Source organism: Sceloporus occidentalis, unplaced genomic scaffold (assembly GCF_023333645.1).
Source record: "Sceloporus occidentalis isolate IW3139 unplaced genomic scaffold, rSceOcc1.0.p SCAF_1, whole genome shotgun sequence".
NCBI lineage: Eukaryota > Metazoa > Chordata > Lepidosauria > Squamata > Phrynosomatidae > Sceloporus > Sceloporus occidentalis.
Window position 1 is genome coordinate 4,892,352 of NW_028316981.1, and position 70,932 is coordinate 4,963,283.

General features: G+C 44.7%; 3 protein-coding genes and 1 long non-coding RNA gene across 8 annotated transcripts in view; 1 reads left to right on the top strand and 3 right to left on the bottom strand.

Moving 5' to 3' along the window:
• Nucleotides 1-576: 576 nt before the first annotated feature.
• LOC149320448 (uncharacterized) lies at nt 577-13,659 on the bottom strand. Its single transcript, XR_016278840.1, has 4 exons — nt 13,593-13,659; nt 1,647-1,820; nt 1,266-1,388; nt 577-823 (listed from the first exon to the last, which is right to left on the bottom strand). It is a non-coding gene; the product is annotated as an uncharacterized LOC149320448 (long non-coding RNA).
• Nucleotides 13,660-31,866: 18,207 nt separating this feature from the next.
• Nucleotides 31,867-46,925, bottom strand: LOC149320449 (uncharacterized). The gene is made up of 6 exons (XM_089499746.1): nt 46,379-46,925; nt 45,766-46,329; nt 45,206-45,293; nt 44,096-44,201; nt 35,225-35,349; nt 31,867-32,166 (listed from the first exon to the last, which is right to left on the bottom strand). The coding sequence occupies exons 1-5, from the start codon at nt 46,923-46,925 to the stop codon at nt 35,290-35,292; spliced, it is 1,365 nt and encodes a 454-aa protein (XP_089355872.1). The 3' UTR covers nt 31,867-32,166; nt 35,225-35,289.
• A 2,220-nt stretch (nt 46,926-49,145) lies between these two features.
• Nucleotides 49,146-58,371, top strand: LOC149320450 (uncharacterized). 5 transcript variants are annotated; one of them, XM_089500380.1, is made up of 5 exons: nt 49,146-51,639; nt 52,329-52,444; nt 54,459-54,870; nt 57,047-57,598; nt 57,854-58,371. In XM_089500380.1, exons 1-4 carry the CDS (start codon nt 49,212-49,214, stop codon nt 57,568-57,570), a joined length of 3,480 nt encoding a protein of 1,159 aa, XP_089356506.1. In that variant the 5' UTR covers nt 49,146-49,211; the 3' UTR covers nt 57,571-57,598; nt 57,854-58,371. The 5 variants fall into 5 exon arrangements, with proteins under 5 accessions (XP_089356506.1, XP_089356500.1, XP_089356514.1 ...); XM_089500374.1 differs by having other exon boundaries at nt 57,047-58,371; XM_089500388.1 differs by having other exon boundaries at nt 54,462-54,870; nt 57,047-58,371.
• Nucleotides 58,372-65,515: 7,144 nt separating this feature from the next.
• Nucleotides 65,516-70,932, bottom strand: part of LOC149320451 (uncharacterized) — a 5,505-nt gene continuing 88 nt past the window's right edge. Inside the window, exons 1-2 of the mRNA XM_089501006.1 lie at nt 68,657-70,932; nt 65,516-66,140 (exon numbers count right to left, since the gene is read on the bottom strand). The exon at nt 68,657-70,932 is cut by the window's right edge and continues 88 nt beyond it. Of these exons, the coding sequence (XP_089357132.1) occupies nt 65,938-66,140; nt 68,657-70,436 (1,983 nt within the window). The 5' untranslated portion in view covers nt 70,437-70,932 and the 3' untranslated portion in view covers nt 65,516-65,937. The remainder of the gene's footprint in view (nt 66,141-68,656) is intronic.

A 70,932-nucleotide genomic window follows, 5' to 3' on the forward strand; every position in this document is an offset into this window, starting at 1 on the left:
ATTATTTTTAAAAAAACACAAAAATAAGATACACAAAGGTATCACCCAGCAATACAACAAATGATGTTAAAGAATTAATGATGGAATTAGGAAAATATAAATCAATATCAGGTTTGAAAATCAATAAAGAGAAAACATCAATACTGACGGGGGGGAAATGAAATTGAAAAATTAAGATACTGGGGGGAAAATTCTGGATTAAAGACTAACAGAAAAGCTAGATATCCGGGTATCATGATCACAAGTAAAAACTCAGATCTGTATGTAAATAATTACATATTATTTATAAATATGGGGAACTATAAAAGATTTGAAGCAATGGAAAAATTTGAATTTATGTTAGGAAAAATTGTTATAATCAATATGAGTGTTCTTCCCAAGTTACTCTTCTTATTCCAAATAATATCAATTATAAAAAGAAAAACATTGAAATCTTTACAGGATGCAAAAGAGAGAGGAGGGCTAGCCCCCACTTTTCTCCCCAAATGGGAGCTATCCTATTGCTAGCCAATACACTGATCTAGTTGTGTTTTTATTTGGGCTGCTTAAACACAGTAAAGAGACATGACAGCTCACTCATTAATCTAGATATTTAATTAGGAAAACGGTAAAATATAACAAAGCACTGGGAAGATTGTACATATGAAAATAACAGGCATGCAAGATCCATCCAACTACAAAAGTGCCATTAGTAGAACAACTACTGATCATCGACTGTTATTGATTATTGGGACTACTCATAGAAACACTGTCAATTTCGGGGTTTGATCCTGACTGTGTCCAGCAACATCCTGCTGTGCATCATGGGCCACTCAGGAATCCTCTAAAATAAAACAAAACAGGGGGAAAGGGAGCAAGATGTAGTTAATTTTTAAAAACGTCAATTACTAACATGTTATAGTCCATAGAAAGCATGCAAAAAGCATAGTCTGACATATATGTATGTATATATAAGCAAGGAACAATTACATATACTGTATCCGTGTAGATCTGAACCTAGATGCATCACACATCAGGCAAAATCACAATATATCCACTTAACTTAATGCTTGAAATGTATGCAGGTCAATGACAATAAACAAGTCACATGCACTTAGCCTCAGAGGAAGGCAAAGGCAAATCCTCTCTGCATAAATCTTGCCAAGAAAACCCCATGACAGCCTTAAAATCATTGTAAACCAGAAATGTCTCAAAGGCACACCACAACAATAGTATCACTTCCCAGATCTTTATAACATTTTGGGCACCAGTCACCCTTTGCTTACTCTTTGTAGGTTTCTTAACTTTGTGAGCGATATATGCAGCACTCGCAACTACAACAGCACTACACAGAAATGGAACAACCCATGCAGGTGCGGACACGCTTACGCCTGCAACCTTGAGCAGACCTGCAAAGAGAACCAGTGATCAGCATTACAATGAAGGATTGTGTTATACCCTCCAACTGCCCAATTTGGCAGACAGTCTGCCCAATGATATCCTGCCCAATTTGGCAGAGACAGTCATGATAAATTTTCTATCATCCCACTTTCTCAACTGCTTTTAAAATGTTCTACTCCCTTCTTAGCTCAAAATACAGCATAACAGCTAAGCAGCCACCTCAGCACTGTCCATACTTTTTTTTAAAGGCACATTGAGGCACTCACCCGAGAAAGCTGAGATCGAAATTCCCTTAATTGACAGAGGATCCATAGTTGTCCTTAGTGGACAATAGTTGGTGGGGCCACAGATGGGATGTCACTCACGAAAACAGTGTTTCTAACTGAGTTGGTCCCCCTGCAACAGGAACAGTAGACAGGAGTTGCCTCCAGGATCTCTTACTGTGAATGTATAAACAATCAGAAAAGAGAGAAAAGTTGAAAGGCTGCCTCCTCAGCTACCCTCTTATGTTAAAAAAAAAAGAGAGAATAGATTAATACATTTAGGCACTGAAAGAGAAATTATACGTAGAGGCGCTGGATGTATTTTGACAGAAGTTTTCAGGTCGTCTCTGGAAAATTCAAAATGTTTTTTTTTAATTTATGCAAGGCATATCTGGACTGCATCTGTACTGCAGAAATAAAGCTCACCCACACCATACACAGCTTTAAACTTATATGGAAGGTTAAGCCGTGGGAGGTATAATGGCATGTTTGCAGTGCCGGACACAGGAGCACTCCTCCATTAAAACAAATTGAGTTTGAGCGTATGCATTTTTCCCCATACATGTTTTTGGAACAGATCCCCCACGTATGAGGAGGGCCCACTGTAATGCAGTTTGACACCGCTTTAACTGCCATGGCTTAATGTTATGGAATTCCAGGATTCATAGTTCTCTGACAGAGAACTAAATATCTCACAGAATGACAAATCCCTGGATTCCACAGCATTGAGCCATAGTAGTTAAAGCAGTGTCAAACTGCATTATTTCTGCAGTGCAGATGCAGCTCTGGTGTTTCCTATTTTGGTCAGACCAAGTCAAGTTGTTTTGAGGGGCTGCAGAGGTGCAAAGCACCAGAGACAGTGGCACAAAAAATCTTTGTGTACAAACCTATTTTCAGCCCTGCAGCATCTGTGAGACCAGCAGTGTAACCCTATGTATGCTTACTCAAGAAACACAAAAAATATGGGTAGTAACAGAGATACCGTGGGCTGCTAAAAAGCTCATCCTAGAGCAAATAATGACTGAACTCTCCTTAAAGGCAAAGATGATTAAACTGAGACTGCCATTCTCTAGACAAGGGGTAGGCAACCTTTTTGAGCCGGGGGCCAGGTTGCTGTTCCTCAGATAACTGGGGGCCCAAAGTCGGGGGAGTGGAGCTTCCACCCTCTGGGAGTGGTGCCGCATGCCGGGGGCGGTGCCGCACACCGAGGGTGGAGCTTCCACCCTCCAGGGATGGGCCAGTGCTGGAGGCCTCCCCCTCTTTCCCGGCCCCTAATGGGGCCCCAGGCCTCGTTAGAGGCCGGCAAAAGTGCTGGTGGGGGCCGCCAGCATTGGAGGCCTCCCCCTCTTTCCTGGCCCCTGAGGGAGGCCGAGAGGGAAGCCGGCGGCCCCGCACGCTCCTTCTCGGCCTCCACGGAGGCTGCCCTCCCCGGAGGCTGAGAGGGAAGCCGGTGGCCCCGCGCGCTCCTTCTCGGCCTCCGCGGAGGCTGCCCTCTATGGAGGCCGAGAGGGAAGCCAGCGGCCCTGCGTGCTCCTTCTCGGCCTCCGTGGAGGCTGCCCTCTACGGAGGTCAAGAGGGAAGCTGGAGGCCACGGGGAGGCGGGGAAGGAGGCGCAGCTGTGCGCAGGAGGTGCCGCCTCCAACTTCGCCTCCTCTGCCCCAAACCTCGCTGCCCTCCTCTTCTTCTGCCTCCTCCGCGCGGCCATGTGCGGTGGAGGAGGAGGAGGATGGCAGCGAGGCCCCCGCTGGTGCCCAGAGCCTCGCCCAAGCTGCGGCGGGGGCGGCAGTCAGCGGCAGGACCGGGCTGGGGCCGGTCCCAAGGCCTTGCTGGACCGGATCTGGCCTGCGGGCCTTAGGTTGCCGACCCCTGCTCTAGACATATCATTAGAAGATATATGACTCACTAGAAAAGATAGTAATGCCTTGAAAGTAGAAGGCAGTAGAAAAAGAGGACGATTGCATGAGAAGTGCATAAATTCAATCAAGGGAGCCACAGTCCTGAGTATGCAAGGCCTCAGCAGGTATGTTGAAGATATGTGACCTCAGCAGGTATGTTGACGATATGTGACATGGAAGTAGGGTTGCCATAACTAACAACCTCCAAACCATAAGAAGTGTCAAAAAAGTAGGACAAATATAGGAAACCCCCCCCAAATGTAGGACTTTTTTTTAAATGGAGGACATGCAAACAACTAAAAAAAATTAATAAAATTTAAAAATATGTCCTACCTTTCAGGCAAAATTTTGTCCTCCATTCCACATTTGACCTGGTTTGGAGGTTGCGAGCGGCCGCTCCTGGGGCCTGGGTGAGCAGCCACTTCTGTGGCCATTCACGCATGCGCTGCCTCCAGCAGCCCTTACTAGAGGCCACTCCAGCTGGAGGCGGCAGATGTGTGCAACAGCCACAGGAGTGGCTGCACGCAAGAGCCACCTCCACCAGCGCATGCTCGTAGCGGCTGCTTCAGCGGCCCTTTCTAGCGGCCGCTGCTGTGGTCATTTGCGCATGTGCCGCCTCCAGCTAGAGCGGCCGCTTGCAAGGGCTGCTGGAGGCAGCGCATGTGTGCCCCGGCCCAGGAGCAGCTGCGCTCAAGGGCTGGAGGCACGGTCGTGTGCCCCGGCCCCAGGCAAGCAGCCGCTCCTGCAAGTGGCCGCTCCTGGGGCCTGGGTGAGCGGCCGCTCCTCCGACCCTTGCGAGTGGCCACTCCTGGGGCCAGGGCGCGTGGCAGCACCTCCGGCCCTTGCTAGCAGGTGGAAGTGGCCACGCAAGGGCTGCTGGAGGTGGTGCATGTGTGCAAGGGCCGCAGCAGTGGTCCTTACTAGCAGCTGCTGCTGCGGCCATTTGCACATGCACCGCCTCCAGTGGCCGCTCCAGCTGCACATGCGCGCAAGGGCTGCAGGAGCGACTGTGCTCAAGGGCCACTGCCACTGCCTGGAGCAACTGCTCGTAAGAGCAGCCGCAGCAGCAGCAGCCACCTGACCCAGGGCAAACCCGGGTCAAATTAAAAACTGGGGCAGGACCTCCCCGACTGGTTATAAACTGTGAATGTCCCACCCCCAGGCGGGATATGGCAACCCTACATGGAAGTCTCTCATTCATAAGTCTTCACAGCATTTACCAACAACATCAGGAAATTCAGTAAGTGACTGAGGAAAGAAGAAGAAGTCAGCTCCTCCTTTTTCCGTTTGCTCTGGGCTTCTAGCCATTATGCTTGTTAGTACTCTATTGCAGGAGTAGGCAACCTGCGGCCCGCGGGCCGGATGCGGCCCGGCGAGGCTTTGGGACCAGCCCCAGGCCGGTCCTGCCACCGATTGCCGCCAGGGCCTTTGGCCTCTCATGCGCAGGAGCAATTGTCTATAGAAGCCTCAGAAACATGCATTTATATTAACATTTTTTAAAAAATCTGCAAATTTTTTCACGTATCCTCCACTTTTTTTTTAAAAAGTGTCCACCATTTGAAAATGTTGTCCTACATTTGTCCCGGTTTATTTATTTATTTAAATTTTTTAAAAATTGTTTAATTATTTATTTTTTGGCTTCGGCCCCCCAGTTGTCTGAGGGGGCCGAAGCTTGCCTACCCCTGCTCTATTGTGTTATCAGGTGTAGCCTCAGGACCCATTCCTGAGCATCTGGTCTCAAGGAGGGAGGGCTTTTCCTCTGAGGAAGTTAGTCAGAGACTTGGCTGGGGGAAGACCTAGCAGCTATATAGCTATAGCCCTAATTGTCAGGGATGATGGGAGTTGTGGCTCTTCACCTCTGGCCTGGAACTCACCACCTGGTTGTGCACCACGCTGACCAGTTTTGGCCAGTTGTTAAAGCTTTGCAAGAGTTGCAGAGAATAGGCTGAAGACCCTGACAAACTCTCTAAGCCTTCTCACTCTTGCTTCCACAGAAGTCTTCACCCTTCTTCACCAGGGTCCTGCTGGCTCTTGTAGCTTCACCCAAGACACCAGACAACTCAGTAGTCTTATATAAAAGATCTACTTTATTCTACTATATACACAGCTCCAAACTATCCAACAATACTCAACTCCTCACTCTCCAATCCACTACTACTACCCACTGCTACTACCCACTGCTACTACCCACAAAACATACTGGGATTCATAGTCATTATTATAGTCAAACCAAGGTACCACCTACTGTGGTCTGTTTCCACCCAGTAGGCGTGTACATCATTCCCATTGGTTCTCTTGTTTCTATCCAGATTAGATGATTTCATCATCTCATCCTTGACCACTTTACAATTGTCAGGTGTGTCCAATTATTCACTATGCATTTCTTGTCCTTGGCACTCAGGACTTGTTAATTGTATTACCATTCACACCTGTGTGGTTCTCCATTGGCTTCTGCTGAGTCACTCTGACTCTCACATACATGTTTTATTTCAATCACTGTATGTCCCATGTTGCTTTTTCCTTAACACTAATCTCTAGAGTTTGTAGTACAGACCACACCAACAGAGGTGTTTTATGGTGGAGCTTTATAGGGGAAGCCTAGTCCTGTTGCAGTGTGTGCTTAAGACTACTGAATACAGACAGTGAGGGAGCTGCTGCAGTCAACTGCTACAGCTGTGGTATGTTTGTGTTCTTGCAGATGAATGTGGATAGCTTCATCTGCACCAAGTGCAAGTTGGCATCCCTCTTGGAAGATAGGGTCCAACAGCTAGAGGCCTGTGTATCTATAAGCAAGAGTTTTTCCTGATGAGAGCAGAGTGGAATGTCCTGGATGAGGAACACACAGAGGAAGTTTCTGAGGAGGAGGTCAGTTCTCATACATTGCAGGTAGACAGCTGCAGGAATGTGTCAAACAGAAGTAGGAAAACCATGGATCGTTCTGTGAGCTTGCAACTACAGATCATAGAATCATAGAGTTGGAAAAGACCACAAGGGCCATCCAGTCCAACGCTTGCCATGCATACAGAAACTCTCAGTCAAAGCATACAATTTGAAGCTCTCTCCCTTATTAGGTATGATTAGGAAGAGCAGCATGGACAGTCCTCAGGAAAAGTGCAGGAGAGCTTGTTAGAATCAGTACAGAGCATAGCTGCTACTAAGCCTCAGAGGAGGCATGTGGTGGTAGGGGGACCCCTTGCTGAGGAGTAGAAGCAGTGGTGTGTGGGCCTGACAAGATGTCTCGGGAAGTGTGTGGTCTCCCTGGATGAAAAATCCAAGACATAACAACAACATTCCATGTGACTATTTGGATGTTTTCCCTACTAACAGGTTGATCTAGATTTGACAAAGAGGTTGGGTAGGATGGTACAATCAGTCAATTACTATCTATATCTGCATCAATGGCCTGGTACATATGGGCCATTTGTGACACCCTTGTCACATCCTAGGGTTGCCTGGGGGCCGAGCGCCCGCACACCCCACAAGCCTAGCACATGAAGAGGGCGTGACAATAGCGGCGCCCTGTATACATGGGCATTGCCATTGTTACGTAAGCGCCACACAGCGTCCACAGGGGGCTGCATTACACCACCGCTGCAACTTTAGCTTTTTGCGGCTTCTTTTTCTGCTGACAGGAAACTGTGCAGTTTGTTGGCTGCGGCTTCCCACCGGTGGAAAAACAGGCACCAGGAGGCTGCCCTTTTTGGGTACCACACCAATATTATCGATACAGCCCAAATAAACACAATTATTGTTTGGTTGATCTCTTTTTGGCGACAGAGGGGGAGGTCTTTGTTGTTGATGGTGTTGCATTTCTCTTTCAATCGAGCCATGGCATAACAGAGAAATTGTCAAGACTTGTCAAGCCTCATTACTGTTACCCCTTCCTTTTGGTGCATGGGGGAACCAATGATATGTTGGGTTAAATTTCCCTTTAAGGATATATAAAAATATATGGTTGAAAATGGGTGGAAAACACCAAGTGCCAAGGACTCTGAAACCCAGAGCAGATGTGAGTTGAGGATAGAGGATTGGAGAAAGGAGTTTGTGTGTTGGTTTGGTAAGTTTGGATAATGTGGATTGTAAATGTATGTCAGAGCTTTTGTTGTATATATTGCAACTAGAAGATAAAAGCCTCCAAGGACTTTGGAAGAAGTCAATGGTGTCTGTGCCTTATTTCAGGTTGTTCAGTGCCTGGTTGCCAAATACTGCACACTGGTAAAGTCAAAGGCTTTCATAGCCGACATCCATAGTTTTTTTTGTGGGTCTTTCGGGCTATGTGGCCATATTCTAGAAGAGTTAATTTCGGATGTTTCGCCGGCATCTGTGGCTAACATTTTCAGAGAACTTCACACTGAGTTGTGCTTCTGCACTCTGCTGTTTGTGAGCTAGTGTTGAGGTCAAGCACCTCACACAGTGCTGAATGTTGGCACCTCTGTTTGGGCCTAGTTTGCTTTTGTCACTGCACACCTGCAGGACACAGAGGGGAGCGAACATAATAATGCAAGGTGTAGCCTTCAGAATAACATAAGGGGTTATGAGTCTCTGGGTAGGGAGCTGAAAGAAATGGATGCACAGGTGGTCATCTCATCTCTTCTCCCAGTTGAAGGGCATGGTCCTGAAGAGAAAGGAAAATAGCAGATGTGAACAACTAGCACTACCACAGAAGATTTGGATTCTTGGATCATGGTCTGTGGTTTCAGGAGGAGGGGACTTCTGGCAAGGGATGGGCATACCTCACATCAGTTGGCAGAAGCATTTTTGCCAACAACCTCAAATGTTTCATCAGAAGGGCTTGAAACTGAATTATGTGGGGGAGGGAGACAGGAGTCTCGTCTGGAGGTCTTTAAGCAGAGGCTGGATAGCACGGCAGAAGGCGGTTGGGATGGATGGCCCTTGGAGAATCCTTCCAATTCATTAAACCTTCTATTTTACTTCTTCCACTTTCCTACTTATTATTTTCCACTCTCCTTCTTCCTTTCTTCCTAACTCTTTCTACCCTTTCTTAAACTTTCTTCTTCTAATCAACTCTAACCTACTCTAACCTAGGCGGGGTACAGACCGCCCATTTGGGGCGGTCTGCACCCGCCCCTTTCCCCGGTGTATTGGGGCTTCAGCAGTTACACCGGCAGCCGCTGAAGCCCCGATCCGCCGCTTTCCGGGTTGCGGGGAAGCGGCAGAATGCCCCAAGGACACCTCGCGGTGGCGGGGAGGAGGAGAAAGGGGGCGTGACGTCCTCATGGTGGCCCCCATGTAGATGGGGTGCCACCATTTTGTACGGACTCAGTCCGTACTAGGGTTAGGGGGGTGCGGAAGCACCGCACCTTCCTAACCCTAGTATGGACTGACTCCGTACTTTCATGGCAGTGTGTAACCCGCCCTTCTCTACTTAATTTCACCTTCTACACGTACTGTATCCTTCCACACTCATTCTATCTTTCTCTCCCCTGCTCTCTTCGGCACATACACTGCACTGAACTGAATTATGGAGTCCGATTATTGTTGGACTGCAAGTTCCAGGTGTCCTAGCTGGTGGAGCCAATGCTGAGAAATGCTGGGAGTTGCAGTCCAACAACATCCAGAGCTTGGAAGTCATGCAGGGTCAGTTAGCGCTGGTTAGTACTTGGATGGGAGACCGCCAGGGATTACTAGGTGTTGTAGGCTAGCTTTCACAGGAATGAACTGGGAAAATCTCCTTTCAGGATTCCTTACCCAAGAAAACCCTAGGAAATTCATAGCCCTCCTCCCATAGGTTGATGGGCCTCTTGGAGGTGCATGTAGGAATACACAGAATCCTAGAATTGAAAGGATTCCTCGAGGGCCATCCATCCCAACCCCCTTCTGCCATGCAGGAATACAGAGAACCCTAGAGTTGGAAGGGATCTCCAAGGGCCATCAAATAAAGATCCATTAGCTTAACAAGCAAATGGCCCCTGGAAGTGTCTCATAAAAGGGGGTAAGAAATATTAAATCTCCCATGATTATCTGCCTCTGATTTATGGCAACTTTGCTTGAGGTCTTCTTGGCAAGGCTAGTTCAAAAGGGCCTTACCATTGACTTCCTCTGAGGAGCATGTCACATTGTCTCAGCCTCAGAGGATATTTCTTCAGAGGGGGTTGTCATTTACATCCTCTTGAGGCTGAGACAGTGTGCATTGCCCAAGGGGATAACAGGATTCTGCAGCCCTGGTGGTTCCTGCAAATCACAGGAAAAGAGATTCCACCTAAATATTAGGAGGAGCTTCCTGACAGTAAGAGCTGTTCAACAGCATGGTGGAGTCTGAAAGTATTTAAACAGAGGCTGGAGGCTGGATGGCCATCTGTCGGGAGTGCTTTGATTGTATATCCCTGCATGGCAGGGGAATAGACTGGATGGCCCTTGGAGTATCTATGATTCTAACAATTTGGATTCTTGGATCTTGGCCTGTGGTTTCAGAAGGGGGGACATCTGACAAGAGATGAGTTGTGTCTCACACCAGCTGTCAGAAACATTTTTGGCAACAGTCTCAAAAATTGCCTCTGTGGGGTTTTAAATTGCGTTATGTGGAAGAGAGAGACAGTTTTTTGGAATACTGGATTGCTATAAAATATATCAGTTAAAAGACACTGAAAAGAGGTAACAGAAGATGCTGCAAGGTTCCTTTTGCCTGTTATAAAAAAACTTGTAATGTTACAAATAATAATGGGAGTTGATGATGGATTAACAAAATTTGATTTTTAAATATGGAATCGTATTTGCAGAATAAGGTGGATAATAGTATTCAACTTATAAAGATCATGCTTTGTTTTAAAGTTGGTGTTAATAACATGTACTGTACTGCACTGCATATTGTATATTTCTACTACAAATGTATTTTACAATTAGATGCTGTTTTTATTACTGTTGCTTTTAAATTTTAGTATCTAGTGGTCCGTTGACTTTAATAAAGGCATTGACTGACTGACTGACTGACTGACTGACTGACTGACTGACTGGAATAATTGTGCTGCAGTTGCATAGTGTGAAGGGGCCACATGCCTCGGTTCCCCTGCCCTGCCACCATCCTATCATCGATGTTTATCACACTATACTCTTATAGTGCTACTATTCCACTTTGACTGCTCTAGCTGCCTCCTGTTGCATTCTGGGGTTTGCAGTTTTAAGGAGGGGTATTTAGAATTCTCAGGCAGAGAACTTCTCTGCCTGAGAATTCTAAATACCCCTCCTTAAAACTGCCAATACCAGAATGCAACAGGAGGCAGCTAGAGCAGTCAAAGTGGAATAGTAGCACTATAAGAGTATAGTGTGATAAACATCATCATAATCATCCCCACCGCCATTTTGCAGTTTGCTTCTTTCCTTCCAAAGGGCAGCCATTTTGTTACCAATGTGGCCAGAGCTGCAGAAAAACTAGATGCAGGGGGAAAACAGCCTGAAGGATAACTTTGGTGAAGAGTGGAAACTGAAAGCAAAGTCTATTAGAATACGCTCCCCAAAGGGATTTTTGTAAACTACTCCAATGCCATATTCTCATTCCTTATCCTTTACTAATCCTGGTGCTCTCACATTTTAGAAGCATAATTTCCATGTGAATGACTTCTAATATGGAAAGTTGTGGTTTTAGGAAGTCTTTCATACTGAAATAACCCAACAAAATATCCCCCCCCCCCCACAAAAATGGTATATTCCCTACTGATATTTTTTACAGGTCTAATGGATGATAAAATGTAAAAGGATAAGAGAAACTTTATTTTCCAAATAAATTATAACCAAGAGTAGGAACAGAAATTTGCTATGGCTTTTGGATGATTGCAGGGAAGAGTTAAAAAGTCCAGAAATCCCAGATTTTGTTCAATTTTATTTTGGAGAATAATATATGTTTTTCTTTATCTCAGACTAGTTTCTGTCAGCTGCCAGTTCATTCACAGTCTTCTTTTTATCAGTTGCCTGGGTCAGTTTATTTTAATTTGGTATAAAATCAGAAAGTACATGAAGAAAATCTGGGACTTTTCAGTCCGTCTAGATGTACCTTAACACTATTAAATCTACTAACTCAGTTTATTCAGCCTAATTGTTTCTTATTTGACAAAAGGGCATTACTAATTGGTTGGATTGGGTAGATTTTATTATACAGCACTTTTAAGGTTTGATTCTAGTAATATTGGAGTGCCTTGGTCTTATTACAAGCAAGTTCAACAGTAAACAATTGTAACCATGTTTTTCCTCTGACAGAAATATTCTCATTTTCTCTAACTCATTAACACAAGAAACATTCAGAGGTTGCTGTGTTGGCCATTTAACAAATACAAACAATATCCTCCCCACCATAACATCTTTACTAAAGACTGAAACAACATGCAGGCATCTGACTAACATCTCCAGTTGTATAGGGTTTTTTTGTGGGTTTTTCATACTATGTGCCCATGTTCTAGAAGAGTTTCTTCCTGACATTTCGCCAGCATCTGTGGCTGGAATCTTTTCTCTGAAGATGCCAGTCACAGATGCTGGCGAAATGTCAGGAAGAAACTCTTCTAGAACATGGGCACAAAGCCCGAAAAACCCACAAAAAACTATGGATGCCGGCCAGGAAAGCTTCACATCTCTAGTTGTTGTTGCTGTTTTTTCTCATTTGGTTTGTAACATCTTGCCTGATGAAGAAGCCCATGGAGCTTCAAAAGCTTGCAACAAGAATATTACGCATTTTGGTTGGCCAATAAAGGTATCACTGATTAATTTTTGTTTGTATTCTTTAACACAAGAGTAGACATCAAAAGTTCCATCATCAGATACCTCAAGCCACTCAACATCATTTTACAAACTTAAACTGCCCAAAAGTATGACTCCAGGGTTGCTCAATAGTTTACGCACAGCAATTTCACACAGCATTGTGTGAGAGGAGGGTGTTGTAGACAACAGCTTAACAATGCGGTTTTAAGCAAAACAAAAAAGAATGACCATGTACAGGAATTCAGTTACCATGGGATAGCCCTGCATTTAGGCTATGGTTGCCAGGGTAAAAATTGGAAAAGGCCCCTGTATTTCCAATGATGGTGGAGGAAATGGAATTTCAGCAAGTGTCATTTAGTATCTGGTTGCATGCAACATCAGTTGACAATCCCTCCTCTTAGCAACCACAAACAGAAGTCGTCTCCAGTTTTCACTCCAGCAACCTAATGATGGCTGTCTCAGGCTCAGCCAGTGCAAAAATGAACAAAATAACTAGGCAAACAACATCTTTCTCCCTCTTTCTCCTCTTATGCAATGTTTAGTTCCTGGCTTGTCTTAAAATTAATTTTTCAAAGCTTTCAACTCAGAGAGTGGTGGTCTTTAAGCAGAGGCTGCATGGCCATCTGTTGGGTATACTTTGATTGAGAGTTCCTGCATGGCAGAATGGGGTTGGACTGGACAGCCCTTGGGGTCTCTCCCAACTATAGGATTCTATGATAACAACAATATCTTTATTGATATTATTACTATTATTATTATGCTTATCCCACCTTTTCCCCTGAAACAGAACTCAAAAGTGGTTTGCAAATGAAATAAGGAACAACATAACTTAAACCATGCAAAAGATTGTCATTAAAATATAATTAAACTGACCAGCAGTTTAAGCATTGTACGAGTCTGGAGACTGGTTTCAATTCCCAGTTCAGCCATGTAAACCCACTGGATGACCCTTGACAAGCCACGCTCTCTCAGCCTCAGAAGATGGCAAAAGCAAACCCCCTCTGAACAAATTGTACCAAGAAAACCCCATGATAGAGTTCCCTTAGGGTCCCCATAAGTCAGAAATGACTTGAAGGAACACAACAATGAAGTTTATCACATGGGAGGGAAGCACCCAAATCATGGGACTCCAATGGCAAAAACAATTCAAAAAATCCATTTTAAATACCTTTTTTAAAAGTTAAGAAATTGTTTCAGTGAGCCATGAAGACCTTTGACTGAAATCCTGGAGAATTTGTGGGCAACAAAGACAAAAATAACTGAAAGGGACAAATGATGAAAACTCAGCCAAACTTTAACTCTCCAGCTTTTCTGCAATCTTTTTTCCCCCTCAGCCCTCTTTTCCTCTTACCTTATTCACACAGTCCAGTCCGGTGAGGGTTTGCTCAAAAGAGCAGCCTAGCAGGAAACGCTGAATTTATACCACGGCTGCTGAGCAATATCATATTTCATCATTCCTGTGGCTGTCATCCCACAGTTACATTTCAGACAATGGCAGGACAATCCAGATTCAGTGGATTCAGTGTTCCCTGCCTTCTGCCACAGACTTGAGTGATACTTCTTTGAAGGAGGACCAAGGGAGATGGTTTATTCATTTATTGTTTATACTCATTCATTTATTCATTTATACTCATGTATAAGTCCAGAAATTTTGGTCCAAAAATTGACCCAAAAAATGGAGTCGACTTATCCACGGGGCAATGTAAGTACAGTGCGCCCGTGTTATACGCTGGAAGCCGCGACAGAAGGAAGGGAGGGGCACGCTGGAAGGAAACTGGTACGCACTCCTGTGGAGTGCCCTCACGCACTGTGCCGCAGCAGATATGAGCCCCATTCATTTGAATGGGGCTTGAGCATCCACGTGTTTTTCCTTTACGTGGGGGTCTGGAACAGATCTCCCACGTAAGGGAAGGGCGCACTGTACTGTACTTTATAAAAACAAGCCATTCACCGCTTTAACTCTATGGAATTCTGGGAGTTGGAGTTTATTGTGAGCTCAGAGTGATGCCCCTGAGGGGAGGAAAAGAGACCCCCAGGCTGCCCCACTCCACCCTCCCCTAAAGGAGGAGGAATGGGGGAAGAAGAACAACTCTTTGGGGCTAATAAAAAGGGGGAGTTTTTTTCCCCTCTTTTTGAAGCCCCCTGGCTCTGGAGGAAGGAAGGGAGGGAGGGAGGCAAAAAAATCCCTGAGTGGCATAAGGAGCCAGGAGCAGGGCAAGCCCCAAGCCCACCGTTTTGGGCAGAGAGAGAGCTGTAGGGCACCTCATGGAGAGCCACTTTTCCTCTGTCAAAACAGCTGCTTTTCCTCCCGGCTGCCAGGAAGACCTAGGAGCCCCAGAAGCCAAAACAAAACGGAGGTTCATGGGAATTGATGCGGGGGGGGGGGGAATCCCAGAGCCAAAACAGACATGCATATCACACCAAACATCATCGAATTGAATGCAAAGTAGCCTAGTTCACCGAATTTACTTAAGTCTGGATTGATGCATGCGTTTGGAGTGCGTTCGGAATGCCAGCGAATGTGTGTGATAACCTTTTGCGCAATAACGTGAATACCCATGATTGCATTCGGGATGACACTGGGTTATACTTCCAATTTCCGTCGTGTGATAATGACCAAGGTGAAGGCACTCATTAACACAAGAAACATTCAGGGGGAGATGTTGTGTTGGCCATTAAATAAATACAAACAACTCCATCTCCAACATCTCCAATTGTTTCTTTTTGCTCCTGTTTTGTTTGTAACATCTTGCCTGATGAAGAAGCCCATGGAGCTTCAAAAGCTTGTAATGAGTATATTATGCATTTCACTTGGCCAGTAAAGGTAATATTGATGGATCTTTAAATTTCTGTGAGGACTTTCACAACAGGAGGTCTTGCCTGGAAGCATCTGTCATCTAACCGCAGGCTGAGCAACGTATGTCCCGCAGGCCACATGAGGCTCTACCTAGTTGTTTTTATAGCCCCCACCAGTGATGGTAAAAAAAATTTTTGTAAATGTTTGTGGAGTTTTTATGTTTGTTTGTTTCTTGGTGCAGCCATCCAAGGTTCCCACCTTCCACCATCATCCACCCCTTATCTAACCCATATCTAGTACTAAATTTATGCCCTACAGACTCCTTGTTTACTTTGTTTCCTTTGGGCCATTTTTACACTACATAATTATGGTGCTATGATTAAGTGCCATGGTTCTACTATTTTCATGAATTAATCCAAATATATAAGGTAAATGAAGTTTAGGGAGGGGTATTTCACCACTTCGATCCAAGGGGAGAGGCAGGTAAGAATTTATTTATTTATTTATTTATTTATTTATTTATTTATTTATTTATTTATTTATCTTAGAATCCCAATCCAAAGCAAAGATAATGCAGGAAAGTATCTCTGAGCATGTGCAGATATTCAGAGTCCCATGGAATCCTAAACAAAAGTAAATGGCAAGTAACGCCAGCTCTTGGTAAATAATACATATGTGCATAGGATTCTGCTGGATCCTGAGCCAAGCCAAATGATTTGAACCAATTCTGGAGTTCCTTCTGAAGAAAACAGAGTTCCAAATGTGAGACTCAGTGCTTTGGGTCAGAAAGACAGGCTCCTGCATTTTTGGAAAAGAAGCAGAAGCAAAAGCAACTTAAGTTTCATTTCTCTGAAAATGCCTAGAGGCAGAAGGAAGGAATTAAAGTTGATTTGGTTCAGTGACACTGCAGGGGAGTAGCTGGTGATCTGTGCTTGGAAGTATTTATTACGTTGTTAATACACACTCAGATGCACCCATTTCCTGTAGTTAGCAAAATGAACATATGTGTTTTGAACTTGATTCCTGCCCATTGTTTTGAGTTTTCTTTCCATATTGATTTCATTTTTGATTAACTATTTCTATGTGCTATTGTAACTAACTATTCCACTATATTTGCTGGTTTTCTGTGCCGCTTATTCTGCTGAAACTAATCAAAGCAAGCAGTTTAATCCACCATGCCTTGATCCTTAGAAAACTAGAAAATATTTTGAATCCCCAATTCATTTTTGCCAATTCCCAGTTCCTTGCTCCCTCCGTTACTTGTTCCATATAATATCCACTATTATAAGTAGTAGGAATAGTAGGGTAAATACAGCATGGAAAGGTTACTTTTTGCACTACAGTGCCCAGTTTTCCCAGCAAACCTGGTCAAATGGGGGACAAAACTGTCTTCTGGCTTTGCTGCTGTGGTTTGAAATTCTTCACACACAAAACCTGGGAGAATTTCCCTCTTTGAAGACAAATAATCCACTGCTGCTGCTTTCATTATTTGATCATCTCTTTGTAGAGGTGTCAGGAGAGTAGGGAATGGACAAACTCTCCTTACGGAACTACAGAATGGGAAGGAAACCCAGAGATCATCCAGTCTAATTTCACACAGAATATTCAATGCAAGAAGCATCTACAGCAATTCTGGGAGAAGACTATGGTTGTAGTGGTTGTTGTGTGCCTTTGAGTAATTTCTGACTTATCACTACCCAAAGACAAATCTATACTAGAATATTCTTGGCAAGACTTGCTCAGAGGAAGTTTGCCATCACTTTCATCTGAAGCTGAGGGAGTGTGACTTGGTCAAGGCCACCCAGTAGCTTCCAGGGCTGAGGGAAGGATTCGAACATTAGGCCCTGTTTGCATGGCCCAAATAAAACATCTTCACCTTGCCTTCCTCTTAGCAGGGAGTCTGGATGATGCAAAGCTCAAACCCCAGTTCTAGTGCAGTCTGGATGACGTCTGGCCAGAACCAAGATATACCCCTCCTTATAACAATTTTTAAATAAAGTGGTCCCTCCACATTTGCTGGGATTGGGGGTGTAGGACCCCCATGAAATGTGGAAAAAACACAAATAAAACAAGACTATTATTTTACTCAGATAGAACACTTCTCTAGGAATCACCAGGTCCTCTGGTGCAACTCTGTGGTCAACATCTGCCAGAAATTAATCACAGACTCATGCTGAGGACCTACAAATGGCTAGCGTTTCCTCTACGAACATCTAGTTTCTCCAGCACAATTCTATGATCAACTTCTAGCAGGTTTGCACTAGAAGACCTAGAGATTCCATGACAGAATGTATTAATTAAAACCACAAATAATCAAATCCGCAGAAGTCAAAGCCACAAATGTGGAGGGCCAACTGTATTTACCTTTTGCTCCAGAACTTCCCAGTAGTTCTCTGTTGTGCCACAGAGCAGCTTTGCACATGCGGCCCACTGTGCTGCGCAGCTGTAGCATGTTGCTCACTCTAATGTCAGAACAAGGCACTCAACCATGTGATTGGTGCTGGGCATCTCATTCTGATCTCAGATCAAGTGATAGGCTGCCACTTCTGCTGCACTGGGCACCACAGCAGAAATGCAAGCAAACAGCTGCCCAGTGCCATAATGGAGTGCCTTGTAATGGGAGGACATCGAGGCAATCCCTTGGAGTATTCTTACCCATGCAGACAAGGCCTTAGTCTTCCAGAGTCCTTGCCTAACACTCCTACCACTGCACCACGTTGGCTCTCAGAAAACCAACTAATGTCCAGCAAAGGAAGACCCACCTCTTTTTCTGAAAGTATAGTCCAAGTCTACTTTTTTGTGGTTTCTGCCCACAGGTTCTAGTTTTGCTCTGTGACACACGTACACACGTGAGGACTAATGTATATACTTGACTATAAGTCGACCTCATGTATAAGTCGAGGGCACATTTTGGGACCAAAATTGTGGATTTTGATATGACCCGCGGATCAGTCAAGGATAAAACTTAGGAGCATAAAGAAAAGGGCCTAAAGGATGAAGCAAAAGAAAACAGTGCCAAAGAACTTACAAAATCCCAGCAGGCATAACTGCATGTGTTTGCTCTTAAGGCTGGATGTATGAGAGAGTGGGCAGGGGGTCAGTGCTTCCAGGGCAGATTATACTCTCGCCTTTCACCAGGGGATTGTTCCTTTTTTAAAATAAGAGTTAAGATACAGTACTTACATTGACCCATGGATACACTGACTCAGGTTTTTCAGGTAAAATATTTGACCTACATTTCTAGACGTATACATGAGTATATACAGTACTCAAACCCCATGCAAAGTAGCAAAATCATGCAACACATGCTAAAATATACACCAAATGTAGAAGTTAAAAATATAAGTAAACTATTATTATTATTATTATTACTATTATTACACTAAAACCAGTTAATAAACATAGCTACTAAATAACAGTAATAGTAGTAGTAAATAACAGTAACAGTAACTGTTTGTTGCAGTCATGCTGGCCCCATAACTATCTTTAGAAAACCCTACCAGTCATGTAAATAGCATCGCTAGTGGTCTTAAAAGCATTGTTGAGTGGAGTATCAGAAAACCTAGATAAAATCCTAAACTAACAAAAATTAATAAAAAATAAATAATAATAATAATAAAGTTTTATTTTTATACCGCCCTTCTTGTAATCAGGGCGGTGTATAGCATAATAAACAGATACACAATACAATACAATATGCAATAAGAAAAAATACATTAAAATTTACATTAAAAGTACATTCTGACCAGCTCGCCATTGCCGTCAGAGGGGGGGAGTCTAACTGGAGCTTATATCGGGAAATGCTAACTTGAACAGGAAGGTTTTTAATTCCTTCCTGAACTGTGCCAGGGAGGTGGCCGAGCGGAGCTCTATGGGCAGCGTATTCCAGAGGGTCGGGGCCGAGATGGTAAACGTCCTCCTCGCTGTAGAGGCTAATCTTGCCCCTGGGACCCTCAGTAGCTGCTGCTCAGATGTTCTGAGTGTGTGGGGCGGATTGTATGGGGAGAGGCGGTCCTTAAGGTATCCTGGGCCCAAGCCATGTAGGGCTTTATATGTTATAACCAACACCTTGTATTGTGCCCGGAAGTGAATAGGCAGCCAGTGCAGATCTTTAAGTACAGGTGTTATATGACTGGCCCAGTGACCAGTCTGGCTGCCATATTCTGTACCAGTTGTAGCTTCTGGGTATGGTACAAGGGTTGCCCCATGTAGAGCGCGTTGCAGAAATCCAGTTGAGAGGTTACCAGAGCATGTACCACCGTTTCAAGGTCCCTCTGGCCCAGGTATGGGCGCAGCTGGCGGATAAACCGAAGCTGATAACAGGTGCTCCTGACCGTCGCATCCACCTGAGCTGTAAGGTGAAGCGACGAGTCGAGGAGCACCCCCAGGCTGCGTACCGAGTCCTTTACGGGAAGCGTGATCCCGTTCAGGACAGGTGGAACCACCGCCATCCCCGGGCGAGGAGAACCTATCACGAGCACCTCCGTTTTCTCTGGATTCAGAGTGAGTCGGTTTTCCCTCATCCAGCCCATTACTGACTCCAAGCAGGCCACGAGAGGAGAGATGCCATCCCCAGTCACTGAATCAGTCGGAGACATAGAGAAGACTATTTGGGTGTCATCAGCATACTGATAACCCCGCGCCCCATGTCTCCGGATGATCTCTCCCAGCGGTTTCATGTAAATGTTGAAAAGCATGGGAGACAGAATGGCTCCTTGAGGGACCCCAGTTGTGAGGGCCCTCTTATCGGAGCACACGTCTCCCAGCTGCACCATCTGGAACCTCCCAGAGAGGTAGGACCGGAACCACTGGAGCGCAGTGCCCCCGATTCCCACCTCTTCCAGGAGCTCCAGAAGGATACCATGGTCTATGGTATTGAAAGCCGCTGAGATGTCCAAGAGCACCAACAGGGACACGCTTCCCCTGTCGATGCCCAGACAGAGATCATTGACCAACGCGACCATGGCCGTCTCAACCCTGTAGCCCGCCCGAAAGCCAGTTTGAAATGGGTCCAGATAATCCGTTTCATCCAAGATCGATTGAAGCTGGATTGCAACCGCCTTCTCGATCACCTTCCCCAAAAATGGCAATAGTGAAACTGGCTGATAATTGTTATGCATCAGGGGGTCGAGGGAGGGCTTTTTTAGCAGCAGTTTTACAGTGGCCAATTTCAAGCTGGATGGCAATTGCCCATCCCTCAGAGATGTATTTATGATCTGGTGTAACATTGAAGTTACCACCGGTCCCCCCTGAGCCGCTAGCCATGAGGGACAGGGATCGAGGGAGCAGGTTGTCTTCCGAACGCATTATATTTGAAAACAAAGCTCATATCAAAATAAAGCTAAGAAAAATGTTGAATCCAGCTAACTATAACCAGCATGACCAACTTGCATTTATCTAGTGCTGTGACCACTAGGCTTACTGATCAGGAAAATAAAAAAACGAAGGTGGAGTGTCACCTGGGCACAAGTCTTCGTAATCAGAAAAAATGAAAAATAAAAATAAAACCCTTGCTAGACTGGAGCACTAAGCTGACTGATGAATGAAAATAGAAAAATAAAAGGGACCTTACAAAAAGGTGGAATGCTATTTTCAAACAAAACTCCAGAGAACAGGAGCCAGAACAATTGATACAAGCTATAGGAGAAGTTATTCCACCTCAACATTAGGAGGAACTTCCTGACAGTAAGAGCTGTTTGACAGTGGAACACACTCCCTCAATGGAGTGTGGTGGAGTCTCCCTCCTTAAGAGGTCTTTAAGCAAAGGCTTGGTGGCCATCTGTCAGGGATGCTTTGATTGAGATTTCCTGCATGGCAGGTAGTTGGACTGAATGGCCCTTAGGGGTCTCTTCCAACTCTATGATTCTATGAAAACAGAAACAAAAATAATAAAAATGAACTAAAATAAAAAATAGAACTGAATCGCTGCATCTGAGGAAGGAACTCCAGCTGATATGCCAGCTGCGTCCTTTCTTGGAACAGAGGTACCTAGAAACTGTAGTACGTGCACTAATAACCTCACAACTCGATTTCTGTAATGCACTCTACATAGTTTACCCTTGTGCCTAGTCCAGAAACTTCAACTAGTTCAAAATATGGCAGGCAGAGTGGTCACCGGGACAGCTAGACATAACTACATTACTCTCATCTTAACATCTCTTCACTGGCTGCCTATTAGTTTCTGGGCACAGTACAAGGTGTTGGATATCAGCTTTAAAGCCCTACATGGCTTGGGTCCAACCTATTTGCAAGATTGTCTTCTTCCATATAATCTGCCCTGCACACTTAGGTCCTCTGGGAAAAACCTTTTACAACCAATGAAGACCATGTTGACTGATGCTCCCAAACTATGGAGTAGTCTGTCGGAGGAGATTCAAAAGAGATGTCAAGATGGATCTCTTCTGACAGGCCTTCCCTGAGTAATCCACCCAGTCTCCCATGGACATGGATTATCATAGAGATCACCCAAAATTGCCCACCCCCCTGTCTCTGGCTGTTTACTATTTTAATTGTTTAATGATATTTTATTATGTATAGTTGGGGGAACGGAATAATAGAATGTATTATAATGCTGTATTTTACTCTATTTTATCTAATGTAAGATGCCTCAATCCTGAGGGAGAGGTTGGGTAAAAATAAATTAGTAGTAGTAGTATTATTGGTATTATTATTAACTTTCAAAAACAAAAAAAACCCTCCATAGCAAATGGGTATCAATCACAAGGTATGTTGAGACTTTGTGCCAAGGAGGAACACTGTGTACAGATGTAAGCTTACACAAAGGCAAGCCCCTTAAAATCTGATAAGAAAATTAACACTGAAAAAAGTTTTCAAACAAAGAAGGAAGAGAAGAAGAGAAGAAGGAAGAGGAGGGGGAGAGGTTCCTCAAAAATTACATGGCTTACTAACGTTTAAAATTACATGTTTCTCTTTTGCTCCAAGCTGGACAAGTGAGCTTAAGTTAAAAGGGAAACATGTAATAGAGCTTGCAAGGGATAGCTTCCAGCCTAATAACATAAAGGAAATGGAAGCTAAAAAGGAAACAGCAATATGGTGTATAAAGAAAATGATAATCCAATTTTTCCCATCCATCCATGAAGAAGGAAAGTTGCCCAACATTCTAAAATCAATATTAATGTCTGAAAAGAGTTTTCTACAGAATAGAAAAGAGAGGGGGTTGCAAGCATAAGGGATCAACCACTTTTTCTACAGGTTCTCTGATCATGAGTAGAGTATAAATCCATACCTTCACAAATCCACAAGAACACATTATGACAGTCCTCAACAACAACAACAACAACACCCATCTTAAAAGCAGAACTGAAGAATCTATGAAGGAAGAGACAAAGATAAAGAGAGGCTTTGTAAAAACATCTCTTCAAACTTCAAAAATTAGGGAAGGGAAGAGAAAATGAGGGGACGGGGAAGCTTACTACATTTTCTTTTTATTGCCAACTGACTTGATTGCAAATGGCAAAAAGCAGGCTTGGACTGAGAAATTACAGATTAAAATTTGAAAGGGGCCCTTAGAGAGAGGAAGAGCAAAAGGGAGAAGGAGAATCAGCTACTAGATTAGCTCTCAAATGAGAGAGGGATGCATTGCAGTGTGGTTCCTGAGCATAAACAGAGCTCAGACACACGCAAATGGAGACAAAAGGATGAAGCTAAGATAGGAAGGAGCAGAAGCTTTCCCTCATGCCGAAAACAAAGGAAAAACCCAACAGCAAGGAAAAGCAAGGGCTCATTCCCAGTTACATTTAAACTGATTTGTGATCTGCCTTAGCTCCGCATTGGTAAATCGATTCCAAAAGGTCCATCATTCCCACTATGAAAGTGGATCTTTTCATTATCCCCTTGTAATCATTTCTTTTTTGCCACGACTAGTTTGTGCTGCTTCAAAGTGCATGTCATTCCATCTGAGCATGATCAATGATGGAAACCACACACACACACACATACACACACACATTTACACATCTAAAAAATAAATAAATTGATAGAAGATTTGATTCATTAGTTTTGCAACTACTTACCTCACTATGCGCTGCGGTTGGATTACTCAGGTAATTGCAAGTACAGTCAGCCCTCCATTATCACTTGGGATCTGTTCCAGACCCCCCACAAAAAGGGAGACTCGCTGATACTTAAGCCCCATAGGTTTGAATGGGGCACGTGCCCACAAGTGTGCTCGGGGCTCACGCCGCAGGGGTACACCCCATCGAAAATAATGGAGGCCGCCCCTCCGTTAACATTAAAGACCGTGGATCTCAAGTCTGCGAGAATGGAGAGGTGACTGTAGTTGTAAAATGAATCAGTTGAATCTTTTATCAATTTCTTGGGAGGGGGGAATCATGTGCCCATAGGTCACACCACAAGCACAAAATCAGCACTGAGAGGGGGGTGGGAATGGTGGATCTACCAAAAACTGAGGGATGGTAAACACCCTTCTGCCATTAGTCCCTCCCTCCAGAAGGATGAGATTCAGATCTGTCATTCCCACTTGAACATGCTTCAGAATTGATTCTTTTCAAAAGAACTGCCAAAGAACTAGTGTCAGCAAAGAGCAGTTTTTTTGTGTTTGCCTCGCTTCATCAAGACTGAAACCGTTCACAGTAGGATCGGAACCGGTTTCAAATGGGAACGATGGTCATGTAACCTGATCAGCAATTTGCTTTAAATCCTAGTGGGAATAATAATAACAGCTAGCCCTCCACTTCTCCAAAGCATGAGAAAGTTGGCCCCCTTCCCTTGCCAATTGAGGAGATGCATGCAAAAATTCCATCTGATGTATCTTTCTCAATGTGGTTGCCATATTCCAGCTCCTCATATCTGGACAATTATTTTCCTTCTTATTATAAGTATGCACATTTTTAAATTTGCATTCTGTGGGGCTAGAAGGGGCTTTGCATCTTTAAGGCAGGTTACAGACGGGCCCTTTGCAGCGCGTCCACAACATGCTAGGGTTGCCTCGGGGCGGAGCATGCACACGCCCCACAACCCTAGCATATCATGCATGCGCCACAGTTGCGCAGCATCATCCATACGGCGCGCGTATCCGCCACGTCACAGCTGCACAGCTTCTAGACGGAGCTGTGCAGCTGCGACGTATCAGCGCCGTCTTTGGTGCTTTGTGGTGCCGCAAAAAGAGCCGCTTTTTTGAGCCCCTTCTTTGCTGCGCAGCTGCGCCGCGCTATTTGTATGCTGCAGCGCAGCTGTGCAGCAAAGAGAGGCGCCGAGGAGGTGCCTCTTTTGGGCGGTCTGTAACCCACCCAAGATTCATTTGGAGGAGCCGGCTGAAAAATTAGCCAGGTTCAGTCAAACTCCCTGATTCCTCTTCCCTTGCCACCTAGCTGGTGGCGACCAAACTTCCTTTTGGGGGGGTGGGGAGTAGAGAAAAGCCAGGTTTAAAAAGGCCTTTCTGAGATCGCGGCAAAGATTTTCAGACGACATTGCAATTAGAGAGGATTTATCCTGGGATTAACCAGGAAAGAACCCACAACAAATGGGAAATCCCATTAATAATTTTTTGCTGGTTATTCCTGGGATAAGTCCTCTCTAATCATGATTTGTCTTGCTGCAATCTTGGGACTTTGCTGGGAAAAAGCCTGGTGGTGCAGTGGTTAAATGCCTGTACTGCAGCCATTCACTCGAAACCACAAGGTTGCGAGTTCAAGACCAGCAAAAGGGCCCAAGCTCGACTCAGGCTTGCATCCTTCTGAGGTCGCTAAAATGAGTACCCAGACTGTTGGGGGCAAAATTAGCTTACTTGCTAATTAGCTTACTTGCTGTTCACCGCTATGATCTTTGGAATAGCGGTATATAAATAAAACAAATTATTATTAATTAATTATAATTAATTAAAATTAATTAATTAATCCTAGCTTTCCCCCCATGAGATAAAGTCCTAAAGTTCCCTTTTATGAATGAATGAATGAAACTTTATTTTTATACCACCGTTCCTGTGATCACGGCAGTTTACAACATGATAAAATACAAAATACATCTCATAAAATCCCCCATATTATAAACAATACAAAACATCATTAAAATCCATCATTCATTCCTAGCAATTAAATCCAATTAAAATCAATAAACAATCCAAATACAATCACACAATCTACATACAGTATACAGGAGAGAATGGCAGTCAGGACAAGTGGGGGAAGGCTTGGCGAAATAGGTGAGTCTTAAGGTTTTTCTTGAAAGACTCGAGGGAGGGGGCTGAGCGGAGCTCATCAGGGAGAGAATTCCAGGACTGCGGGGCAACAGCAGAGAAAGCCCTTTGCGCAGTCGCAACGTATCTCATCTTAGGAACTCTCAAGAGTTTTCTCCCACCTGACCTGAGAGTGTGGGGCGGATTATATGGGAAGAGGCGGTCCTCCAAGTACTCTGGGCCCAAGCCATCTAGGGCTTTATAGGTAGCGACCAACACCTTGTATGGCGCCCGGAAGCGAATAGGCAGCCAATGCAGATCTTTCAAAATAGGTGTTATGTGGCTGGCCCTGGAGCTACCAGTGACCAGCCTTGCTGCCATATTCTGAACCAACTGTAGCTTCCAGGTATGGTACAAGGGTTGCCCCATGTAGAGTGCATTACAGAAATCAAGTCGAGAAGTTACCAGAGCGTGTACCACTGTTTCAAGGTCCCCCCGGTCCAGGTAGGGTCGCAGCTGGTGTATCAGCCGAAGCTGATAACAGGCACCACTGACTGTCGCATCCACCTGAGAAGTCAAGTGAAGCGACGAGTCCAGAAGCACCCCCAGACTGCGAACTGTGTCCTTCACGGGGAGCGTGACCCCGTTTAGGACAGGTGGACAGATTTCCTTCCCGGGACGGGGGGAGCCTATCACGAGTACTTCCGTTTTCTCTGGATTCAGGCTGAGTCTATTTTCCCTCATCCAGCCCATTACCGACTCCAGACAGGCATTGAGCGGAGAGATGCCGTTCCTAGTCACTGCATCAGTCGGAGACACAGAGAAGAATATTTGGGTGTCATCAGCGTACTGATAACACCGCGCTCCGTGTCTCCGGATGATCTCTCCCAGCAGCTTCATGTAAATGTTGAATAGCATAGGGGACAGAATCGCTCCTTGAGGAACCCCTGATGTGAGGGCCCTCTTATCGGAGCGACAATCCCCCAGCTCCACCATCTGGAATCTGCCTGAGAGGTAGGAACGGAACCACTGCAGAGCAGTGCCCCCGATACCCAACTCCCCCAGGCGTTCCAGAAGGATACCATGGACGATGGTATCGAAGGCCGCAGAGATGTCCAAGAGCACTAACAGGGACACGCTACCCCTGTCCATGCCCAGACGGAGATCATCGACTAAGGCGACCATGGCAGTCTCAACCCCATAGCCCGCCCGGAAGCTGGTTTGAAATGGGTCCAGATAATCCGTATCCTCCAAGACCCTCTGTAGCTGGAAGGCAACCGCTCTCTCGATCACCCTCCCTAAGAATGGCAGCAGTGACACAGGCCGGTAATTGTTTCGAATTAGGGGGTCAAGGGAGGGCTTTTTTAATAACGGTTTTACAATGGCCGTTTTAAGATTAGATGGAAAACGGCCCTCCTTGAAAGATGAATTGACAATACAGCGCAGCATCTCAGTTGTCGCCGTTCCCCCTTGAACTGCCAGCCATGATGGGCAGGGATCGAGAGAGCAGGTCGTCTTCCTAACACTATTGAGGATCTTGTCCACATCCTCGGTACTAACAGACTCAAAATGATCCAGTACAACTGAGTCCACGGAAGCTCTGGACGCCTCTACTCTCGATTCTGAGCCAATAACAGTGTCGAGATCAGCTCTTAGCCGAGAGATTTTATCCGCGAAGAAGTTGTTAAACTTGTCACAGCAGGCTTTAGATGGCTCCAATAGCGGGTTCAGGGGGGAGCCGGTTGAGTGAGCTCTCTCACAATCCTGAACAGCTCTGCCGGACACGACTCCGCAGACGCAATACGTGCAGCAAAGAACGAGTTCTTGGCTGCACCTATTGCCACTCCATAGGCCTGCAAATGAGACTCTAGGAGTGTCTTGTCGGCTAAGTCCTGATGTGTCCGCCATTTTCGCTCTAGTCGTTGAGCAGCCCGCTTCCTTGCCCTGAGGTCTTCCGTATACCTGGGCTTTTTATTGGAAGCAGGCCGGAAAAGACACTTGGGAGCGATACTGTGTATAGCCCTGGAGAGATCAGTATCCCAGATGTTAGTCAGGGCATCAACAGAATCGCCGTCAGTTCCAACCAAATAACCCTCTAGGGCTTCCTGGAACCTTTTGGGTTCCATCAACCTTCGAGGATGGACCATCCTAATAGGTCCGCCACCCCTGGGAGGGGATCTGGGTAGTAGCCTTGATACTAGCCTCGACCAAGAAATGATCCGTCCATGACAGGGCAGAGATATTAGTTACCTCTGCCCACGGAGACTCCATGTCCGTACAAAAGACAACATCGAGTGTATTACCGGCAGAATGCGTGGGCCCTGGGACCAGTTGGGACAGGCCCATGGCAGTCATGGTAGCCATGAATTCCCGAGCCGCACCAGTTGGAACATAATCGACCTCAAAGGGGATGTTGAGGTCCCTCAGGACAAGAAGCCTGGGGGACTCCAACACCAGCTCCGAGACCAGCTGTGTCAGCTCGGCCAGGGAGTCTGTTAGCGCACGGGGTGGCCGGTAGACCAACAGAATCCCTAACCCATCCTTGGCCTTCAGGTTTGTTTCCCCCTCCCTTTGGCACTGCCAGATGTCAGAAATGGGAGTCCTCACAAGGAATTTGTATATTTCTGCCTGTTCCTGAGCCTGAAAGTGGAGCTTGCATGTGGAGAAAGCTCCCCGAGTGTGTGACACTTTTAAACTGGTTATTATTTATTTATAAAACGCTGTAAATTTACACAGCGTTGTACATACAATCTTTTTAATTGGACGGTTCCCTGCCCTCAGGCTTATAGTCTAAAAAGACATGACACAAAAGGAGAAGGGAGTGGTGGTAAGGAAGGGGCCTCTCTAGTAGGATAATACATATAAAATACATAGCAATACAGGAAATGGTTCAATAAAACAGGCAACAAAAGAACATCAAAGAACATCATAGCTGGAGGAGAGTGAGCAAGCACTCAGTTCACAAAAGGAACCAGCCCACTCTGAGATTGTTATGTTGGCCCTGCCTTTTCTGGGAAATCACTTGGGATGCAAGAAATGGGCCAGGGCAGTCATGTCCTTTGTGGACAGCAGAGGGTGTTGCTGTACCAGCAGAAGTCCCTGTGGAAGAACTGAGAAAAGGAACTGCAGTAACTCATGGTGTCACCCGCCCATTGACCTCCTCCTCCTCCTCCCATTTCACGCCATACAGAATCCTTAGCAATGTTTTTTTGCACTCATGTTACTCATCAATCAGAACTCCCATATACCCTGAATGTAATGCTAACAGTTGTGATTAAAAGATTCAAAAAAATTCAAAAAATTACAAACTTAAAAATTTTGAATTTTTACTTTTAAAAAATTCTGGGGCCTCTCCTTTCCCTTCCAACAGAGCTTTGCCCCACTCCCACCGTCCCTTAAAGCATTTTAAAGGGAAGCAAGTGAATGCCACAGTCCGTATCTATCAAAAGGTAGGTATTTGAGCAGTGGTATCACCCCTCTTTAGGTTGCCACTTAGTGCGGTCTGCACCCCCCTAATGATGCCACTGGCTGGGAGATCACTGGGAATGAAATACACAAACGTAAGGAGTTTGGAATGGCAGTTAAGAAACAGCTGTTGAGAGTTGGAATAAAGAGGACAGAGGGAAATGATTTGGCAGAATATACAGTCGGCCCTCCTTATCTGTGGGGAATCTGTTCCAGACCCATTGCGGATATGAAAAAACGTGAGACCTCAAGTTCCATTGTCTCTAATGGCAGCACAACATGTACACATAAAGTCATTGGGAACAACAGGGTTTGGCATCCACAGATGGCAAGGCCCCACTGTAGTCATGTTAAGGGCACTGTAATTCAGAAATTACTTGTAGGCACACAGCACCAAGCAATGGTGTCCTGCCCTCATTACTATAAAAATAATTAAGTTTGTGTCTCATTTCTTTTGAGCTCTAAATAAACACGGACCAACGGATGCAAGCTCCAGGAAAAGAGATTCCACCTCAACATTACGGGGAACTTCCTGAACACACTCCTTCCTCAGAGTGTAGAGGCGTCTCCTTCCTTGGAGGTTTTTAAACAGAGGCTGAATGGCCACCTGTCGGAAATGCTTTGACTGAGAGTTCCTGCATGGCAGAATGGGTTGGAATGTATGGCCCTCGTAGTCTCTTCCAACTCTATGATTCTGTTGTCTCTGTACATGGTATACTGTATCAAATATTACTTCTCCTTTCTTTATATTTGTATTACATAAAGGTATTCAGAATGAGTAAACATTTATTTTAAAAATTAAAACATGGAAAACTATTACGTTAAAAATAAAAAAATAGTGAAATATATATTTTTTGAGAAATAACCTTTATTTTTAATGCTCTGGAAAACTTAAGTATCAGGACAATATTTGACCATTTTTATTATAAATATTATAATTAACTTTGTGGTTTTCTGTACATAAAACATTTTTTCATTTCATTTTCATTTTTTATTTCTATGAAAATACATATCTCATTCTGTAAAATATAAAATGTGGACTCTTTTAAGAACCATTTTAATGAGAATAACAGAACAATTCAGCCAAAATTTTCCCATCTTGTTAGACCAAAAGTTGAACTCAACCCAGACCCTCTGTTTTTATAGAAGTGTTTAAAACTCTTGTAGGTGAAGAGAATGCTGTGGATGTAGCATATATTGATTTCAGTAAGGCCTTTGACAGGGTCCCCCATGAGATTCTTGCAAACAAGCTTGTAAAATGTGGGCTAGACGATGCAATGTTATGTGAATTAGCAATTGGTTGACTGGCCGAACCCAAACGGTTCTCACCAATGGCTCCTCTTCATCCTGAAGAGAAGTGACCAGTGGGGTCCCACAGGGTTCTGTCCTGGGCCCAGTGCTATTCAACATCTTTACCAATGATCTGGATGATAGAATAGAGGGCATGATTCTCAAATTTGAAGATGACAGATACCAAATTACGAGAGATAGTCAGTGTGGTGTAGTGGTTTGGGTGTTGGGCTATAACTCTAGATATCAGGATCTGGTTCCCCACTCAGCCATGGAAACCCAATGAGTAACCTTGGGTAAGTCACACGCTCTCGGCCCCAGAAAATCCTGCCTTACAGTCTTCATAACTCAGAAACAACTTGAACACAAACAACAATAAACAAAGCCAACATCCCAGAGGACAGGATCAGAATTCAAAATTACCCTGACAGATTAAAATGCTAGGCCAAAACTAACAAAATTAATCTCAACCAAGAGAAATGTAAGGTGCTACACTTAGGCAGAAAAAATGAAATTATTATTATTAACCTTTATTTATGAAGCGCTGTAAATTTACACAGCGCTGTACATACAATCTTTTTAGTTAGACGTTTCCCTGCCCTCGGGCTTACAATCTAAAAAGACATGACACAGAAGGAGAAGGGAGTGGTGGAGGGAAAGGGTAAGAGGTCCAGCAGTTCCTCTCTACCTCCAAGGCCTGGACCAAGGCAGATGGACTGGAGGGAGGGCTTGGCTACATAATGGATGGTTAATCATTTTCCAGGGGAACTACATACTCTCAAGTAGGATAATGCATATACAGTACATAGCAATACAGGAATGGTTTGATAAACAGGCACCAAAAGATCATCAAATAGTAAGCGACAATTATGCAATGCACACGTATGAGATGGGTGACACTTGGCTTGACAACGATACATGTGAAAGGATCTAGGAGTCTTAGCAGAGTACATACCTAACACAAGGCAACAGTGTGACAGGGCATCTTAAAAAGTCAATGCAGTTCTAGGCTGCATCAATAATACATATAGTGTCTAGATCAGTGGTCCTCAAACTGTGCTCTTTAAGGGATTTTGGACTTCAGCTCCCAGAATCGCAGACTATAGGCCAACATGGCTGAGGTTTCTGAAAGCTGAAGTCCAAAATCTCTTAAAGGGCATAGTTTTGGGACCACTGGTCTAAATCAAGGGAAATAATAGCACCATTCTATTCTGCTTCAGTGAGGTCTCACCTGGAATACTGCATCCAGCTCTGAGCACCACAATTCAAGAGGGATACTGACAAGATGGAGCATGTCCAGAGGAGAGCAACTAAAATGGTGAAAGGTCTGGAAACCTCGAGGAGCTTAGGGAGCTGAAAATGTTTGGCCTGGGGAACAGAAGGTTAACAGGTGATATGATAGCCCTGCTTAAATATTTGAAGGGATGTCCGATTGAGGGTGCAGCAAGCTTCTTTTTTCCTGCTACACAGACTAGGACATGGGGCAATAGATTCAATAGAAAAATAACAAAAAAAGAGATTCCACCTCAACATTAGGAAGAACCTCCAGGCAATGAGAGCTGTTCAACAATGAAAAATGCTAGCTTAGAGTGTGTGAAATCTCTTCCTTTGGAGGTTTTTAAATAGAGGCTGGATGGCCATCTGTTGGGAGTTCTTTGATTGTGTATTCCTGCATGGCAGAAGGGGGTTGGACATTTTCACCCCCTTGTTTTCTTTGTTAAATCCATGGCCCTATTCCAAAACCATTTCAAAGCAAAGATTTGCCTCAGGAATCCTCCAAGAAGCATTTCAAAAGTGCCAATGTTTTTTTCAAGGTAGAAGTCAGGGCTTTTGAATCTTCTGTATCTTTTAAGATACTGGCCTGGTTTGGGGAGCCATGTAACCTGCCCATCAGATCACCAACTTTCTCCGTATTTTGGGTTACAGTATCATTAACATATTTTACATACTTTTGATGAGCAGCATACAGTTCCTGAGCAAGAATAGCCACTTGGGTCCTCTCAACAGGGTCCATTTTCTGTTTTTTATGTGGAGGTTCTGTTTCTGTCATAGTCGGTTCACAGTCAGCAAGACTGTCCTCAGAACTCTTCGCACACATGGCTTCTTCTGGCTGTTGTGGGTCCTGTGTTTTGGATCTATTGAGGTTTGTCGTCTCTGGTATCTGCAGGGCTATAGTTGTTTCTTCTGCTACCTCAACCCCCGAAAAAGGCCTCTTTCCAGCTGGAAGAAAACACAAAACATGCTGCTTCTGAAAGGAAAGCTTGAAATCCCTTTCAAGTTCTTATGTATATTAGGAGTGCAAAGGGCAAACATGCCTTTTTGTCAATGAATTCCCCTGTACCCATTAGTTGTTCTCACTGAGGAGACTTCCTCACAATGAGTCAAAATTCGTTTCTGGGCACAGTACAAGATGTTGATCATTACCTTTAAAGCCCTCCATGGCTTGGGCCCAACCTACTTAAGGGATCGCCTCCTTCCATATAATCTACCCCATACCATCAGATCCTCTGGGAGGAATTTGTTTCAGTCCACTAAGACCAGACTGATGGCGACCTCCCAGAGGACTTTTTCCACGATTGCTCTCACCATCAAATTACTAACCTAGAGAGTTTCAAGAAAGCTGTCAAGATGAATTCTTCCGGCAGGCCTTCCCGGAATAGAACCCGGCCATGTAACGCTCCCCCCACAGACATAGATAAGCGAAGACTCTGCCCACTGTTATTTTATTATTGTATTATTGTTTTTAGATGTTATTGTGTGTAATTTTAATGGGTAAAATTGTTTAATCCTTTTTAAGGGGGAATTGTATATATTGTATATATTTAAGGGGGGAATTTTATATATATTTTTAATGGTTGTACGCTGCTTTGATTGTGGAAACAAAAAGCGGGATATAAATTAAAGGTTTTTTATTATAATAATAATAAAAAGGACAAGGTGCCATTTTACATAGTGTTTAGATTGTTTCCATCTTTAATAAATGGCTGTAGAAATCAGATTTTTGTCTAAGTCTAAGTAAGCCCCCCATTCATAGGAGGGCCATTTCGTACTGGGAGGGAGATGGGGGGACAAAATTATTCCGAAAGTTGGCAGATGCTGTGACTTGCTTTAAAGGGACTGCTTTGCTCCCACCCCAGCACTGTTAAGTTTAATCTGTTAGTAAGGCAGGGTTCATAAAAGTGGCAACCTGTATGTTATTGGACAACAACTCTATCACCCCCCCCCCCCAAACATTGGCTATATTGGTGGAAGTGATTAGCAGGTAAGATAATGCCTTTCCCCAGGAACAGCAGGACCCAGCATTCTCCACATTTGGTTATGTTCACTAGGGCTGCTGGAGGGCTACATCATTCCTACCCTGGAAGACCATAGCTTCCCAATCTCAGGCCTTGAACTTCAGTCTTCAGACTCTCATTCTGAAAAACTACTCAAGATCAGTGGTCAATTTTTTACTTCCTCTTTTGCATGTCTCTTTCTTAAGGGTTCACAGATTTTTATTGCCAGTGGAATTTGGGGTGCACACAGGCCCAACAGTAGGGCCATTTATGTAGATTTCTGAGCCAGCATAATTTGAGAAAACAAGTATCAGTAAAAACAAATGAATTATACTGATACACAGTCTCAACAAGTCATACTATTGACAAAGAAATTAAGCTGACATATCCTAAATTAAAACAAACAAAAAGCAACAGCTGTTTTTTATAATATTCAATCAAACTTTTCCCAAAAAAATCTATGTATCTGTTATTTATGATGCAACCAGACATACAAATATTGTTTTCTCATTCAAAAACTAGTGTCTCCCTGGGCTCAGTAATGCAAAAGTATCTAAGACTCACCAGGCGGCCAGGATCCTGAGCTGCAAGGGGGTGCTGTTGTGAGGTCAACAGAGGTGGGGACCATCCTGGGATCAGAGGCTCTATTGGGACTGGAGACTGTGCTGCCATTTGATGTTTGTCCCCAAGATGTGCTTTGCACCTGCAGAGCATCTGCAACTGCGCCAGCAACTGGAGTAGGATGGAGTTCTGACAAAGAGGCAGGTGTGGACAGCAGTGCAGGTGCTGGGGGCAGCAAAGGAGTCATTCCCAATGGAAGCTGGCACTGGGTAGGTGGCAAGCCAACCACAGTGGATGGGGAAGGCACAGGATAATGAATGGGTGGCTGTTTAACTGGAGTACAGGGTAACTGGCTTTTTTGTGGTCGAAGTGTATTCAGTGAGCTAAGAGTGACATTCAGAATCAAGCTTGCACACAGGAAAAGTTAAACATCCATTCCCAACTTCACTACAGTAATCAAAAGAATGCTATCCAGTTCTGACTTGCTTCTATCTGTCAGGATTTTTTTAAAGCACCTTTGTAACACCCATAAGCTACACAAAATTTATAGCACTGTTTCAAGAGTATCATTGTGATGAAGTGATCTGAATGCTGCACAAAGATTCTGGGAGACAGAGATTCGAATGTCCACTCAGCCATGGAAAGCCAATGACCTTGGCAAAGTCATTTAGCCTTAGAGGAAGCTAACAGCAGAACTCTTCTGAAGAATTTTTGCTAAGAAAACCCTGTGATAAATTTCCCTTAGCTTTACATAAGCTTAAAATGCCTTTTCTAGAGAATCTTGTCTTATGATGTGTCAAAAATATGATAGGCTGTGAAGTCATCTTGACTTCCAGGGAGAGCTCAGGCTTGATTTACTCTTAGACCCATTTATTTGTCTTTTTGACAGTCCAGAGCAAAACTTTCCTCCAGTACCACAATTCAAATAAGTTTATTTTTGTCCTATCAGCTTTATTTACTCTCCAGCTTTCACTGCCATACACAGAAATGGGAAATAATCCAGTTTGATACCATTTTCATTGTCATGGTTCAATGCTAAGGAATCCTGAGTACTGTAGGTTTGTGAGACTTTTGACCTTCGCTGTCAGAGAGCTCTGATGCCAAAAACAAACAACAATTCCCAGAAAACTAAGCTATGGCAGTTAAAAGCGTTGTCAAATTGGATTATATCAGCAGTGCATATGCAACCTAACTCTCCCACCACAAGTAGCCAGCCAGACTAGGTGCCTCAGGAGCTCCATCCTGCCTGGCAGTTGCCATTTCTTGTGGTACCATTGTAAAGAAGGGGTGCATCAGAAAGTGGGAGCCATTCCCCTTCCCAGATCTCTAAGAGTAATTTAATTCTAAACTTAAAATCAGCAATACTGGAAAGGACCTAAGACAATCACCTGTTTCTAAAAACATATCTTAATCGTTGAACATTAAATGGATAAAATACAAACCACTGAAACTGAGTCTATGTTGTTCATCTGGACTGGATGGTTCACTGAAAAAGGTACACAAGATGCTATTGGTGGCTGAGGAGTTTGGACGCTGCTGGTGGATGTAGGGTTCCATTGACTGCCTCCTGTAAAATGCACGCCCAGGAGAGAAGGTTAGAAACATGTCTTCCAAGAGTGGAGCAACATAATTCTCAATCCACCCATGATACTGTTATCAGTGGTAGCCAGCAGTTTCTGCATCAGTATCTGTAAAGGTCCTCCTGATTGTTTTCTTCCTACCATAGCTGCACACTGAATTTGATAAAGCAAGGTAGGTCCTGACACTTAAGAGAGGAGCATTTAAAGTGGAGTGTGCCCATTATTCAATGGGAGAGGCTAATACGAGGATATTGGAAGACTCTCCAGAAAATGAGAATTGAGACTTCCCTTTTTCTCTCCTCTGAAGAAACCAGCAGCAAGAAAGGAAAAGGTAAGCAATAAGAAAGCTTTGCCTTATTTTCCACAGAAATATTTCCACATCTAGCATGTCTTCAATAAAAAAAGTAACATGAGTGGATACAATACTTGTCAGATTCAGCATTTTAAAACCTGCCATTATCTCCCTCCACCTGTAAATGGCTATCCTAAGACAGATGCTTGTACATAAAATATTGCTTCTTGGTAAAATTAGATTAACAGTTTTCAGTGGGAGTCTCTCAAAATTTAAATGTCAACTTTGAGCTCAGAAATCTTAATAGTAGCAACTGTTCCACTAAAATAATTTCCAAAGATGGCTTTGCATTTCTCAGAAAGTAACACATTTAAGCCATGATTAAGCTTGTCTTACTGAATTTAATCTTTAATTCAGATATACTAGTTTGAATACTTCTGTCTGTTGCAAGCACTTTGATATTCATTCTATATACACCACAGAGTTGTGTTTGTCAAACAAACATACTAAATCAGATTCCAATAAATTTAGGTTGTCAGAACACATTCCAAGGTTGCCAGAATGAATCAATGGAAAGTACTAATATTACAGGCAACAAACTACTTAGTTCTATACTTCTACTTTTTTTCTGGTTTCAGAGTTCTAGTTCACAGTGTTACTTTTCTTCCACATCACATTAGACATTTACTATCAGTTTCAATATCATGACTACATTCTTTGGAATCCTAGGATTTAAAGTATGCTTGTCAGATTTACAATCCTCTGCTAGACTAGAGCTATACTGCTATATTTCAGGCAAGTGAACTAGCACTGTCTAGCAGAGAACTCTAAGCCTGCACCCAAACTATATACAGTAATTGAATCATGGCAGCTAAAATGATATCAATGTGCGGTAACTGCTAGAAATATAAAGTTAGGCTGGAGCTAAATCTGTGTGATGGTGAACCATAAAAGATTCTATCAGGCCATTTGATTTTGGCTTTTACACTCCTCACCAGCTGTCACCACCCCACTTGCTCTGGGTTGAAAATCCAACTTATGGAGATTCAATTTTGCACAGAAATACAAAATAAATAAATAAATAAATAAATAAAGAGCCAATTCCTACACAAAACAGATTGTTTTTCTTCCTTTTCTCATAATTTTACCTTAAAAAAAAGAAAGCCTGAATGGGACAGCAAAGTGCCATTTTAAGAGTAACAGAACAAGGAAATCAAAGATGCTTTCATGGTGAAATGTAATGTGTGTAATCACAGTCCAGGGGCCCATTATCAAAACTAACTTTTAGAGGCACTGTCCTATCACTATATATTACAGTAATGAGTAATTGAAACAGATTGCTTTTTTAAAATTAGCTTTTCTACCCACTGATTGTTAGCACCTGACTAGTGGCATCACACCTTCCACATATTTGCCAGCACTGTCACAAAACTGAATTCAAGGATCTCTTAGGTTTGTTTCATAGGAATGGGTCAAAGAACTGTGATAGTGGAGGATTAAACACAAAAATTAAACTATGACAGGGAAAAGAAGATAATGTCTTCTACTCATTTTCAGGGGCTATTTTAGAAACTTATCGCATTAACAAATAAGCCAGTTTACCTCTTCCAGCTTGAATTCAGGATCCAGGATGTCCCTGGATGTTATCATACCTAAATCACTACCAATCTAGCCGCAGTGCCGTCACCCAGATGTTTCCCGTGTCAAAGCCTCGCTCAGCCAGCCAATTTTTGAAGTTGGAAGTTCCCTAACTTCAAAAAGGTGCTAGATGAGTGAGGCTTTGACATGGGATACGTCTGGGCGACGGCACCATGGCTAGAACAGCAGCAATTTAGGTGTGATAACATCCTGGGGCATCCTGGATCCTGACTTCAAGCCAGGAGAGGTAAGCCAGCTAATGGGATAAACTCCTTACTATAGCTTTATTCAATTTTCATATTTCATATTTCCATTTTAATGGTAAGCCACCATGTGTGGTTTGACTGGATGGCCCGTGCGGTCTCTTCCAACTCTATGATTCTATTATTCTATGTGTGTCACAACCCAGGAGACCATGAGTGAACTGTCCATGGGATTTAAGACTAAAGAATCAGTAATTTCAGCAGGGGAGACTCCTCAATACTTAGAGTCACTAGAAAGCCAGAGGGCCCCAAGCCCCAAAGAAATAACAAGCCTAGTTCCAATACTAGACAAGACACACTTTTCCTAGGGTAAAACAATCCCTCTCCAACAACCCTGAAGAGCTGGAGAATGTTTGGGTCCAACCTTCAAAATCTGAGGTTTCTGAAAAGGGGTAGAGAATGTGGGATGGTTATTCTGGCCCCAGGGAAATAAAATCAGTACTGATTGCTCCCTCTGAGCTGCACCGTTGGTCTACTTTTCTCTCTCTGGTATCCCCCTTAGCAGCCTCAACATGAGACTGAATAGTGTGAAAGGGCTGAGTAGTGGGTTATAGATTTTAAAAAAATAACACAGGCATGTTACACACTGCCCCAAACGGGCGGTCTCATGCCGCTGCCAGTTGCAGCACGGAGGAGTCGCAGCAGCCAAACCCTGCGACTCCTCCGCGCTGCAAATAAGCAGCGCCAAAATGGCGCTTCTCTTTGTGGCGTAGCTATGAATGAATGAATCTTTATTTGTATACCGCTATTCCCATGACCACAACGGTTTACAATCAGTAAAAAATATACAGAACAATAAAGCCAATAAAAAGAAATCCCGCCAGATTAACAATACAATACAAGTGATAAAAAATCCATCATTCAATCACAATTAAAACAATGAAAAACCAATAACAACAAAAACATCCATTACACGACAACAACTCAAGTGGAGAAGAGTTAAGGAACATTTTGTGCGGCAGAAAGGGTGCCATAGCCACAGCCTTGCGGCTCTTTGGCACAGTATGTGTAAATGCTGCGTCAAAGACACAGCATGACGTCTCCTGCCCTGCAGTGGGGCGCATGCCATCACACTGCCATGGGAGCAGAGTCTGGGTGCACGGCGTGCAGTTATCACGCTCCAACTCTGCCCCTGCATTTATCACCAGTCTGTTTAGGCCCTAAGTTTGTAGACAAAATCAAACAGTGAATTTATTCAGAAATAGACTTTATTTTGTAGTGCTCTGGAATACAAAGTATCGGGATAATATTTGATTGTTTTTATTGTAAGTTAGCTCTTAGCATTTTATACATATCCTTTTTTTAATTTCTAGGCAAATAAACATGGACTTACTTCCTGCCCGTCTGTGCCGGGCCTTTGTTCCATCAGTTACCCAAAATAAAAAGAACCTATCTTCTATTTAGCTAACTCAGACTAAAAATCCTGTGCAGCTCCAACAACAATGCTTGAGAATCTTCAATGAAGATCCAGTGCAGTAACTGAACTCAGACATGTCTCTGCGGATGATGATTTTTACTTATGTTGCCAGGCTGGATATGTAGCCTTACAGTGAATAGTTTTATCAATGGTTCCTCACTCTGAGGTCACTTCCGATAAAGCAACTTATAAATATTTAAATAAATAAATTCAAAATCCCAACATACTAACATCATTGAATTGGCTTTTTTTTAAACTTTATAACCTGAGATGAACTTTTTTGCCCCCTGGCTTTCTTTCTTTACATGGCCCTACCTCAAACTCCAAAGATGCAGCTCAGGAATCCTCCAAGTAGCATTTCAAAAGTGTCAATGCTTTTTTCAAGATAGATGTCAGGCCTTTTGCATCTTCTGTAATTTTTAAGGCAGTGGCCTGGTTTGGGGCCTCTTGTAACCTGCTCATCAGATCACCCACTTTCTCCGTATTTTGGGTTATAGTAACAGTAACATATCTTACATACTTTTGATAGGCAGCATACAATTCCTGAGCAAAAGGAGCCATTTGTGCCCTATTGACAGTGTCCATTTTCTGTTTTTTCTGAGGAGGCTCTGAACCCCTTATTTCTGTCACAGTCTCTTTATAGTTGGCAAGAGTATCTTCAGAACTCTTTGCACAAGTTGCCTCTTCTGGTTGTTGTGGGTTTTGTCTTTTGAGAGCACTGAGGTTGGAGGGCTCTGATATCTGGAGGGCTACGCTTGGATTTTCTGCCATCTCAATGCTCAAAAAAGGCCCCTTCCTAGGTGCAGAAAGAGGAGCCTGGCCTGGATTTGAAGGAAATGTAAAACATGAGACTTCAAAAGACAAGCACCCCTTTAGCCAATGAACTCCAGCCAACCCACCCCCTGCCCCCCGTCAGACTTCCTCCCAAATACCGAAAGAGTCAAAAAGAACATGTGAAGAAGCCACATGGTATCATTTCAGACATTTAGCTGGGATGGTCAAGGGAAAACAATGGTTTCTTAACAGTACTCTCAGGTGGATTGTGATCAATCCAATTAGGGTTTTTTTTTAATATAATCAATTTCCATATTTAATAATGACTGCAGAATTCCATCTGAGGCTAAGCCTCTTTTCTTTCAAAGATGGAGCGTTTGAGAAACATTTCAGTAGTATTACGGGGAGAGACAAAACTATTCAGAGGTTTGGAGGCTGACAGAGTAGTAGTGTGGCAGCTGCTGGAAATCATTTTGGAGACTGTTTTGCCTCCTCTGCAATCACTGACTCTCAATTTTTAATGTGTCAATAAGGCTTAGAATAGGGATCAGAAAACTGTAGATCTCTAGACGTTACTGGACTTCAATGCTCATCATCCCCAAACATTGGCTATGCTGGCTGGGAGTGATCAAAAGGGCTACCAACAATATCAAAGGCAGGAATCATGCCTCTCTCCAGATATTGCTAGACTACAATGCCCAGCATTCTTCATCATTTGTTATGCTGACCAGGTCTTCTGGAACCTCAACCTCAACAATCTCTGGAGGACCACAGCCTCTCATCCCAGGACTAAAACATCCATCCTTCACACTCCATTCTGAAAAACTCCATTCATGCTCGCCTGACAAATTTCACTTGCATGGGCTGCCTTTTCACTGCAGAAATAACCCAGGTTGATACCACTTTAACAAACATGGCTCAATGTTATGGAATCAAGGATTTGTAGTTTTGTCAGCTATTGAGCAGCTCTGAGAGCCTGCTGGATTATTTTCTGCAGTATGGATGCAGAAATGGTGCTCAAGCCCATATTAGTCAATGGGCTATGATGTGCAAGCACCCACATCAGCATTCCCATGGGCACACACACACAGCCACAGACTAACATGGAGTGAGGCAAACTCCATCTGCAGATGGCTAACTAGCCCACCAATACAGCAGGTCCACTGTATTAGTATTGAGTTCAGGTAACTAAAGTTAGCAGAACTTGGAAAGTGAGAAATTACATGTAAGTAATGGTACTTTTAAAGGATATTTTTAGAGCCATTGTGATATAAATGTAATTTTGTACTGTAATGAATAACAGGAACCGATTACTTCTTTAAAAAGTAGTTTTCCCACCCTCTGATAGTTAGCAGTAGGCTAGTGGCATCACATATTCTACACATTTGCTAACCCTGGTCCAAAACACACTGTAGAAATAATCCAATTTGAGACTGCTTTAACTGCCCTGGTTGTGCTAGGGAATCCTGGTAGATGTAGTTTACTGTGGCACCAAAGCTCTCTGACAGTGAAGGCTAAATGTCTCACAAAACTACAGTTCCAGAATTCCCCAGCATTCAGACAGGGCAGTTAAAGCGGCCTCAAACTGGATTATTTCTGAAGTGTGTTTTGGACCACTGTCACAAAGTTTCATTCAAGGATCTCTTAAGTTTCTTTCAGCAGAGGGTCCAAAGAATTGTGTGATTGTGAAGGATTAAACACAAACATTAACGGTTATGATGGGGAAAAAGAAAAGCATGTTTTCCACACATTTTCAGGAGCAACTTTACTATGGTTTTATTCAATTTTCTTATTTCATATTTATGGTAAGACACTGTGTGTGGCTCAGCCCAGGAACCCATGAGTGACTTGCCAATGGGAATCTAAAACTAAAGAATCAGTAATGTCAGCAGAGGGGTCACCAGATTCAAGAGCCACTAGAAAGCCAGTGGCCCACATGTACAAAATAACCCAGGAGATACCCAAACCTAGCTGCAGTACTGGAACAACATACACTTCTCCCAGAGTAAAACAATCCATCTCCAACAACCTTGGAGAGCTGGAGAATGCTTGGGTCCAACATTTGAGGCTCATGGAAAGGGGTCAAGTGTGGGATGGGCAGCCTGACCCCCTGGGATGTAAGATTGGAACTCATTGCTCCCCCTGAACTGCAACATTGGCTTCATTTTCTCCCTCAGAAGTCTCAATAGGACACTGTGGGCTGGTTCTCGTTGGCTTATACTCCGTGTTACAAATCGAATCCAAGGTACAGCATTCCTATTAGAAACCAAATTAACTCTAGAACAGTTCTAGAGCAACCCGCAATCATTCCCACTAAAATTCGAATCGTCAATCAGATTTTAATTTAATCCGTGTTAAAGGCGTATAACCCGTGTTAAAAAAATAGAAGGGTCGAACCTACATTTTTTCCTTGATCTGAGATAGGAATCGGGTTATTGAAATAGGAACTATCAGCCTCGGAAATCGGGTTAGCTGGATGGGAGGAACAGAGCGCAATGGGCTGGCTTGGGGGAGTCGCCCTTTCTGTCCCCATCCGTCGTGGCTGTCGCCATCTTTGCTTCCCTCACTCCTTTGTCCGCTGTGGTCTTTCAATAAGAGATAAAGGATTTTTTATTTTTTATTTAATGGTTTGCAGGCGCTTAATCTCTTCAGCGCTTTAAACACCTGAAGTCCTGGCCGCTCAAGTGCCTGCATCTGCCAAAGGACTCTTAAAGGCTTCCCCCGGTGGATTGCAACCTCCCCTCTGTGTGGGGAGAATGAGTCTACAGTATATCAGTGTTGCCAATGTAAGTCCACTTCTTCAGGTGCATTTGGATTTAATGATAATAGTAATGGTGATGATGATAGAGAAATAGATCTTGTAGCACCTTTGAGACTCACTGAAAGAAAAGTTGGCAGCATGAGCTTTCCTAGATTTAAGCGTACTTCCTCAGATGCATGAGAATTGTAGTTTATTGTGACACCAGCGCTGTTTCTCACAAATCTACAATTCCCAGGGTTCCCTAGCACTGAGCCAGGGCAGCTAAAGCAGTCTCAAACTGGATTATTTCTGCAGTGTGTCTTGGACCCAACTCTGGCGTGTTACAAAGCGCCGAAAAGCGGCGCTCTGCCTGTGCCGTCATTAGCTGCACCGAGAAGCCCCAGCGGCCAAACCACGAGGCTTCCCAGCGCAACTAAAAAGAAGTTCCAAAATGGCGCTTCTTCTTGCGTCGCGGAAATGACGCGATGAGGCGCCAATGACGCACTCAGCGCATCATTTCTGTGACGCTACATGCAGACGCTAAGCGTCCAGCACTTAAAAATGGCCACGCCCGTGTGTATAGGGCGCGGCCATTTTTATGCCCCCGTCACGTGCTAGGGGTGAGGCCGGTATGGACGCTAGGTCCTTGGCCAACTCTTAGCACATGACAGGGGCGCCACAAAGGCCCGTGCGGAATGGGCCTCAGGCTGCATCTTCACTCCAGAGACAACCCAGTTTCATACAGTTTTAACTGCTATGGCCCAGTGCTATGAAATCCTGGTAATGTAGTTTTTTGTCGCACCATAGTTTACTGAGAGAAAAGGTTAAATGTCTCATAAAACTAAAATTCCCAGGATTCCACAGCACTGAGCCAGGGCAATTAAAGGGATGTCAAACTGGATTATTTCTGCAGTGTGGTTGCAGCCAAACACGTTCCTATTTGGCACAAAGCTTCTTGGCCCTCCTTCATGTCAAAATAAATATCTTAAAAGCATTAGAACGACTGGAAGATTCTTTGTTTGGTTCATGGTAATTTTGAGAGTTGAAATAAGTTACAACTATTTTTTATTCAATTAGGGTTATGTTTATTTGCAAAAGATCCGCCATATTAATAAATATATAAATAGATCCTATTATTATTATTATTATTATGGGAACTTTCTGGGGATTTTGACTGAATATTCCATGTAATATTTGGGGGGGGGGGTGTCTGTGGATTTTGGTAAAACATGCTGGGAAATATCTTTGAGCCTTGTTGACAACACTGGGCATAAGTGGCAAGATGAGTGTGGGGCAATGCTGAGTAATGCTATCAAAACCAGGCAATGTTCAGCAATTCTCCAATACAGTGAGCCCTTGGTTTCCGCTGGAATTTGCTTCCAGGATCTGCTGTGGATACCAAAACCCATGGATGTTGAAGTCCCATTATATATAATGCCACAGTAAAATGTTGTGCCTTATATAAAATGGCATAATCAAGGTTTGCTTTTGGGAATATGTTTTTAAAAATATTTTCAAGCTGCGGATGGTTGAAGTCCATGGACATGGAGGGTACATGGTCTCTACCATCATTTCTAAAGGTTTGAATTCTGTTTAGTACATAACATACCTTAGTATTGGCCAGTTTGTACATATTCTCTTCTATTTGCTTGGCACAAGCAACCAATTTCTTCCTTGCTGCTACTGAGTCATTATCTGGAGAGATGGTTTTTACGCTACCAAAAGAAATGATGCACAAACCATTAAAAACATTGTTACAAGAGCTGTATAAATTGTGTATCCACTTCCATCACTCCAAACCATTTTTAAACAACTCAAACGAGCTAGTTGTCCATTAGGATTCTATAATCAAAATCTATGACAGAACCGGGGGAAAAAAGTTAAAGGATGAGGCAAAGAAATGAAATTGGGAAGCGGAAGATGTGTAAGGAGGTTTCCCCCCCATGAAATATCTTCCAAACAATGAGGTACAAACCAGTTCTCAGTTTTTGATAATGCCTTCCAAATTTCCAAGCTCCAAAACTCAAGGTCTCACCCTGTAATTTATTAATTTTTTATGTCACCTTTCTCCCAAAGAGGGAGCCAAAGCAGCTCACAAGATATTTCCAGCAACAAGCAGGCCCAATCCCACAGAAAGCCGGACTCACCCATGGGACTAATACTTACCAAGTGCGCATTAAGTCATGGAGCTCCTCCAGTGTTTTCCTCACTCCAGTACTTGAAGGTGGCACAGAAGCTGACCCAGAGCCCCTGAGGTTTCCGGTACTGCCAGCATTTCTTAAGAGGCTATTATGGCTGCATCCATAATAAGCTCTGCTCTGCTCTGGGCCCCACAACAAACTCCAACTCCCAGAATTCCATAGCCTTAACCCAAGGCAATTAAAGTGGTGCCAAACTGGGTTATTTCTCCAGTGTGGATGCAGCCTAGGACTGTTTTTCTCCCCTTTGCATGTCAAGTTCTTTCTCTATTTTAAATATCCTTGCTCGCCACTACAAAAGTGGAGCTATGCTTAAAGAACTGACTGTAACAAGGCAGGCAATGGCATTCAACTACAATATTGCTCTTAGGGGGAAATAAATCCCAAGAGAAAGGGAGTTCCTTCAGAAAGGAGACTATGAAATGACTACAAGAATATGTTTTATTGAGGACTTCGTTATTTCTGCAACGGGAAACAGAAATCAATGTTAATACTCCTTTCTCTTGATAAGTATGCCTTACTTTGTTGAAGACAGAAGGGCCATTTCAGTCCCTGCACCACGTGGTTGGTCTCTTATCTTTCCAGCAGCCGTATCCACTTGTTCAGTCCCTGCAAAAACATGAGTACAGCTCAAGTATCACTCAGTTCAGACACTTAATTTAAATTACCTTCTTTAAGATGCAATAATGATCTGCTGACGGAATATGTTCAATGGCGGGGAGGGGGAGGATAACAGCCCTGCTCTTGTTTGGCCTTAAAAGGGAGCATTGCATTACAACTCTAGAGACCAGGGTCTGAATCTCAACTCAACTATGAAAACCCAACGGATGACCTCCACAGCAAGTCACACTCTTTCAGCCTCAGTGGGAGGCAAATGCAAATCGCCCTCTGAACAAATGTTGCCAAGAACATGCTGTGATGGAGTCATCCTAGGGCCACCACAAGTTTTTAACAAGTTAATGACCAACAACATGGCCTACTGTATGATGCAACCCCCTCATCCCCAAAACCATTGAGGCTCCATATGCTTCCAACTCTAGGAAGAGGCAGCCATTGAAAAAAGGCTTCTAGTGAACCATACCTGTATCTTGAGCATCCCGTCTCTCTGAGAATCCTGTTCTGTCGACTTCCATGGCTTTGTCATCCTCCAGGGAGGCACCCACGGTCTCCAGTACGCTTTCCATGTTCTCCTCCATTGGGCTCACCTTCTTCTCCAGGGGACCCATCATCTCCCCAAGGCCATCCCTCGTCTGTTGCAGGACATGCACCTTCTTTTGCAGGGCTGCCATTCTTTCTTGCAGTGGATAAACTGGATATCCCTGCAGCTCGTCCAGCATTCCTTGCAGCTCATCCAGCTCCCTGCAAGGAGCATCATCCCACAGGGAACCCAACGTTTCCCTCAGAAAGATCAGCTCTGCCTGAAGGGAGTTCCACAGCTTTTTCTGCAGAGTGTCCACCTTCCCACACAATGCCTTCTCTTTCTCTGCCAATGCCCCTAGTTTCCTTGCAGGGAAATCATACAGGATGTCCTCCAAGGCAACAAGCTTCTGCCATAGGGAAGACACTTCCTTCTCAGGGGCATCCAACACATGAACTTTCAGGCTAAATATGTGGTCACATGTCTTAATCTGGAGAGTGATCACTTCTTTTGAGGAGCCAAACAGCAAAGCAGTGGACAGCTTCTTCACCGTTACCAGCAGGACCGTGATCTTCTTCAGTGACACCCATCTGCTTCTGTACAGCACCAATCTTCACCTTTAATGTATCTACTTGCTCCAAAGAGATATTCTGCAAGGCATCCAGCTTCTCCTGCCCCTGCTTCAGGAGGAAGTGCAGCTGTTTGGAAGATTTTTTGGTAGCCATCTTCTTCAATGGGAAAACACATAAAGGGTCCACCTTTAGCAATGGGTAATCCTGCAGGGCATTCTGAAAGCTATTGACCCATCTCTGGAAGTCAGACAACTTCTCCACTGCGTCAGAGGCCCAGCTGACCTGCAGGAAACCAGGCAGGGAATCGGGCTCTTTTTTTAAGGGAGGCACCTCCTTTGGCAAGAATCCACTCAAAGCTTTCTGTAGGGCAGTCAATGCCTGCAGCAGGTTATTCCACAGGGCAGACCACACGCAGACCATCTTCTTCTCCAGGACACAACTCCTCTCACATTTCATCTTTAAAAAGTCCCAGTGCAGGCAGTCCAGCTTCTTCTTCAAGACATCCACCTTCTCCTGGGAGAGGTTCTGCATTATATCAACCTTCTGCTCCAGTTTGTCCACCTTGCCCAGAAGGCATCACACCTGGCACTGCCTTCATCGTAGTCAACCCTATCACCGCGTTCACTGCCTTCTGCATGAGTGTTGCCACATCCACTGTCTTTGTCGCCTTCATTATAGCCACAGTCTTGATCCCCTCCTTCGAGGCCACACTGTTGGTCCACCTCCCTCTCACTCTTGATGCCTCTGTCCTTTTCTTCTGGAGGGGTCTCCTCAAGAGCCAGGGCTGGGGTCTGGGGCTGCTGTTTCTCCTCCTGAGGGCCCTCTCTTTGACCTGGAGGGATGGCCTTGTTGTTGCCTCCACCTCCATCTTGTTTGGCTGCCACCAGCTTCAGGGATCCCTTCTTCTTCCTCTGGGCCTTTCTCTCCATTGGGAGGCTCTTCTCCAAGAGGCCAAGGCGGCTCTCTTGGGTGCCCTCAGGGGCCTCCTTTGCCCACTCCTCCCTCAGCTGCCCCTCCAGCTTCCTCCCCAGAGGCCTCAGCCCCTCCTTCAGTGCCTCTGGCTCCCTCTGTGGGATTGGGAAAGGCCGAGCTCCAGCCTTTAGGAGTGTCTGAAGGATAGAGAAGCCCAACAACAGTCCTCACTCTCTGCTGCCAATAACGCCTTTGAACCTGCGCGCCTCGACGGAACCCCTTTTAAAGAGTCGGTTCCCCCTCCCTCCGCCCTTTCTGAGCCACTGCGAACGCTGATTGGCCGGAGGGGCTCGAGCCCGGCAACCGCGCGTGCTGATTGGGCCCCTCAGAAGAGGGAGCGCCCCGCGCGCGCTGATTGGCGTAGCCGACGCGGCCGTTGGGAAAAGGAGGCAAAGTGACTGACTGGGCAGCCTTTGAAAAGAAAAGGCCAACTCTGCCTTTGTCGCCTCACGCTGCAGCCTCCAAATAAGGAGCCTCCTTTTTCCCGCCCTTTTATTTAGTCCAGCGAAAGAGATCATAATGCCGCTGCCTTGTAGACCTTTTGCATTAATTCAGAGTGGCCAGGCGTCCTCATAACCGCAAAGGACAAGACACACACACCCCAAAATAAAGTAGGATACTCGAGTAAAATGTAGGACACGACTAAACAAAAGCCATTCATATAAATGTGAATTCATACTTCTTCGTCATGGTCAAAATGGAGGACATTTTGTCTCGACAGAAGGTTGACATGTAGGACTTGTCCTGGAAAAAGAGGACTACCCTCAAGATAATGTAGGACACAACCAAATACAAACCCAAAACAATTCATATAAGTGAATTCATGCTACTTAGTCATGGCCAAGATGGAGGACATTTTGGGATTCCTCCAGGGCAGAAGGTGGACATGTCGTAAAAAAGAAGACACCCCAAATAATGTACGACTTAAGAGTAAAATATAGGACACGGCCAAACCACAGCCTTGTGTAAATGGGAATTTGTGCTGACCTTAGCCATGCTCAAAATGGAGGACATTTTGGGATTTCTCCTGGACAGAAGGCTGATGTGTGAGACTTGTCCTGGAAAAGGAGGACATCAGCCTGACCACAGAGAACAAAGATATCCCCCCCTCAAAATTGAGGATATTCGAGTAAAATGTAGGACATGACCGAATAAAAGCCAAACAGAAACCTAAATGTATGGTTTTTAGCCATGCTCAAAATGGAGGACATTTTGGAATTCTCCCTGGACAGAAGGTTGAAATGTAGGACATGTCTTGGGAAAGGAGGGCATTTGGTTTTATCCTGACCAGATGCCATAACCGCATCCCTGTCAAAATGGAGAACATCTGAGTAAACCCTTAGTGGGCCACATGAGTCCTGGCAAGTTTGACCATCCTCGGAGGCTGAGAGAGTGTGACTTTGCCCATGGCAGATTCCTGTGCAGCTGACAGGGACTCCTATACACTTAGCCACACTGGCCATCACATTCTCTCAGCCTCAGAGGGTGGCCAGACGCATCAAGATGCTAGGGGTCCCTTGGAACTGTCTGAGGCTGAGAGAGTGTGACTTTGCCTATGGCAGCTCTCTCTACAGCTGAAAGGGTCCCTATACACTTAATGAGTCTGTGAGGCTGAGAGAGTGTGACGTTGCCCATGGCAGCAGGGGATTTCTGTAGCTGAGAGGAGCCCTGGTGGGCCGCCTGAGTCTTAGCAAAGGGGAGGAGAAGTCGGAGAGGAGAGGAGGGCTGGGGCGGGAGGAGGAGGAGGAGGAGGCGCCCTAGTGAGGCCTGTTCTTCTTCCTCCTCCTCCTCCTCCTCCGCCGAGGCCGCCCGCTGCCGGCTGAGGGCGGCGAGGCGGAGGCCGCCATGTCCTCCTCCTCCTCCTGGCCGTCGCCGCCCTCCCCTTCCCGGCTGGAGCGGCTGCGGGAGGAGCTGGCGTGGCTGCGGGAGCGGTGCTCGGTCTCGGCGGCCGTGAGGGGCAGAAGCGCCCGGAGGAAGGTGACTCTGCCGGGGAAGCCGTCGCTGGAGGGCTGCCTGAGGGAGCTGAGCGAGGCCCAGCGGGGATGGGAGGCCCTCTTGGCCTCGGCGGCGGCCCTCAGGCGAAGGGCAGCAGGGGGCGTCGGCAAGGCTCCCTGGAGGCCCGGCTGGGAGGCGCTGGCGGCGGCGGCGGAGGGGACGGCGGCCCTCCCGGAGAACAGCCAGGAGACCCTGCTCAACTTCCTGGACCTGGGCCTGGCCCTCATCCGCTGCATCCAGGCCTCCAGGGCGGGAAGGGGCCGCGGGGGAGGAGGAGGAGGAAGACGGGGCAGGCCCAGGGCCTCTCAGGGCCCTCCTTCTCCTGCTCCCTGGGGCCCGCAGGGGAGCAGTGGGGGCCCAGAGGGAGAGGAGGCCTCCTCCTTGGACGCCCTCCTGGAGAAGGTGGAGGCTTGGCAGAAGGAGGTCGACGCCCTCAAGGGCACCAAAGGGGAAGCTAAGCATGTCTATGGGAAGAAGAAGAGAGCCATGGCCAACTTGGGCCCCCCATTGGCCCCCATTTTGGACCTGGAGGAAGGCTTCAATGCCACCCCACAGAAGGCGGAGGGCCTGCAATGGACGCTTGGAGTCCTGGCCAACCTGGAGCCCCCAGTGACCTCCATTTTGGATCCAGAGGAGGAAGAGGCCACCTTCACTGCCCCACGCAATGGGGCCACCCCACAGAAAGTGGAGGACCTGCAAAAGAAGCTAGGAGTCCTGTCCAACCTGGACTGCCCAGTGCCCACCATTGAGGACCCAGAGAAAAAGGATGCCTTGCTAGAGAAAGCGGATGCCCAGCGAAAGGAAGCTGGTGCTCCGTGGGGTGGTGCCACCCAAAAGAAAGTGAAGGACCTGCAACGGAAGCAGGAAGTCCTGGACACTCCAGTGATCACCATTTTGGACACAGAGGAGGAGGAGGAGGAGGCCACCTTGTATGATCTGTGGGATGGTGCCACCCCAGAGAAGGTGATGGACCTGCAAGGGAATTGGAGAGACCTGGCCACTCCGGACATGTTGTCCCCCATTGAGGACCCCGAAGATGAGGAGGAGGAGGAGACCACTTTGGATGCCTTGCTGGAGAAAACGGATGCCCTGCAAAAGGAAGCGGGTGCCCTGAAGGATGGTGTCACCCTCCAAGGGAAGGTGAAGGACCTTCAAGGGAAGCGGGGAGTCCTGGCACTTGCATTGCGTGACTTCATCGCTAAGGAAATCTGGGCCCTGGAGCAGGAGGCAGAGGCCCTGTGGGATGCCTGGTTTCTGAAAGCCTTGAGACATATCCCTCCAGAGAACCTGGGTTGGTTACAAGAGAAAGTGGGTGCCCTGAACAATGCCCTTCGCGAGTTTGTAGCAGATACTCCACTGCAGAAGAAGATGAGTGCCTTGGAAAAGATGGAGGCGCTGAGAGATGCCTTGCAAGAGGATGGAAGTGCCTTGCGCCATGCCCCACTGGAGAGAGATGCCCTGTGGGAGAAGGTGACAGAGCTGAACTTTGCTCTGTGGGAGATCCAGCTTGACAGAATGGTTGCCCTCCTGGGGGTAGTAGATGCATGCTGGGATGCCCTCAGGAAAGCCCCCCAAAATGGGGTGGGTGCTTTGCTGAAGAAGCTGAAGGCCATGCAGGGCATCTTGAGGGCCACTCCACTGAAGGAGCTGAGTGTCCTGCACAAGATCACAAGTGGTTTGCTTGATGCCATGGTGGATTTTCCAAGGGATTCCCCAGCAAAGGAGAAACAGGATGCCCTGTGGGATGCCTTGCAAGATGTCCCACTGAAGGAGATGGGTGGCCTGTGGGGGAAGGTGAGGACCCTATGGGGTATCCCACTGAAGCTGTTTGGTGTGTGGGAGAAGGTATACAATCTGAAGGTATTCCTGTGGGATGACTCACAGAATAGAGTATGTAACTTGCAAGAAAATGTGGAGGCCCTGAAAGATGCTCTGAGGGATGCCCTATGGGAGAAGATGGGTGCAGAGCAAGATAAGCTCAGCGCCCTGTGGGCAAGTGTGCAGAGTTTCCCACTGAGTAAACTAGTTGCCCTGCAGGACAAGCTTAATGCTTTGGAGGAGAGGTTGTTGAATGTCTTGGAAGAAAAACATTCCCCCCTGAAAGAAACAGCAAGTGCCTCACAGAAGGTGCTAGGCTCCCTGCACAGTCCCCCACGGGGAGAGCTGTCTGAGATACCAGAAGAGGAGGTGGATGCCCAGCAGAGAACCCCTGCGGAAGAAGAGATCACAGAAGCAGACAAATCGGACTCTTTGCCAGCATGGAAAACCCCAGATCCAGGTATGGCTAGCCTGGGTTTTGCTCATTGTGTGGCTATTTCTGCTACAGTTGCATGATTTCCCATTACAAACAGGCCCGATGGCTCATTCATTAAGGATAGTGTAAGATCATTTGAATGTTGCTGTTGTTGTTGTAGAATTCAAAGACATAGCTGTGTTAGTCTGTAGAATCAATATGCAGAGTAGCACTTATGAGACTAACTAAAATAAAGAACTTGGCAGCATGAGCTTTCATAGATTTCAGTCTACTTCCTCAGGTGCATATAGTGGAGTGGAAACCAGCCATTGGTATGTGGGAATGTCAATTCAAATTGAAAATCCCTGTGTATGGAAATGTTGCTGTTGTTGTTTGCCTTCAAGTCCTTTCCAACTTATCCAAAAGGCTAAGAGAGGCCAGCTGGGGCAGCTCAGAATGAACAAATTCTGATTGATGACATGATAGTCATGTTTAAATGACAGGATGATAGGGTTCAGGGGCCACAAAATGGGGCCAGAGTGTCAAACAAAACAACAACAAAAGCATAAATCAGGGACAGAGTGTAGCAACATTAACTTGGAGGAAGGGAAATATGAAGGAACAGCCTCAGGAGTTCCCACCAACCGCCCTTGTTAACATGCCACTATGTATGTCAGTCACTGCTTGGGAAGCTTCTTACTTGTAAGAAACTCTCTTGTGGATTCATTTTGCAGGCGTGAGTCAGAGGAATCCAGGGAAAGCCCACCTGCTTCAGCCATTGTTACAACCTTGGACAGCTCTGCAGATGAATCATCCCATCCCAGTTAATAATGTTACCTCTTTTTCAATGGTTTGTGTCATCTTTATTCTCATCTTGCCACCTTTCCCTATGGCTCAAGGCAGGGAACCACAGATTAAAATACAGCAACATAACACAATTAAAAGGTTGAACACCGAAAATTTTTTCTTTTACGTGGGGCGGGGGGGTCTGGAACAGGTCCCCCGGGTAAAAGAAGGGCTGTATTTTGGATAGGAGTACCCTGCCTAGACCTGGCTGACTGAAGTAAATGGCTCCCAGGAGAAATGAGTGTACAGGGTGGATTAGGCAGAAGAAGGCAATCCAAAAGGTAACCTGGACTCTATGTAGAGCTTTACAGGTAGCAACCAATGCTTTACACCTTGCCTGGAAATTAATTGGCAGCTGTTCTTCAATTTAAACATCTTGGCTTCCAGAGAGAGCTCAGGCTTGATCTCTGCTATTGCTGTCACTAGGATCCATTTGCTTGCTTCAATTCAGAACACCAAGCTTGACACTTCATACTTCAAACAGGGATTAATCAGAGAAACTGTGGTGTTCTGAGCTGAAATGCTTGGCCACTGGTTGCGGCAGTTTCCTAGTCAGGATTGCAAACATATGGTTCCTGAAGGGCGTCTGCCGATCTGTAGTTGTTTTGCCCATATACTGTAGATGACATCCTGTTTGTCTGCATTCAATCCTGTAAATAAGATTGTAGGGCTGGCAGGTTATATATTGTTTAATATAGTAGATCATTGCCAGTTAGTGTTCTCTTCAAAGTAACAGTCTGCTTAAGATATTTACAGGCAATGCAACACTTTCAGTCATAAGGGTGTAATTCTGGATTGTCTATTGGTGTTTTCAGGACAGCTTTTACCAGCAGTCTTTAGATTTGTGGCTGATGAAAAAGCTATAACTAAAGGCTTGCTGATGACTCAGAACTGGTTAGCAATATGGTAGTTAGAAGATACTAGATAACAGAATGCGTTATTGGTTGTTACTTGACTCATCTGTCTGTACAGATACATGTATGTGCATACACATACACACACACACATACATACATACACACACATATGAATGATCCTAAAAAACAGTGAACAGCCCTAGAGGGATGCTGTTAACCAGGGAGTGAGTAACCAAGCAAGAGCCATCACTTCTTTAACCAGCTTCAAATCGGAGCTGAAGACCATCCTGTTCAGAGAAGCCTTCCCAGGCATTGCATAACTGTCACTTGCTATTTGATGTTCTTTTGTTGTCTGTTTTATTGAATCACTTCCTGTATTGCTATGTATTTTATATGTATTATCCTACTAGAGAGGCCCCCTCCCCACCATCTTTTCCTTCTCCTTTTGTGTCGTGTCTTTTTAGATTGTAAGCCTGAGGGCAGGGAACCGTCCAATTAAAAAGATTGTATGTACAGTGCTGTGTAAATTTACAGCGCTTTATAAATAAAGCTTAATAATAATAATAATAATAATAATAATAATAATAATAAAGTATACTATTAAAATTGACCCTAAACAATCAGCACAAGTTGCTTATTAGATGTTATCCAATGCATGTTGGCTCAGTAGTTTATTATTGCTGAACCAGTAGGAAACAATAGAAAGTGTTCTGTTGCTTTGTAACCCAGATGTCCATTTAGAGATATAATCCACTCCTAAAATGTGGATTACTGTGATCCACAAAAGTTTATGGAGAAAATAAATGCATGGGTCTTAAAGATACCTTAACAACTCACATGTTATTTTGTTGGAATAGACAAACGTAGTTATACCTTTGAACATTTTGGACCGTATATTGTGTATTTTATTTCATTTCTAAAAATCTATCAGGTGTGAGCTTTTCCAAGTATTGAATAAATCTTCAACTAGCTACTTGTCCAGAAACATCTGACTTATCCCCCACCCACCCCCCAACCCAAAAAATTTGCCACACTGCAGCAGTTAGAATTGAAAAGCAGTGTAGTGGCTGCTGGTGCAAATCATGGGATGTTCTTGTGAATTTTCTTGTATGCATAAATGGGGAAGTTTTGGAATGTCATTCTAATTGTACGTCTTTCCAGCAGGAACAGGTTCCCAATCCTGCTTTTCCTAACACTGTGGCTTTACCAGGACTGCAAAATGGCCAGCTCTCTTGTGCTCTGGAAACCCAGCCATCCCTTCTGCAACCTGTCCTGCCATTATCTGCTACAGCTGGTGTCCTATCTAACCAGCATGAAACGCCATCAGGTATGACTCCTCCACAGCCAGCAGTGCCTTCACAGCCACCCACACTTGCCTCCTCTGCTATACCCTCCACTTCAGTGGCTGACTCAGCTCCAGATGTTGACCAGATACAAAGCACACCTACAGTGGGTCACACCACAGACAGCAATGCAGTGTTGAATCACAGTACAGCATCAGATGCTAGGGAAGGTTCCATCCTGAAAGCCATCTTGACAGCAAACTACATTAATCCAGAACCATGGCAGTCCAGTAAGTATTTGATGGTTTCTGTGGTTTGTTTGTTGTTTGAAAGACTGGGCCCAGGTTTAAAAGGGCGAGCAATTCAGTGGGAATAAACCATTTACATCTTGGGTTTCTTAAGAACTGGGTGTGTTTGTTCAGTAACAGTTGCAGATGTTCTGTTCAGCCCGCAGTAGATGAAACTGCGTTTGCAGAATTGAAGCCAGGTGAGTCCAAAAGCCTGAAGAGAGCCGCAGATAAATAAGATATAGCAATCCACTGCTGGGGGGAGTGATGAAAGGTGAGAGTAGATGGCTGGGCTCCAGTAGGTTTTCAGGCTGAGAGCCTGAAGTACTGAAGCGAACAGTGTTGACAAGAGATAAAGCTCTAGACTCCACCTCCAGTCAGCTTCAAGTGAGCAGACCCAGTGTTTGAGGATGATGGGGATGTTAGGGATGATGGGAGTTGCAGCTCTTCTCCTGGCTTTCACTCTCACCCCCCTGGTCAGCGGAAGAACAACCAGTTTGACCAGTAGCTCTGAGAATTGGCTGAAGATGTCTTCCAGTCTTCTCTGGAGTCTGCTGGTTCTTGTTCAGCTCTCAAGACACCAGTCAACACAGTAGTCTTCTATAAAAGATCTACTTTTATTCTAATATATACACTATGCACAAAACAATTCACTACTCACAAAACTCACACTACTATACTCCTCAATACCCACACTACTATACTCCTCAATACCCACAAAAAGTATTGCCATACATTATTGCTTATATAGACATTTGTCTCTCAATTCATTATACAGTTGCCACCTCCTGGGCATGTACATACATTATGATTGACATTTCATACTTGGCTCAATCTTTACTTCACATTGCATCATACATTGCTGTCCACTCAATGACTTTCAGGTGATATCAATTTGCACCTTTTCACTTTGTCCTTGCCACAAATGTCCTTGGCTTTTAGGACCTTCTAATTACATTATATGCAACACCTATGTGCCATTTCAATAGCTTTTGCTGTGTCATGCTACTTTCAAATACATTCATATACATATTATATTTCTTGTGACTATATATCCCATGTTGCTTTTTCCTGACAGGGGAGTCAGATTGCAGTCCAACAGCACCTCGAGGGTTACAACTAACAATTACACATCCCTGTTTTACATCTTATTGACAACCTAAATATAAATCACTCTAAGCAGCATCACATTTTGTTCAAAAGAAAATCACTGCTGCTGCCATAACAAAATGAGCACCTGCTCTGGGAGTTTATTATTTTGATTTCACCCAGTTTTGCCAAAGTATCTCCCAAATCTACCACCTGGGAATGGGTTGGGTTTTCTTTTTTCATTGTACAATAGTGCATTAAAGGTAGAAATAAAGCATAGAAACACTTAATTGCTTATTAATTATGAGCTGCTTGCCAGTCTGGTTAATAAGTTCATTAGTTCTGAGGAGTTTAAAAATTCAGTGAAGGAATGTCTGAAACAGGGCCATGTGTTTTCTTGACTCATAATGAACATTTTGAAGAGGATTATTCAGTGGAGGCAAGTAACCTAGAAAAGGGCAAAAGCTTGCCATTAAACCAGGCAAACCTAGCTAAATAACCTCCAGATGTCTTGGGCCTCAACTCCCAGACATCTTAGACCACTTTTAAATCTGAGTTGAAGACTCGTGTTCAGGGAAGCGTTCCCAGGTACTTTGTGATTATCTATCTGATTTTTCATTGGATAGTTGATGTTGTTATTTTAAATTGTTGCCTGCTTATTTTAACCAATTCTATTTTATATTATTACCTATTGTCTTATACATATTTTGTAGATTGTACACCATTGGCAAGTTTCACTTTTATTGATTTGATCATTTGTATGTACAGCACTGTGTACACTTACAGCGCCATAAAATAAACTATAATATTAATAATATTCATGGTGTTCAAAGGGACTGCAAGAGCTATTTAGTCCAATCCCTTGCTGTGTAGGAATATCCAGCTAAAGCACTCCTGAAAGATGGCCATCCAGTCTCTGCTTAAAGATCTCTTGTGAAAAGAGAGTCCATCATCTTAGATTGCATCTTTCCTAGCCAGTACCAATAAAGTGTTGTGTTCACCTTTTGACTAGCCAGGTAATGTGCACAGGAGATTCAAAGCAATGGGAGGTTGACTGTTTGGTAATCTGTTTTGTTTGCATCAAAAACAGGCCGAGGCACCCTTTCTACAACTCAACAGGGAGATTTTTCAAAGACAGAACAAATGATCAATCTGAGTGTGGACCACAACATTTCAGTGACCTCCAGCCAGCCGGATGATCATGGTTGCTCCCAAGGACAAAATACACAAGAGACTGAAGAGCTAATAAGTGAAGATGTTTTGGAAGCCCCCCTTGCCAGCTCTGAACAGACTGCTCCAGAGTTGGCAAATTCAGAGCCTCTGCATAAAAAGCAGAAAACAGATCCTCTTCATAATTCCCAAGGGCCAACTTTGGATCAGGAAATGATGAAGGAATATAGAAAGTACAGAAAGTGTGTTCTTGCCATTTTAAATCAGTATAAGTCTAGAGTGGACAAGTTGAGGACAAAGTTAAAGCAGTCCCCCAACCAAACCTGTGCCTTAAAGGATACAAAAGAAATAAAGGCTCTGACTTCTACCTTGAAAAGAGAGCAAGCAGTCCTGAAGCAATTTGACTGTTTTCGGGATGTACACAAAAGCAAGGATGATCCATAGGGTAAAGGATTGTAATTTGGGTTGAAGTTACAGTGGTACCCCGGGTTACGAAATTAATTCGTTCCGCCGCCGCTTTCGTAACCCGGAAACTTTCGCTAGCCGAAAAGCCCATAGGCTTTAATAGCGAAAGCCGCGATTTCGTGCGAAATCGCGCCGAAAAGCACCAAAATTTTTTTCGTAACCCGGAATAACCTTCGTAACCCGGAAACATTTAATTACATTGATTTTTTTCGTAACCCGGAAATTTCGTAAGGCGGCGCATTCGTATCCCGGGGTACCACTGTATATTAAAATGTCTAAAGAATACTAAATATGTGAAAGCCAGTGGTTCTCAACTTTAGTTCTGCTAGTGTTTTGAACATCAGCTCTTGGAAGCCCCAGCCAGTTTAACCAAGAGTCAGGAACTCTGGGATCAGCAATCCAAAATCTCTAGAGGACCAAAGTTTGGGAACCACTGGTGTGCAGTGTTATTTCACAGAATACACTAAAGCACCTAGCACATTCTCCTTTGTTATATGAAACCCAAAAGCAACCTTGGGAAGACCACAACTCTGCCTAGAGCTAGGCAAGTCCGGTTGGAGCCAGGCAGTCACAGCTCAGGGTATGGTGTGACGGGGAGCCTAGGTGGAGGAAGGATAAAATCTGGAGGACTATATGGTAGTCAGAAAGATGAAGCAGAGTCAGGCAGTCTGAGATGGGGGAAATCTGACTAGGGGTTTGGAAGCAGTGTATGAGGGAAAGGTTCAGGGCATTCATGCTTAACCTAATTGTTATATAATAAATCTTTACTGCTTTTTTCTATCACTGTGATTGACTGTTTCATTTAAGAATTGAGATGAACAAGTAGTCACATTTTACCATTCTGAACACAGGGTTTAACACAGCTGCTTGTTCACAGTGGAGATCACTTTGAGGCCCAAGTATCAGATCCAGGGAGAGGATAAGAGTGAGTGATGGGAGCCCAAGGGTTGGAACTGTGGGCCAGTCTGGAGAAAGATTCCATCCTCACTGGCATTTGGAAAAGGTTTATGGGCTGGAGTCCAAATGTGTGAAGAATGCTGAATGGCCAATTATTGTCTGGAGCATCACTTTACATTCACAACACATGCAAAGCACCTAGTGGTTTCTTATGTGGAACCTAAAAGCAACCTTGGGAAGACCACTAGTCTGAGCAAGACTTACTGTAAAATGTTGCTCCACATTTACACTGTCAAAGTGTACATTTTGGTGGCAAAATTTATCCTTTGCCAGTAGGCCTTTCCTTTCCCTGGCTAGTGGTGTTACCTCAGAAGTGGCATACCTACAATATTTGACACCCCGAGCTCTGGCGCTACAACAAACTTTTAGATTGTAAGCCTGAGGGCAGGGAACTGATTAAAAATATTATTGTAAGCCGCCCTGAGAGCCATTAGGGCTGAAGGGCGGGATATAAATACCTAAATAAATAAATAAACTACAATTCCCAGAATTCCATAGCCATGGCAGTGAAAATGCTGTGAGCCTGGATTATTTCTGCAGTGCAAATGCAGCCAATGTAAATTATACAAACATAAAGGATTAATTTAACTCTAAATCCTGACTGCCCCTGACCAACTAACTCACATTTCTCTGGCCTATTCCTGCTTAATCAACTAACTACCAACTAAAGGACCAAATTCTAAATCAGTCTCTGTCTCTGATCCTAACTCTCAACATATCTAATTACAGTTGTCCCTTGCCTTACCTGGGGATCCCTTCAGGGCCCTGCCGTGTAAGGCAAATTCCGCCTATGCTCAAGTCCCATTGAGGATAATGGGGTTCATGCACACAGTGGCATGGTGGTGTGAGTGCCGCAGGTGCCATTCATTAAATGGTGTGGGGCTTCCAGCATAAGCCATGTAAAAGGCGCCCGTGTATGAATCAGGCGCACTGTAATATTCCTCACTGTTCTACACACCATACTTTTAAAATCCTATTGAAACATTCAGCTCATCAGCAGTTCCTGTCAAAATTCCCCTATATCATCTTATTAGCTATACATGGCAAGTGTAATATTGGAGCCATTGGCAATAATCTTTGAGAACTTCTGGAAAACTGGAGAAGTCCCAGCAGACTGGAGGAGGGCAAACGTTGTCCCCATCTTCAAAAAGGGGAAAAAAGAGGATCCCAACAATTATCGGCCAGTTAGTCTGACATCGATACCAGGAAAGATTCTGGAGCAGATCATTAAACAGAGAGTCTGTGAACATCTAGAAGGCAATGCCATAATCACAAAAAGTCAACATGGGTTTCAGAGAAACAAGTCATGCCAGACAAATCTGATCTCTTTTTTTGATAAAAATACCAGCTTGTTAGATGAAAGGAATGCTGTGGATATAGTATATCTTGATTTCAGTAAGGCCTTTGACAAAGTTTCCCATTACATTCTTGCAAACAAGCTTGTAAACTGTGGACTAGACAAGGTAACCATTACATGGATCTGTAATTGGTTGACCGGCTGAAGCCAAAGGGTGCTCAACAATGGCTCTTTTTCATCCTGGAGTGAAGTGACCAGTGGGGTCCCACAGGGCTCTGTCCTGGGCCCAGTGCTATTCAACATCTTTATCAATGACTTGGATGACAGAATTGGGAGCATACTTATCAAATTTGCAGATGACACCAAATTAGGAGGAATAGCTAATACTCCAGAGGACAGGATCAACATTCAGAATGATCTGAATAGACTAGAAGACTGGGCAAAAGTTAACAAAATCAACTTCAACATGGAGAAATGTAAGGTACTGCACTTAGGGCGGGAAAATGAAATGCACAGGATTAGGATGGGGAACACCTGACTGAATGAGACTACATGTGAAAGGGATCTAGGAGTCCAAGTAGACCATCAGTTGAACATGAGTCAACAGTGCGATGCAGCAGCTAAAAATGCCAATGCAATTTTAGGCTGCATCAATAAAAGTATAGTGTCTAGATCAAGAGAAGTAATAGTGCCACTATATTCTTCTTGGTCAGGCCCCACCTGGAATATTGTGTCCAGATCTGGGCACCACAATTTAAAAAGGATGTGGAGAAACTGGAGCATGTCCAAAGGAGGGCGACTAAAATGGTGAAGGGTCTGGAAACCATGCCCTATGAGGAACAACTTAGGGAACTGGGGATGTTTAGCCTGGAGAAGAGAAGGTTAAGAGGTGATATGATAGCCCTGTTTAAATATTTGAAGGGATGTCATATCGAGGAGGGAGCAAACTTGTTCTCTGCTGCTCTAGAGACTCGAAAATGGAACAATGGATGCAAGGTCCTGGAAAAGAGATTCCACCTCAACCTTAGGAGGAACTTCCTGACAGTAAAGGCTGTTTGACAGTGGAACAAACTCCCTCGGAGTGCAGTGGAGTCTCCTTCCTTAGAGGTCTTTAAGCAGAGGCTGGATGGCCATCTGTTGGGGATGCTTTGACTGAGAACTCCTGCATGGCAGGGGGTTGGACTGGATGGCCCTTGCGGTCTCTACCAACTCTATGATTCTGTGATTCTATGATAGATTGCTGTTGTTTACCTTAAAATCATTTCTGACTTACAGCAATCCTAAGCCAAACCTATCATGGGAGTATTTGTTCAGAGGGGCTTTGCCTTTACCTACCTTTGAGACTGAGAGGGTGTGTGACCTGTCCAAGGTCACCCAGTAGTTCTCCATGGTTGATTGAGGATCCGAACCTTGGTCCCCAAAGTCCTAGTATACCATTCAAACCACTACAACATGTTGGCTCCATACCCTCGAACATTGACCTGATCCCCATCAACTTTTCACAGATTGAAAACCGATATGTGTGACCAAGCAACATCTGAGCGCAATCAGGTGACAGAAGCTATTAAAGAGAAATAACAGATAATCTAGAAGGTGTAGCAATTTGCTCTTAGTTGAGACTATTAGGAAGGGCAACCCTGCTGTCATCTCCATCCCATGGAATGAACAGAAAAAACACCTTTTGTACTTTCAATTCACTTTGGAAACTGAAGGAAACTGAAGACAAAAAGAGAGTGGAGGAGGAGGAGGAGGAGGGACAAACTGGAAAGTTTAAAAGCAGCTGGAAAAAGCAGGATGAGAGAAAGTTAACTGGGACTGACCTTACAAAATTGGAAGATTTGAAAGGGGGACAGTATGTTATGTATTTAAAATATTTCCATCCTTATGCTCTTGTGACGTGTAATTGTGAGGTTTTGGGTGACACTTTGACTGTAGGCCTTCTGTCCCTTCTAGCAGTTCTGGAGGGCATAAAAATAGTATGAGCTAGTAGTGTACTGTGGTTAAATAAGTAAAAAGAAGAAAAAGCTAATATGTCCTTAGGCTGCTTTAGCATAGGGTTAATCCTACAGGAATATTTATTGTTGTATGCCTTCAAGTTGTTTCCGACATATGGTGACCCAAAGGCAAATGTATCATGCGCCCGTTACAGACGGGCTCTTGAGGTGCCCCCATCACACACTAGGGGTTGGCCGAGGACCTAGCGTCCACACTGGCCTCACCCCTATCACATGATACACACAGGCACCACCATTATTACGTGCCGGATGCATAGCATCCGCACGTTGTGCGGCCCTTATGATGTCACAAGTGTGCCATTGGCACCTTGCGGCATCATCACGCCACGGGAAGAATCGCCATTTGGGGGCTTCTTTTTTGCTCCACGCAGTTTGGCTGCTGCGGCTCCCTCGCGGAGCAACCAGCAGCGCCGGCAGACCGCCGCTTTTAGGCAGTCTGTAATGCGCCATGGTTTTGTTTTGTTTTGTTTTGTTTTTGGCACGTCTTCCTCTGAGGCTGAGAAAGTATTATTTGCCCAGGTCACCCAGCAGGTTTACATGGCTGAGTCAGGATTCAAATCGTGGTCTCCAGACCACTATGTCAGGTTGACTCTTATAGGAATATTTCTATTTTATTTATGGAAGACGCTGCTAGCAGCACTGCTAACATCAATATGGCCTCTTGCTTCTCAGGAGCATGCAATCCCGCACCATCATGAAAAGGTAAGCTAGTTGAATACATTCCTACATCAGTTTTTCCAGTAAGCAACCATATTGCCTGAGCTTTTTAAAATATTGCCATAGAATTTTAAAACAGTATTTTGCCAGAAATGTGTCAAGTCATTTAAGGCTAGTGCAATGGTTCTTCTGTTGCTCATATACTTGTATCATAAGCTTTTTTATATCCATGACCCTGGAATAAAATTACATGGTGAGTAAATAAGTAAGTTAGCTATTGTGTGTGAGAGAGGGAGGAAATTTCCTATTGTGGTTTGTAGTTTCTTCAATACCCAGCCTTTGTGGTTTGTTCAAAACAATGCTACTATCTGGATTCAGTTCCCAGAGGCTCCAGCCAGCATGGCTAAAGATAAGGAATTGTCAGCCAAGACACCCAAGGATCCACAATGTTCCCAAACCTGATCTGGACCCTTCTCCCTTTCTTACAATCTTCTCCCTGCCTTTTTCATGTTGGGGGAGGGGTTTTGCTTGCAAGTGCATTGGAAAAAGGACTTTTCTGTTTTTTGCTTCATGTACTGTTCTTTAATCTGGCTCAGTGTTGCTTATACTGCAGTACAAGGGGAGGCCATAGGGTTTATTTTGCATGTCGTAAGTCCATGGTTCAATCCTCAGCATTTCCACAGTGGAACAGGAAGGGAGAAGCCCTGCCTCAAAGCAAGGAGAGCCACTGCCTGCCAGTCAGTATAAAACAAGGTGGGGTGTGCTTAGCTAAGTGCAGGAGTGGGACAGGAGAATAGTTTAGGATTCTAAGACAAGTTGCTTGTGTTGCCAAGTCACAGGCAAAGGCACCAATGGAAACCAATTAGGGTCAATTAGAGTCATGTCTATCCATTTATTTAACTGTTCTCAAGCACTCAAGCCATGGAATAGCTAAAATGGTGTGTCACATGATCTCTCATGCCCCTCTTGATCCATTGTAGCCATTTTCAGGAAACCTAATCAATGGGAACATTTAATGTGGACTGGAAGATAATCAATCCACAGAAAAACAGCTTTCCGTCACTGGATATATTCCAGATGTGTTGCAGCTCTCAGAATCCCTCAGCCAGGTGCAGTAAACCATTACACTTGACATTTAATCTGATGAATAGTGGGTATAAGAGCTCGAATGTCACTGGGGGTTTGCCTTCTGGTAAGGTGATGTTCTATGTTAGCTTCAATCTCACGCTGTGCCAACTGGGCTGCAGCTCAGAAGAGAAATTTTTCAATGGGAATGGGAAGAGCAGCTATGACAGAACTGGAAAAGCTACTGAAGAATAAAGATATACAACTGACAACAAAAGTTAGAATTGTCCAAGCCATTGTATTCTCTATCATTATGTATGGATGGAAGAGCTGGATAACAGAGGAAGTAGACAGAGGGAAAATCAATGGATTTGAGGTGTGGTGCTGGAGAAGAGTGCTGAGAATACCATGTTTGGCTAACGGAGTATTAACACAACATTAAACCATCTTGAAAGTGAAAGTGGGCAAAACTGGCTTTTTACTTTCCGGATTTTCATAGGGGAAAATGTGGAGTTTAAACCCGTGAAAATCATGCAATTGATATTAAAATGTGAATAAAATGAGATTAACACAACAGTCATTATTCCATGAATTACCAGGGAATAACCAGGAAAAAAACAGAAAAGGGTCATTCACGGCAAACCCCGCAAATGATTTGCTGTTATTTCTTGCCTGGTTGTTCATGGGTTAATGGCACTTTAATCACATTTTGCCTCGATGTTGTGTGAAAACCATTAGCGCAATAGAGCAATATTCACCTATTATTCACGGGATAATAGTGTTCTGGACCATGACGTCATGTGAAAACCATTAGCGCAGTTGTGGGATTATCACGGGTTAATCACCATTTATTCTTCCAGTTTTCCCTCATGTGATAAACTCCTAAGTAGAGAAGCCCCAGAAAGTCCTCCACGCTCCAGCACCACACACACACCCCGGGAGGAAAGGGAGAAAGAAGAAGAAGAAGAGAAGAGGGAAAAGAAGGAGAAAGGGGAAAAGGAGGAGAAAGGAGAAGGAGAGCATCAGGAGGAGGAAGGCGAAAGAGAAAGAAGAAAAGAAGAAGAAAGGAGGAGAAGAAGGAGAGGAGGAGGTGAGAAGGACCAAGAAAACCCCAGGATAGGGTTGCCTTGGTCCAAAACAACTTGAAGGCACACAACAACATCAACAACAACAACAAAGGAAGGAGTTGCTGGAGCTTGGCTTCAACAGATGATATCTCTCTCCCTCCCCCTCTCCCCAAGGGGCTCTCCTCCTCTTTCTTTCCTCTTCCTTTCTTCCTCCTTCAAGGGCACATCCTCCTCAGGCTGGAGCAAGGCCAGAAGGGTGGCAGCACTATGGGCCTCCACCAGCACGTCAGCCATATTTCTCCCCCAACCCGGGCGAGCCATGTGCAGCAGCCAGGAGCAGCTCCCTCCGGCTTCCTCCTGGCGGCTGTGATGGCGCGCATGCGTGCCAACGGCCCCACTGCTGCATGTTTTTCGGCAACCCTACCTTGGGCCCCCCTTTGGCTGGGGGCCCTGGGCAGTGCCCCGCTTGCCCTCCCCTAGCTACAGGCCTGGATTCGCAAGGGACCCGTTCCAGACCCCTGTGAATCAGAAAAACTGCACATGTTCAAAGCCCATTGATTAAAATGGGTGTATGCTCCCACGTGCAGTGTGCACACCATTTTGTCCCTCCATACTTGCTAGGTCCGCAAAAAGGGAGGGACGAGTGTACTCTCAAAATCTTTCCTTGGATCTATTACTCTGGTGTCGATGTGATCACCACTGTGGACAAGCAGCTGTTTTAATCTCTTGATTCAGAATACTAAAACATGACCACTTCTCTATCTCAATTCTCAAATGAAACAGTCAGACACAATAGTAGTGAATGCGACAAAGATTTATTGTAATACAAGAAGATAAATGTGAATACTTTGAACTCTTTTCTCGTTATCAAAACCTTATTCAATTTCCCCCATCTCAGACTGCCCTGACTCTGGTTCATTTTCTCCCTACCTGGCTCTTTAACATAGAGGCCTTTCCAAGGTAGGCCACTTTGGGGCTTGTATAACAAAGGAAAAGTGATTTTTGTGTGATGTGAATTTGAAGTGACACTCCAGACCAGTGCTTCCCAAACTTTGGTCATCATGGTCATCCACTCTTTTTCAAGGTAGAAGTCATAGCCTTCACTTCTATATCTCTTAAGGCACTGGTTTGGTTGGGGGAACTGCTTTAAACACATCCACAGTTTGTCCATTTTAGATGTATAGTGATTTAAAATGGCAAGAACACACTTTCTATACTATTTATTTTCCTTCACCATTTCCAGATCCATAGTTGGCCCTGGGGAGCTATGAAGAGCATCCATTTTCAACTATTTATGCAGAGGCTCTGAGGGGTCATCCAAAACATCTTCACATATCAGGTCTTCATTCTCTTCTGTCTTTTGTCCTTTGGCTCTCCCACGATCATCTGGCTGGCTGGAGGTCAGTGAAATTTCATGCTCCACATTCAGGCTGATCTCTTCTTTCATCTTTGAAAGCCCCCCCTGTTGAGTTAGAGATAGGAGGCCAGGACCTGTTTTTGAAAGAAACAAAACAGATTATCAAAAAGTAAAGTTCCAACGGCTTTTAATCTCCTGCATGCATTCTTGGCTGGTCAAAAGCTAACTGCAATTGTTTACTGGAATTGGCTGGGGAAGATGCAGTCTAAGAAGATGGTGGACGCTCCTTCATTGGAGGTCTTTATTCAGAGACTGAATGGCCATCTTTCAGAAGTGCTTTAGTTATGTACTCCTATGCAACAAAGGATGGCCTACAGCCCTTGCACTCCCTTCCAACTCCATGATCCTAAGATACTTGGGAGTTGTAGCCCAAGACATCAGGAGGATATTCAGCCAGGTCTGCTTGTTTTAATGGAAAGCTGATGTCCCTTTTCAAGTTACTTGTCTCCACTTAATAGGCTTCCCCCAAATGCTCACTATGAGTCAAGAAAACACATGGACCCATTTCAGAGGTTCCTTCACTGATTTTTTAAACTCTGTGAAACGAATGGACTTATTAACCAGATAGAAAAGCAGATTATAATTAATAAGCAATTAAGTGTTTCTATGCCTAATTTCTACCTTTAATGCACCAGTGTAGAATGAAAAAAAAGAGAAACCCCACCCATTTCCAGGTGGCAGATTTAGGAGATATTTTAGGAGAAATTAAAATAATTATCTCTCAGAGCAGGAATTCACAATATAATGGCAGCAGCATTCTTTTTCTTTTTTGAAATGTGGTGCTGCAAGAGAGGTTCGCAGATAGTATGGGTTGCTAAAAAGACAAATGATTGGATTCTAGAATAAATCAAGCATGAAGCTTTGTGACTCAATAGCAGTGAAAATCTTCTGGTTATAGCAATAGCAAGTATATTTCCATACTGCTTATGAGTGAACTAGCACTCCCTGTGTGGTTTACAATGTGTAAGCCAATTGCACCCCCCCCCCCATGGAACCTATGAAAGGATGAGTGGACCCTGGAGCCCTCCAGGATCCAACTTACAATGCTGTGGCTGCAGGACCAGCATTTAACCACTGCACCACCAGAGCTCTGTCTTATGCGTGTCACACTTTGCAGATGACACCAAATTAGGAGGAGTAGCTAATACCCCATAAGGCAGGATCAAAATTCAAGATGATCTTAATAGATTTGAAAGCTGGGCGAAAGGTAACAAAACGCATTTCAGCACAGAGAAATGTAAGGTACTGCACTTAGGCTGGAAAAATGAAATGCATAGATATAGGATGGGGGACACCTGGCTTAACAAGACTACATGTGAAAGTAATCCAGGATTCCAAGCAGACCACAAGCAGAACATGTAAATCTACAGCACTATATTATTATTATTATTATTATTATTATTATTATTATTATTATTATTATTATTATTAGAACATGAGTCAACAGTGCGATGTGGCAGCTAAAATGACCAAAGCAATTATAGGCTGCATCAAAGGAAGTATAATCAACAGAAGTATCAGTGCCACTCTATTTTGCTTTACTCAGGCCTCACCTGGAATACTGTGTCCAGTTCTGGGCACCACAATTCAGAAAGGATGTTAAGAAGCTGGAGTGTGTCCAGAGGAGAGCAACCAAAATACTGAAGAGTCTTAAAAACATGCCTTATGAGGAAAGACTAGGGGATTATCACACGGAGGTTAAATTGCTGGAAAAACATGGTTAAATCACTAGCAAAAGGCTCCAGAAGCGCGAAGGTGTGATAGCCAGTTGTGCTTTTGAATAACAGATACTTCTGTCATGAAGAAATGCCTGCTCTATGGACACTTGGTCAACAGGAGAGGAGCGGGGGCACTTCAGTGATGCTTCAGAAGTGCAACTGGTTATCACACCTTCACACTTCTGGAGCATCTTGCCATCAATTTAACCACATTTTGCAAGTGATTTAGCCTCCATCTGATTATCCCCTATGGGAGCTGGATATGTTTAGTCTGGAGAAGAGACGGTTAAGAGGTGATTTGATAGTCCTGTTTAAATATTTGAAGAGGTGTCACATTGAGGATGGAGAAACTTATTTTCTGTTGCTCCAGAGACTAGAACATGGAGCGATGGATGGGAGCTACATGAAAAAAGATTCCAGCTCAACATTATGAGGAACCTCCTGACAGTAAGGGCTGTTTGACATGGAAGATGCTCCCTCGGAGACTGGTGGAGTCTCCTTCTTTGGAGGTTTTTAAAGATAGGCTGGATGGCCATCTGTTGGGGATGCTTTGATTGTGATTTCCTGCATGGCAGAATGGGGTTGGACTGGATGGCCCTTGTGGTCTCTTCCAACTCTATGATTCTCTCAGCCTCAGAGACAAACCCTTTATGACAGTTGGTAAATCTTACCAAGAAAACCCTATGATAGGTTCACCTTTCGGCCATTGTAAGTTGGAAAGCACTTGAAGGCAACAAGACAACAGCAATAAGCATTCTAATGTTCTTAGGCTACCATTACGGAATGAACCTTCAGGTCACTTTGTGAAACGAAACCATACAATTGTACGAGCAACAGCCACACAATGGGCAAAACCTGTGAGCTAGCCAAACCTGTATCTGGAGTTTTCCATACTGGCAAAGAGTCTGATTTGTCTGCTTCTGTGATCTCTTTCTCTGCAGGGGTTCTCTGCAGGGCATCCATCGCCTCTTCTGGTATCTCAGATAGCTCTCCTTGTGGAACGCTATGGGGGGAATGTAGCACCTTCTGTGAGGCATCCACTGTTTCATTCAGGGGGAACAGATTTTCTTTGGGGATATTCCACAGCTTCTTCCCCAAAGCATTAAGCTTGTCCTCCAGGGCACCCAGTTCATTCAATGGGAAATCTTGTATGCTAGCCCACAAGACAGTGAGTTTATACTGGTTGATACCCATCTCCTCCCATAGTAGGGCATCCCTCAGAGCATCTTTCAAAGTCTCCACATTTTCTTGCAAGTTACATACTCTATTCTGGGACCCAGCCTGCATAAATATCTTCAGGTTGTACACCTTCTCCCACACAGCAAACATCTTCAGTGGGAAACCCCACAGGATCCTCACTTTCCCCCACAGGTCACACATCTCCTTCAGTGAGACATCATGCAAGGCATCCCACAGGGCATCCTGCTTCTCCTGAGCTGGGACATCCCTTGGAAAATCCAGCATGGCATCATGCAAAACACCTGTGATCTCACGCAGAGCACTCAGCTCCTTCAGTGGGACTAATCTCAGGACGTCCTGCATGGCCTCCAGCTTCTCCAGCAAAGCACCCACCTCCTCTTGGGGGCCTTCCTTGAGAGTATTGCTGAAGGCATCCACCAAATCCTGGAGTTCATCGATTGTGTACTGATTGATATCCCATAGGGCAAAGTCCAGTTCTTTCATCTTTTCCCAGAGGGCATCTCCCAGGCCATGGCAGGGGACACTTCGTTCCTCCTGCAAGGCATCATGCAGTTCATTCACCTTTTTCACAATGCTCATATTCTGTAGGAACATCAGAAGATAATATTTCAGATAATTCACATTCTCCTGTGGCAAACCTGGATTCCCCAGAAAGAGATTTCTGAAGGTATTCTGAAACCAGCCATTCCACAGGGCTTCTGCGTCCTCCTCCAGGGCACTAAGTTTCTCTAACATGATGTCATACAGTTCATCCATCTGGATTTCCCACTCTTTCTGGAGGGCAACCACCTTCTCTTGGGTGGCACCATCACTACCCTTCAGGTCATCCACTGCCTTTTGCAGGGCATCCATGTTCCGCTGAAGGGCATCCAAAGTGACCTTCTCCTTCTGGTACCCACTGGGAGGCACTGGGGGGTGCATGGTGGCCTGGACTCCCTGCTTCCCTTGCAGGTCCTTTGCCTTTTCTTGGGTGGCACTTCTCTGCAGGGCACTGAGTTCATTTTGCAGGGCACTGAGTTCCTTTTGCAGGGCATTGAGTTCCTTTAGCAGGGCATTGAGTTCCTTTCGCCAGGCATTAAGTTCCTTTCGCAGGGGAGTAAGGTCCTTTAGCAGCGCATTGAGGCCCTTTAGTCGGGCATTCAGTTCCTTTTGCGGGACATACTGTTCCATTTTCAGGTCATAGAGTTCCTTTTGCAGGGTATCCATGTTTTCCCGAAGGGCATCCAGAGTGACCATCGCCTCCTCCTCTTGGTCCCCACTGGGAGGCACTGGGGGATTCAGGGTAGTCACGAGTCCCTGCTTCCCTTGCGGGTCCTTTGCCTTCTCTCGGGTGGCAGCTCCTTGCAGAACATTGAGTTCCTTTTGCAGGGCATTGAGTTTCTTTCGCAGGGCATTGAGTTTCTTTCTCCAGGCATCAAATAGTGTTTGAAAGGCATATGGTTCCTTTAACATGGCACTGAGTTTCTTTCACAGCGCATCAACTTCCTTTCGCAGAGCAACAAACTCCTGGTGGTGGTCACACACAAAGGCTTCCATTCCATCTGGGTCCCCACTGTGGGGTACTGGGTCCATGTTGGCCAGGACTCCCTGTTTCCCTTGCAGGTCCTCCACCTTCTCTTTGGTGGCACCATCCTGCAGCGCATCCTCGTTATCATGCAGATTGATGTCCAGGACTCCATTTTTCCCTTGTGAGTTCTCCACCTCCTCTTGGGTGGCACCATCTTGTAGGGCATCCTCCTTTTCCAGAAGGTTGATGTTCAGGACTCCCTGCTTCTCTTGCAGGTCCTTCACCTTCTCTTGGAGGGTGGCACCCCTTTGCAGGACATAGACTTCCTCTTCCAGGGCATCCGCTTCTTTCTCCAGGGTGTCCACCTTCTCTGTCAGGACATCCAAGGTGGCTTCCTCATTCTCCTTTGGGTCCCCACTGGGGGTCTCTTGGGGGTCCAGG

Bases quoted from the DNA above. Each gene is read 5' to 3' on its own strand.
- LOC149320449 (XM_089499746.1), bottom strand. From the start codon at position 46,925: ATGCAGAACCTCTCCCAGGAGAAGGTGGATGTCTTGAAGAAGAAGCTG. The intron at 46,330-46,378 runs GTAACGGTGAAG...GCTCCTCAAAAG, and splicing joins AGAAGATCACGGTCCTGCTG to AAGTGATCACTCTCCAGATT. The intron at 35,350-44,095 runs GTATGTTATGTA...TGCATTTTACAG, and splicing joins ACAAACTGGCCAATACTAAG to GAGGCAGTCAATGGAACCCT.
- LOC149320450 (XM_089500374.1), top strand. From the start codon at position 49,212: ATGTCCTCCTCCTCCTCCTGGCCGTCGCCGCCCTCCCCTTCCCGGCTG. The intron at 51,640-52,328 runs GTATGGCTAGCC...TTCATTTTGCAG, and splicing joins ATGGAAAACCCCAGATCCAG to GCGTGAGTCAGAGGAATCCA. The intron at 54,871-57,046 runs GTAAGTATTTGA...CATCAAAAACAG, and splicing joins TCCAGAACCATGGCAGTCCA to GCCGAGGCACCCTTTCTACA.